Source organism: Elaeis guineensis, chromosome 1 (genome assembly GCF_000442705.2).
Source record: "Elaeis guineensis isolate ETL-2024a chromosome 1, EG11, whole genome shotgun sequence".
Taxonomy (NCBI): Eukaryota; Viridiplantae; Streptophyta; class Magnoliopsida; order Arecales; family Arecaceae; genus Elaeis; species Elaeis guineensis.
In genome coordinates this window covers 75,549,776-75,621,864 of record NC_025993.2, presented here as the reverse complement: position 1 = coordinate 75,621,864, position 72,089 = coordinate 75,549,776, and the positions used below count along the sequence as shown (strand labels likewise).

Sequence of the window (72,089 nt, the reverse complement as noted above, 5' to 3'; positions counted from 1 at the left end):
AAAAAATACAGGGACGACCTATCAATGACTGGTGAACAAGATCTTCAAAGAGCAGATCGATCGCAACATGGAGGTCTACGTCGCGAATCTCGAGGATCCCCTGAATCAAAGGTTCCAAGAGATGAACTGATGGATCGAAGAGCTCCGCCATGCTCCCCCTGCTTATGGGTCATGCCTTTTGGCCTCAAAAATGCAGGGGTGACCTATCAACGACTGGTGAACAAGATCTTCAAAGAGCAGATCGGCCGCAACATGGAGGTCTACGTAGACGACATACTTGTAAAAAGCAAATCCTCAATGAACCATATCGCCGATCTTGAGGAGACCTTCAGTGCCCTTCAAAAATACAAGATGAAGCTGAACCCAACCAAGTATGCTTTTGGAGTAACCTTAGGAAAATTCTTGGGCTTTATGATATCGGCTTACGGGATCGAAGCAAATTCGAAAAAGATTTGTGCCATCTAGGAAATGACCACCTCGAAGTCAATAAAGGAAGTTCAGCGCCTTACTGGGAGAGTAGCAGCTCTGAATTGCTTCATCTCAAGGTCGGTCGAACAGTGCCTACCTTTCTTTCAGACTCTCAAGTAGCCGAAGAACTTCTGTTAGACCACTGAATGTTAGCGAGCGTTCGAAGAATTGAAGAACTACCTCAGCACACCTCTGCTATTGGCAAAGCTCGAACCTGAAAAGGAGTTGTTCCTGTACCTGATGGTCTCCTCTGTGGCTCTCGCAGCAGTTCTGATTAAGAAAGAAGCAAAAATTCAACGATCGATCTACTACATAAGTCGAGTATTGAGAGACATCGAAACTAGGTACACTAAGTTAGAGAAACTAACTTACGTCCTGTTGATTGCAGCCCGAAGGCTTCGACCTTACTTTCAAGAGTACACCATAACACTGCTCACCGACCAGCCGATTAAGGCAGTTCTGCATCGAGCGGATGTTTTCGGAAGGATAGAGAAATGGACGATAGAACTCATAGAATTCGACATCAACTATCGACCTCGATCGATGATAAAAGCTCAGATATTAACAGACTTCATAGTGGAATGCACTATCCCGAAAGAAGTCGAACTTGAACGAGGTGAAGCTGACAATCCAGGGCTCCAGCCGAACTCCCCTGAGGAAAGAACAGATCTCCCTGATAGTTTTTGGGGCCTTTATATGGACGGTTCCTCTAACATATCAAACGCAGGCGCGGGCCTGATCTTGGTCAATCTGGAAGGAATTATCACAGAGTACGCACTGCGCTTCGAATTTTCTGCGATAATTAACGGAGCAGAATATAAAGCTCTAATTGCAGGATTGAAGATCGTCAAAGAATTAGAAGTAGATCGGCTCCAAGTCTACAGTGACTCCCAATTGGTGGTGGGACAAGTCAACGGAAACTATGAAGCTCGGGAGGATAGTATGGCCAAGTATCTTGAAAAGGTAAAAAAGATCATCCCTGCCTTTGGCAGCTTTGACATCAAGCAGATTCCAAGAGCAGAAAATATCAAGGCCGATCTTCTCTCCAAGTTGGCTACACTGGCTCCAACTGAACTATCCAAGGAAGTCCTCTTCGAAGTTATGAAATGTCCAAGTATGGAAGAACCGCAGCTTGTAATGGAGATCAGCCATGAATCCAGCTGGATTGATCCACTGGTTGCATACCTCAAAGACGGGGTTCTTCCTCATGATGCAAAAGAAGCTCGAAAGCTATACAAGAGGTCGTACTCTTTGTCCCTCCTGAAATGTCTCCGACCTTCTGAAGCCGACTTTGCCTCGTGGGAGGTACATGAAGGAGTCTGTGGAAGTCACCTGGGGGCCAGATCTTTATCCCACAAATTACTCCGATAAGGTTATTACTGGCCTACAATGTACCACGACTCCATTGAATATGTCAGAAAGTGTGATCGGTGTTAGAGATATGCGAATATCCAAAGACAGCCCACCTCCGAACTTACACCCTTGAGTGCCCCATGGCCGTTGACACAATGGGGGATGGATATCCTTGGATCTTTTCTCATGGCGTCCGGGCAGCAAAAGTTCCTCCTGGTGGCAATTGACTACTTCACCAAGTGGGTCGAAGCCAAATCTTTGGCGAAAATCACAGAAGCTAAAGTACAGGACTTCGTCTGGAAGTCAATCATTTGTAGGTTCAGCTTATCCAGAACTCTCATTACTGATAATGGGTGATAATTTGCTGGAGCAAAGTTTGCTGAATTTCGTGAGAACTTAAACACCTCCCATAACTTTACGTCAATAGCCCATCCACAGGCAAACGACGAAGCCGAGGTGATTAACAAGACTCTGTAGCAAGGAATCAAGGCGAGACTTGAAAAAGCAAAAGAAACTTGGACAAATGAGCTTTATCATGTATTATGGGCATACCGAACTACCCAAAGACTACCCACGGGGGAGACCCCCTTTGCCTCAGCCTTCGAAACAGAAGCTGTTATCCTGATTGAACTCAAGCTTTCGTCAGCGTGAGTCATGGCATTCGACGAGCAGTGCAACTCACAGGATCTCAAGGCCAACCTCGACTTGTTAGAAGAAAAGCAAGAGATAGCTCAAGTTCAGATAGTATCCTACAAGCAGAAAGTAGCCCGCTACTACAACTCCCAGATCAAGAGCAAAGCCTTCAGAGCGGAGGACTTAGTACTTCGACGAGCCGCTATTTCACAACCTCAGAACCAAGAAAAACTTGTCCCAAACTAGAAAGGCCCGTATGAGGTCAGAGAGGTAGTCTGGCCCGAAACATACTATCTAAAAGAGCTCGGAGGAGCGGATCTTCCGCGATCATGAAATTCAAAAAATTTACGAATGTATTACCGATAACTTTGCCTTAAATAAAAGTTTCATATTCACATATCTTTTCTTTTAGCATGAGCTTATAACGATAGGGAGTAGCTCCTTCAGACAATCGAAACTAAGCGTGTCAGGAACAAGAGGAGAACCTCATCCCGACATGAACGAAGGCTCAGTTATTAAGAGACTGGATAGGGGATGAGGCCCTCGCAATGGTCCTTATGCACCCCCACAGCCATGTTAGAAATAGGAGGAGAACCTCGTCCTAACATGAGCAAAGTCGAAGATCCGATTATTAAGAGATCGGATGGGGGGAGAGGCCCTCGCAATGGCCCTTATGTGCCCCACAGTCCTGTTAAGAATAGGAGAAAAATCTCATCCTAACATGAGCTGAAATTGACTATGTCGGAAACAGGAGGAGAACCTCGTCCTGACACAAATGAAGATCTGATCGTTTAAGACCAGATGAGAAAAAAAGCTGAACAAGAGGAGAACCTCATCCCGACATGAACGAAGGCCCAGTTATTAAGAGATCGGATGGGGGGAGAGGCCCTCGCAACGGCCCTTATGCACCCCCACAACTATGTTAGGAATAGGAGGAGAACCTCGTCCTAACATGAGCAAAGTCGAAGACTCAGTTATTAAGAGATTGGATGGGGGGAGAGGCCCTCGCAACGGCCCTTATGTGCCCCACAGTCATGTTAGGAATAAGAGAAAAATTTCATCCTAACATGAGCTGAAATTGACTGTACCGAAAATAGGAGGAGAACCTCGTCTTGACACAAATGAAGATCTGATCGTTTAAGACCGAATGAGGAGAAAAGCCTCCTCAACAGCTCCTCTACACCCCTACAAATCCATTAGGAGCAGAGAAAAAACCCTCGCCCAAATATTAAAAAAAAGAGAGAGAGAAAAAGGAAAAGCGGCGAGCTACGCCAGAGATAAGGAAAAAACAAACTACATCTAAGACACAAGGGATCTTGCCTTAATGAGGAAGAAAACTCTTGTCAAAAATCCTCAGTCTCTAAGGGGGAACCCAACACTAGTAGGAGAAAATAGACTTCCTTAAAGTAACGAGAAGTTCAGGCCCCAAGCTCGAACATCAGGAGAAAGCGTCAAATTCGAATGGCCTCAAAAAGACCTTCGATCATTGATGCGTAGTCGTTGATAGCACCAAAAGTAACTCTACTCACTATGTAGGTAGGATGAGTCGAGATCGTATCCTCAGGGATCTTGGGCTAAATTGAAATTGCAAGGTAAAAGAAAAAAGCGTTGTTTTTGATTTAGAAAATAAATTATCGTAAAATTGAGGTAATTAAAAAATAAAAAGAACTCGGGAGTTTTGAATTAATTTGCACTAGCAGAGTTGTATCTCTTTTTTAACTAAATAGATGTGATTAATCTTAAAAAAAATACCTATCTTTCCTCGGCACGCTCCGTACCCGTAGATCACGGCGCGTCTCCGAAAAGACTAGGTACACAACTCTTCTTTCCTCGGCACGCCCCGTATCCGTAGATCACGACGCGTCTCCAGAAAGTAAAAGTTGTTCCTAATATTAATCTAACAAGAAAGCATAAATAAAAGCATATGATAGGGAGCAAATAAAGAACTCATGACAATTTAAATAAAAAGCATAATCTTTATTGCATATAAAGAAATACAGAAAAGTTTAGAACAATAAACCATCTCTGTGTCGTTACAAAATTTCTTCTCCACTCCCGAGACTGCTAGCCTAGCTGCTCATGAAGTAGTCCCTTTCTATTCCTCTATGCAAGGCTTTAGAAGAATTTCTGGGCTCCCCCTCCAATGAGAGTACAAAAGTCTTTTTATAGGTGTTAGGAGGAAGGAGTTTTACATGATTTTTCGATGTGGGACTAAAAAAATACAAATCTTTCAAAACATTTCTAAATATTATTTTTTTCCTTATTTTGAACTTGTCTGCAGTGCGCCCACACCCGCGAGATGCTGCACCCGTGCCCGCATCAGCGCCCGTCCCGCATCCGCGCCCGTCCCCGCGCATCCACGCCGCGTCCCACGCGTCCACGCCGCGTCCCGCGCGCAGGTGTTCACGCGCCAAAGAATTTACGCGCGCCAAAGCATTTGAATCACGTGAAACCGCCCAGATCAAATTCACATGAATCCCTTTTTCTTATATTCCAAAAAGAAACAAAAGTTCCATCATAATGACATCTATATCCTTTTTGGATTCCTTGCATAGTATCTTCATTTTCTATAATACCGGATGCGTCTTTCTTTTATTTTAATTTTATTTTAAGTCCAATTTTCTTCAAACTTGAGTCTTTTTGATCTATGAATCGGACTCTTTGTATCGGCGATCACCTTTCCTGTAAAACATAGAAAGAAACATCAAATTTTTAATAAATAAGATAAATTAAATATAATTTTTTAATTTAAAATACTTAAATTAAGTGTTTATCACACCCCCCAACTTGAATTTTGCTCGTCCTCGAGTAAAATAGATATATCAGCATTGTGTACCAATTCGGTTTTGAATCAAAAATTAGTTTAGGCATCCCAAAAGGTAGATGATACTTGGTCAGACCATTAAAGAGATATTTCATTGGATTATCAATTTGACCCAATTAGTGGCCGAGTATTAACTAAAGAAATTTCAGAGCTTTTCTTTCACCAACTCCCCACTTTACTCTTTAAATTCTCTAACTTAATGGGAAAGAGATTTATATATATATATATATATATATATATATATATATATATATATATATAACATTGCCTACCTTTTTACGCGAACCACAACGCTTACTTAGGCGAAAGGGCCCGGTTACTCAGTAGGAGACCAATGTTTTTTTTTTTTTTTTTTTTTTTTTTTTTTTTTTTTTTTAATACCTCGATCTTTACCCAATTTCTCATGAAGCAGATTCTTTATTGAGATCAGTAAGAAGAGGGTTATAGAATCACTCCTAAAATTTGGTCTAGTTTAAACCCTACCATTCATTGGATTTTCTTAATAATTTATTCCTCAGTATCTCTAAAATTATCTTGACCGTTAATCATTCATTTATTAGGATGCCTAATTGACTCTTAATTAAAATAAAATTTGAATACACAAAACTAATTATTTCTGACCATACTCGAGGATTTGATTAATTTCCTTCCCCCCCCAACTTAATCTACATTGTCCTCAATGGAGTAGGAAAGCAAAGAAAATAAAAGGAGAGAGTGCACCTGGGATAATTTTGCTTCGGAAGTTGAAGATAACTTCATTGATTAATAGGCTCTTGTTCTAAATTCCTGCAGCTGCGATAAAGTAAAAAAAAATATGAAATCGTTGGGTTGCCTCCCAACAAGCGCTAAGTTTTATGTCTTCAGCCAGACGTCAAGTTTATTAACAGACTCTTCCATACAGAGTGGTCCTTTATTCTTTTAAAAAAATGATGATCAGTTAAAACAAAATAGACGAAATTTGGGTTGCCTCCCAAAAAGCGCTAAGTTTTACGTCTTCAGCCAGACGTCATATGCGATAAAACCAACAAAAGATGGGTAATGGCTCATACTTGATTGTCCATGGAGGAGTGGTTTTATCATGTGGTGTATCCAACAATATGTTAACTTCTTTCATATATCCCTTAAAGTCATACACTCCAAAGTGAGCCAAGCAAGTATCTAAGGGTTCAGGTGCTAGAATTGTGGGTGTTGCATCTTCTATAATATCTTCTAGTGTATCTACTTTGAAGCAATTATCCATTGATGGTCCTTGGGAAGCACCAAACACATTCAGTCTCAGTTTCTTATTCCCAAACGATACGTCCATGACTCCTGTCCTACAATTGATGCATGCATTCGCCGTAGCTAGGAAAGGTCGTCCTAAGATAATGGGAATTTGTCTGGGGTTGCCACTTAATTCCATATCGAGAACCAGAAAATCAACTGGAAAGTAAAACTCATCTACCTTGACCAAGACATCCTCAAGCATTCCACGTGGTTCTTTAATTGATCTGTCGGCTAACTGTAATGTGACTGATGTGGGTTTCAGTTCTCCGAATCCAAAAAGTTCATACACCGAACTAGGTAAAAGATTCACACTTGCCCCTAAATCTAGAAGAGCTTTTTCAATGTGATAATCTCCTATAACACAGGAAATGATGGGGGCTCCTGGGTCTTTAAGCTTTGGAGGAGTGGCATGCTGGACGACAGAACTAGCCTGTTCAGTGAGACGTACTTTCTTTGGGATTTGTGATCTAGATTTACATTTTTGGATACACAAATCCTTCAAAAATTTGGCATAAGCAGGGACCTGTTTGATTGCGTCTAGAAGGGGAAGATTAATTTGGACTTGCTTAAACAATTCCAACATCTCATCGAGTTTTCCTCCCTTCTTATCTGCAGGAATAGGGGCTTTCAGGGCATCCGGAAATGGGGCTTTAGGCAAGTAAGATGATTCCGGTGCAGTTGGTTCCTTCTCTATTTTCAGATCCTCCTTATTCTTGGGTGATTTGGATTCGGTTAGAGGTTTAGGGTCAGTCTCATTGGTTTTACTAGTGTGTTCAATGACCTTCCCACTTCTCAGAGTCATGATTGATTTGGCATGTTCAGAAAAAGCTTCTGGGGTATTATAACTCTCAATCACAAATTGCCCTCTTGGGTTGCTCTCGGGTTGGCTAGGTAATTTTCCTTCTTCCCTCCTACTGAATGCAGTCGCTAGTTGACCTATTTGGGTCTCTAGCTTAGCAATGGATTGTGTGTGGGAGTTAAGGATCTGAGTGTTGACTTCTAATCTTTCTAGTGCTTTCAGGACTTTTTCCTCAAAAGCTGAGCTGTGACCAGTAGTAGACGGTTGAGGAACATTTTGGAGTTGATGGTATGGTCCATGCCTATATGTTGGGTCTTGATATTGAGGTCGAGGTGTGGCAGGACCAACCACTGGTTGTGGTCTCCAGGAAAAATTTGGATGGTTTCTCCAGCCGGGGTTATAAGTGTTCGAATATGGATCGTTTCCTGGTCTGCGAGCTTGTTGGACTTGCTGAACCTGTTCGTGCACAAACTCAGGAAATTGGGGTGCGGCTGGGCATTCACTAACAAAATGGTTTGGACTTGCACACAATGCACAAACTTCTTGGATTGGATTAGGTGGAATCGGGGATTGTCCAGTGTTTAGAAGACGATCTAATTTTTGGGACAGTTCATTTACCTTTTGATGGATATCTATGGCATTTCCTACTTCATATATTCCACCTCTTTTTGAGTTTAACATGGGTTTATCTCTAATGGAGGCAGACATATGATGTAATGAATTTTCACTTAAAATTTCAAACAGTTGCCATGCCTCATCCTCACTTTTCAGCATAAATGTCCCACCGCATGATGCATCGACCATTTGTCGATGTCTTTCAGAGAGTCCATCATAAAAACATTGGATTAACTGCCACTTGGGTACAGCATGGTGGGGACATTTTCTAATAAGATCCTTTAATCTTTCCCATGTTTCATGAAACATTTCTCCATCTAATTGGAAAAAACTAGTTATGGCTTTCCTTATTTGATTCGTTTTTCCTATGGGAAAATATTTCTTGAGAAACTCTCCTTGTAGCTGATCCCAGGTTGATATAGTCATGAAATCCAAAGTATGTAGCCAGTATTTGGCTTTGTCCTTAAGTGAAAAAGGAAATAATTTCAACCTAAGAGCATCATCGGAGAAGTTGTGAATTTTGACAGTTGAGCATATCTCAAGAAATTCTTCAAGATGTTTATAAGGGTCTTCATTACTAAGTCCATAAAATGAAGGTAACATTTGGATTATACTGGACTTAATTTCATATTGAGTGGCCTCCACAGGGGGTACTTGAATACAAGGAGAGTAGGTATATGTGGAAGGAGTAAAGTACTCCTTCAATTGCTTGGGTGGATCATTCTCCTGATTTCGGTCCATCTTTTTATGTCTGTAGGCTCTAAAGGTTCTTTCTATTTCTGGATCAAAAGGTTGGATTTCTGGTCGTAACGATCTACGGCCAAGCATACACCTTACAATTATACTGTAGAGCACACACAGAATTTTTTTTTTTTTTTTTTAAATATATATTTTTATAATAAAGTGAGAAAAGAATGAAGAAAATCTAAAGAGAAGAACCTAAGAACCTTAAATCTATGAAAAGGGAAAAATTAATTAATGTTTAGATGTTAATTGCAATCAACTTAAACAATCATAGACTCTCTATCCTAAGGTTAACTTAGATCTAGACAGCTCCTAACTTTCAAGATTGCTTTTGAGCACTCCAAGCTCAAGACTGACTAACTGACTCGGCCAGGTAAGCGTAAGATGTGGAAGGTTCCCTGCTCGTTGCTTTCCTTAGACACCAACTAAGTTGGTCAGGTCAGTCAACGGAACCAATTGAAAACCACTTTCTTTAACCACTTGCCTTAGACACCGAGCAATTAACCAATCCGCACTCGGTTCAACTCTAGAGCTTTCTTATCCTATTGAGCTCGAAATTCCTAGGGTTGACGTCTAGTTGATTTTAAATTAAGGTCTAGGTTATGCAAATGCAAGGGAGTGATTTGTGGGCCAAGGAAGGGTGATCAAATCCCCACCTTATCTAGTTAATGGGTTATTGCCCTTAAGATCAATTATGGAGATGCAATGCAAGGAAACAAGGTGTCCAATCAGGTTAGAAATTTTTATATTTGAGGTTACGCTATTTTAGTTAAGTGTTATGAAATGTCAGTGGTTTTTTTTTTTTTATATATATAATTTTATCTTTTTATATATATATATATATTTTTTTTAATTTTTTTTTTTTTTTAGTTTTGCAAGAAAATAAATTTAAGTGATTAAGTCTAAAAAGCAATAAATTACTGGGCTATGAAAAGTAGCAAATTATTCTAAGCAGCAAAATTCTAAATAGTAAATTAGTTATGCAAGGTAATTCTGTAATTATGCAAATAAGATTATTTAGCTAGAAAGCACTGAAAAAAAAAAAAATTTAAAACGAGAAATAAAAACTGAAAAGTATTTTTTTTTTTTTAAAAAAAAATTTAAAAAAAAATTTTTTTTTTTCAATTTTTTTTTTTTTTTAATTCAACCGTGCCAAGATCCCCGGCAACGGCGCCAAAATTTGATGCGTAGTCGTTGATAGCACCAAAAGTAACTCTACTCACTATGTAGGTAGGATGAGTCGAGATCGTATCCTCAGGGATCTTGGGCTAAATTGAAATTGCAAGGTAAAAGAAAAAAGCGTTGTTTTTGATTTAAAAAATAAATTATCGTAAAATTGAGGTAATTAAAAAATAAAAAGAACTCGGGAGTTTTGAATTAATTTGCACTAGCAGAGTTGTATCTCTTTTTTAACTAAATAGATGTGATTAATCTTAGGAAAAATACCTATCTTTCCTCGGCACGCTCCGTACCCGTAGATCACGGTGCATCTCCGGAAAGACTAGGTACACAACTCTTCTTTCCTCGGCACGCCCCGTATCCGTAGATCACGACGCGTCTCCGGAAAGTAAAAGTTGTTCCTAATATTAATCTAACAAGAAAGCATAAATAAAAGCATATGATAGGGAGCAAATAAAGAACTCATGACAATTTAAATAAAAAGCATAATCTTTATTGCATATAAAGAAATACAGAAAAGTTTAGAACAATAAACCATCTCTGTGTCGTTACAAAATTTCTTCTCCACTCCCGAGACTGCTAGCCTAGCTGCTCATGAAGTAGTCCCTTTCTATTCCTCTATGCAAGGCTTTAGAAGAATTTCTGGGCTCCCCCTCCAATGAGAGTACAAAAGTCTTTTTATAGGTGTTAGGAGGGAGGAGTTTTACATGATTTTTCGATGTGGGACTAAAAAAATACAAATCTTTCAAAACATTTCTAAATATTATTTTTTTCCTTATTTTGAACTTGTCTGCAGTGCGCCCACACCCGCGAGATGCTGCACCCGTGCCCGCATCAGCGCCCGTCCCGCATCCGCGCCCGTCCCCGCGCGTCCACGCCGCATCCCGCGCGTCCACGCCGCGTCCCGCGCGCGGGTGTTCACGCGCCAAAGAATTTACGCACGCCAAAGCATTTGAATCATGTGAAACCGCCCAGATCAAATTCACGTGAATCCCTTTTTCTTATATTCCAAAAAGAAACAAAAGTTCCATCATAATGACATCTATATCCTTTTTGGATTCCTTGCATAGTATCTTCATTTTCTATAATATCGGATGCATCTTTTTTTTATTTTAATTTTATTTTAAGTCCAATTTTCTTCAAACTTGAGTCTTTTTGATCTATGAATCGGACTCTTTGTATCGGCGATCACCTTTCCTGTAAAACATAGAAAGAAACATCAAATTCTTAATAAATAAGATAAATTAAATATAATTTTTTAATTTAAAATACTTAAATTAAGTGTTTATCAATCATGAATAAAAAGGACGAATCAACACGGCGATGATCAAGAACCTTCAAATAATGTTGATATCAAATAAGACAAAAGACAAGAGAAGCTCGGTAAACGACAACTCAGAGCAAGAATAGATAAGGTAATGAGAAAATTTCTTTTTATTTCATTAGTAAAGAGTGCATTACAAAAGCCTTTGAAGGCCAAAAAAAAAACAACAAGAAAAGAAAAGAATATATGGAATAAAAGGTAAAAGAAGCTCTAAGGAAGCTCGGCTTCTTCAGACTTCAGACTCTCGGTTCCAGCTATTATCAGGGATTGCTTTAAGTTCTCAACTTCTTCTTTCAGTTCCTTCTTTCTTAGTAGTATCTTCCGATACATTTGGTGAAACCGCCAACTTTCATCCTCTGATTTTCGAAGCCTCTTTCTCAGAACTTCGGACTCCGCTTCTGCATCCTTGACCGCCTGCTGCTCATAGGTCAGCTGAATTTTCAACCGTCGTAGTTCGGCCTTCTCCTTCCCAAACGCTACGGACAGTTCTTCCATGATCCCCCTCAAGGATCGGAGCTCGTCAGAGCCTTGAACCGAAATGGCCTGGGCTTTTTCGGACAACTGCTTCTGAAGGCGAGCAACCTCATCAGTCGCCGTCTTGAGCCTCCTTCTGTAGTTGTCTATTTGCTCGCACCAGCCGACTCGGTAAGTGTTGTAATTCATCTCGACGTCCTGTAGCTGCTTCTGAAAGTTGGAGAATTTCTTCAACCAGTCCCAGCCGTAGTCAGCCTGAGTTGGAAGTCAAGACGAGCTCCCTTCCAATGGGCTGATCTTCTCCCGTGTGGCCACCAACTCAACCTCGAGGGAGCTGATCTTGGAAGCCTGAGTCCAAGATCAGTCGCTGGCGCATTTCTGGAGTTCCTCAAGCTCCTTCTCAAAGTTGGCCTTCTTCCAGCTGTAGTCCATGAAGTCTTTTTTGTGGAGGTTCCGAAGGTGAGTAACCTTCATGGTGGCTTCCGAATGGCTCTTCCTCAGCCTGTGAAGTTCGTCATCCATCTTCTTTGATTTCTTCGTTAGGTGACAAACTTTTCTTCTCAGATCCTGGATCATAGACTTCAAAGGAATCCCCTGTGGTAGGGGAAGAGCTTCGGCAGGGCACTATTGTCGGAAAACAAGAGCGTCACAATGCAAATCATTGCAAGAAAAAAAAAAAAAAGGAAGTAGAAGAAAAAAAAGGAGCTCTCTGTAAAGAGGAATCTAATTTCATTGATTGAATAATTTTTAAGTACAAAAAAAGGAGAAAAAAAATTGTAACAAAGGAAAAGTACAAAATTAAAGGTCTCGGACCTCTGGAGCAGAAGTGGAGGAGCTCGGCACCCCTGGAAGGTCGGTCACGGTAGCTGCGGCAGTTGAAGAGGTCCCGACTAGAGGGAGACCGACAGCAGCTTCGGAAGGTCCGGCTTCATCGTCGGACGCTTCATCCAGGAAGCTGAGGTCGAGTTCGAAAAACTTTCTGACCACCTTCTCCTGGCAAAGCTCGAAGTCTTTGATAAAGGCGGCCTGGTCGAACTTGATATTCAGATCCCTCATCTCGGAGGAGGTCTTGAACTCCTCCACTGCTTAGGCCCTTGCCTCCGAGACTAGGGTCGGGATCTGCTCCTTTAGCTTGGAGACCTCGACCTCTGCCTCCCTTCTTTCCTCCTCCAAAGTAGCCTTCAGATCCATCGAAGTTTGTTCCTCTTTCTGGAGTGCCTCTTGGAGACTCGTGACTTCGACGACCTTCTCCTTAAGACGGGTAGCCTCAGCCTGGCGACCTTCCTCCGCCTGGGCTACTTCCTTCTTTGCATTTTTCATCACCTCGATGTTGGGATGAGTTGGTGTCCAATCTGCAAGAGTGGCCAGAAAGTCAATATGAAAGCTAAGGAATAAACTAAGTGAAGAAGCGAAAGGAAGAAAAAAGTAAATCGGCCTACCTCAAGAAAGAACCCCGAGAATCCCAAACCCACTGTTCAGGATCGACATGGACGATCCTATGGATGATCTCGAGCAAAATGCACCCGTCAACCAACCTTTTTATTAAATCTCTGTTATTGAAGGGATTCTCCCTCGGATCCTCTTCGGAGCCGTTAGACCCTTCGATGGCAGCCCTGCTGCTGCTGATCTTGCGAGCCACCATCTTCTTCCTTCTCTTCCTTTTGGCCCCCGGCGTCTCCTCGAGACGAGACTCTGGAGTCGGAACCTCGGTCGAAGGGCTTCTTGAAGAAGCTCAGGAGACTGCGGGCTCGACGTCGGAGGGGGCATCAATGACAATGGCTGCCTGGGCAAGCACGATCGAGCTTGTCTCCTCTACCCTCGCCTTCTTCGTCGATCCAAAAGTTGCGGCACCTTTCCTCTTGTGGGCTGTGAGACCCTTGGCTAGTATCTGAGCTGCGTCTGCATCCATATCTGCAATGAAAAAAGATCGGCACAGCTTAGAAATAGAATAAGAGAAAGAAGAAGCAGCGAATGACTTGAAAAAGAAAAAATACCGACAGCATTGAGAGGGCTCAGGTCGATATTGAATAAAAGTTGCTCCTTCAGAAGGTCGGGGAGGAGAAAAGCTGGATAAGTCTTAAGTTTATTAGAGGCTTCAAGGTCGTCCTTTCCCAGACTAGAAGTCCGACGGACGGAGTCCCTCAGAGAGCCCCAGGGGGGCAACCCCAGCATCAGAGTCGGGCATCGGACGTAGAAGTACCTCTCCTTTCAGTTGTGGATAGAAGAGGGGGCACCTTTTAGCAACCCCTTTCTACCGAACTGGAAGAAGAAGTACCATCAGTCCTTTGTCGAAGGATGATACTTAAAGGTATAAAAGTTTCTAAACAAGAGAAGAGTTGGTCGGACTTCAGCTAAATGACAAAGGAAAAGAAATCCTATCAGAAACCTAAAGGAGTTCGGTGCTACAAAAACTAGAGAAATGTTTAAAAAGCAAAAAAGAGCAACAACAAAAGGTGGGAGTGGAAGTCGAAGCCCGACGCGGAAGACTTCCTGGTATAAACAAAAGCGGCCAGGGGGAGGGGTGCTAGCCCGGTCAGTTGGCCCAGAAAGCTCAAGCTCATACTCTGGAAGAATCTCATACTGAATCCTAATCAGCGAGAGTTCATTCGAGATCAAAGAGCTAAGAATAGTGTCTGGTACAAAGATCGGACGAGGTTCGATCCTAAGTACGGGTTTATATACAGTACTAGGATTTTGGGGGGCTGGAGTTGACGAACTTCTAGAACCGCTAGAGGAGAAAGTATTGGAAGACATTTTGAATCAAATAAAAATCTCGAAAAAAATAGAAAAAATAAGAAACAAGGCACTCACGGAGAAACTGAACGGGCGAAATACAGAGGAGGAAAAATGAAAGAATAGCAAGAAAAAGAAGGGTTCCGAAACTAACCTAGGCTGGTCCGAGAGATGCAGGAGGGTAGTGAAGGCGATGGAGGTCGACCTGAAGGGTGCCTAAGACCGAGAGGGACGTCGGAGGAGGACGAAGCTCTCGGGGAAGAAGAGGAGATCGAAGAAAAATCTCAAGCAAGGTGAAACTCCTGAAGGAGGGGGACAGGTTTAAATAGACCTCAGGGTCCGACGCAATAATGATTGCAGATCTCCTTTGGCTGACCTACAATCGCCGCATGTTCCACTCGTCGTGGCAGACGGCTGACGACTGACAGAATCATTATTGTGCCATACCTGGGGCAACGCTCCAGTGGAAATTCTGAAAAAATCTTTTCGGGTCGCCTCGATTTGAAAAGACTCCAACACCGACACGCCAAACACCAAAATATCTAGAAACAATCGAGTACGAAAATTAAGGGAGGCAACTTTGGCTGTAAAAATTTTTTTGTACTTCCTTCATTCGAAACTCGAACTCGAAAGTAGGGGGACTAGTGTTGGGTATAAAATAACCCCAGCCGAAGTTCGTAAGAGGCCAACCCTCTCAGGACTCTTCCAGCTTTCGATCTTGTGCAGCATCTTTCTGAACTCCCCCGACCGTTCGAGCTTCCACAGTACCATCTGGACTTCTCCAGCAATCGACCTTCCACAGTATCCTCCAGATTCCTCCAATGGACGAAATCCTACCGTACCCTTCGGACTTCTCCAATAATGAGCTCCTTCAGTCATCTATCGGACTGCTCCAAATGCTCTCTGGGCTTCACTATCAGTCAATTTTCTACAATGATCGACTACTCTCCGAATCTCTTCCAGACTTCCTCCTGTCACGATCGACATTACTCCGAGCCTCTTCCAGACTTCATCAATGTTCGGGCTTCTCCAGCAGTAGGACTTCTACAATAACCAGACTCCATCCAAGTTTCTACGGTGGTCGACCGCCTTCCGAATTTCATCCGAGCTTCTACAGTAAGCGAATTCTATCCAAACTTCTATTGCAAGCAGACTTCATCTGAGTTTCTATAGTAACCGATCTCCATCCGAGCTTCTACAGTAAGCGGCCTCCTTCTGGACTCCTACAAGAATCAGACTCCGTTCGAACTTCTACAACAGATGGATTTCAGACGAACTTCTACAACAAACGGACTTCAACAGTCGGATTTCTACAGTGACCGACTGTCTCCGATGTCTTCCGTACCTCTCCAGCCATCAACCTTCAACAGTGCCAATCGAACTTCAACAGTGCCAACCAGACCCCTCCAATGAACAAATTCCCTCCGGAACCCTCCAACGATCGACCTTCCACAGTGTCCTCCAGACTCCTCCAGCGGATGAACTTTCACAATGCCTTTCGAATTTCACTATCGGTCGATCTTCTGTCGAATTTCTCATGCAACCGGACCTCTCTAGTGAACAGTCTTCAGACAAGCTTCTACATCAGATAAATTTCAGACGGACTTCTCTAGCAATCGGACTCCAGCCGGATTTCTCCAATAGAAAATTTTCGTCTGGGCTTCTACAGTAGATGACTTCCGTCTACAGCATCAATGCTTAAGGCATCCAATAACAGTTAACCCATCAGCAACCTCGAAAACATCTGAGTTTTTCTTAGATTACTGAGACAGAGAGCTATTCCGCTCCACCAGACGTCCCAACCGAGCTTCAGCCGTTCGGTCCGAACTCCCCGGCAAGTCGCGACAACGGACACCACTACTCTCCGTAACAAACTCCACGTGGCTCCGAACGGCCCACTACCAGGCAGTTACGGATGTCACTGTCAATCGGTTATGCTCTCCCATCTATAAAAGAGACCCCTCAAATATGTTCTCCTCTAAGCTCTAAGCATTATCTCTAAACTCTGCTAAAATTCTATTCGAGTACTCCATTTCTGTTGTAGCACAGTACTGACTTGAGCGTCAGAGGGTCTTGCCGGAGCACCCCCAACTCTGATTTAGACTTTCTTTGCAGGTCTCGATGGTGGCCGTGATCCCCTCGACTCCAGCTTCTCCAGCATCGGTGGAATTCTACACCAACAGAGTGGTTGCGTATTTTCGATGCAACTAAACCACTGTGACCAATCGAGAACAGTCAACACCGGTGGCACACCCGCACATCTACAATGGTGGAAGACCTATGGACTTAATATTTATGGAAAGATTTAAGTTTAGGTCTCATTTAATCAGTTATCGTATGATCGATCTAAGTGGCATGGGCTAAACCAAATTGCTAAACAACCTAATTCAAGTCTCAATCTTCCAAATTGGCTAGATAAGTGGAGATCGATGGGGGTCCCCCCGTTGCCTTTCTAAGATACCAACAGATTGGCCAGGTCGGCTAATGGAATCAATTAAATAATCATATCTCATTAACTTACTTTAGACACCAATAGGTCGATTGAACAAAATTGGTTAGCTCAAGCAAATCAGGCTCAAACCAATGAGCCAAATTAGGTCCTTAGGTTGATCGATTCTACATATGAGATTCAATCGATTTGATCAACAATAATTATATGATCATTAACTTAATTGATCTAACTCTTATCAATACTTAACTTGGTTTGATCAATTACTTAATCGAATTAGACCCATATAGCTCAAATTAAAAACCTTAAATGCATCCTATTATATGACTTAATTTATGATTTTTTCATGATAAAAACCCTTATGCACAAACATAAATTTCAGATTCTAAAATTATATTTCAAATCTAAATTTATTGCATGAAAGTAAGTTTTAGAATATGAAAATAATTTTCAAATTTTAGTATACAAATATATATCATATATATGCATGTAAAATCAGATCTAAATAAAATTTCAGATCTTAGCATGATATCATATATCTCATATACTTATCATGGATCAGATTAAAGATAAATTTATGATCTAAAAATATAATCATATATCACATATATGCATCAAAATTTAGATCATAACAAAATTTTAGGTTTTATGCATGCATCTATGTATCACATGAACATGGACTAGAACTCTTTCTAAATCAAAATTCAGATCTATGCATGCAATTACATATCATCTATATATTATAATATTAAATCTAAAATCAAATTTTAGATTAGTTGATCCATCTATACATCTCATGTATCAAAGAAAAAATTGATTTTGAAACTTTTTCAAAAATATGTTTGTCAAAATTCAGCATATGAAAATCCATGGCTCTGATACCACTGTTGTAATTCAGAGTTTGGTGCATGAATGTATATTTCAAAACTTTATTTTCTAAATACAATAGTGAATAATAAGATTAAAATAATTTTAATCTAAATTATGCATGCATAAAAATATAAAATCACATGGATCTATTTCATATACTGAAATTTAGATTGTGATCTAATCACATACCTGTTTTGCAATCTCTTTCTTCAAAACCGGATCTGAAAGAGAAGAGGCTCTCTGTTAGCCACATAAGTATCTGACCTCTATAAGTATCCACTTGGGATCAGCCTGAAACAGTCCTCTATAATCTGAATTTTGATTCTCCAAAATTCAACCTGCTGAATTTAAACGAAGCCTGGATTACGATCAACATTTGATCTTTCTCCTTGATCTTCTTCTTTTTCTCTTCTCTAATCTTTTTTCTTTGCTTATGTGCTGTTATCAGTACTAGAAACTAGCAATCAATGGATGCCCAACAGCTTTTGGGCATGAGATAACTTGAGATGTGCATCCCAATTGGTATGGCATGGGGATGCCTAAGGAGAAGAAAAAGAGGGAGGAAGAGAGGGTGTGGGAGGTTCTCTTAGCGTAGAGAGGGGCTGCTTTAGATGATCTTAGGACATTAGGGGAGATCTTCTTTTATAGCCATAAAGATTAAATCCTATTTAATCATATAATACAAATCTTACTTGCATTAGAATTTCTATTAACTTAAGTTATCCAGCTTATATTAGGAAGCCCATTAGGTGCCAACTATTGGAGCTCTTGCACCTATAATTACACATCCTCTTTTGCACCTAAGAGACACCTCATATGAAAATCAAAGGCCCTCTAATTAATGGACATGTCCAAATTGATCAAATCAAAGTGGCGCCCCATAATAACTATCAAGGAGATTCATAAGGGACTTGCACCCTTAATTTATGTGATCCATAACCTTAGACACCCAATAACTAGAGTTTCATGAATCTTATTCATATAGATAATTAGTAGGTAATTAAGTTAGAATTAGCTTATCAAATAAGTAATCCTAACGAAAAAAAAAATTGGATCCAACCATGTGCTAGCAAGGTTCCCATAGACCCAATAGATTTCTCTAAACCCAATTAACATTTCATAAGCTCAATTTCTTATTCCAGACCAAATCTCTTTGTTGTGTGACCTCATAGGTTCAATTCTATCTGATAGTGAGATATACAATGATCCCTATCATCATATCATTGAAACTCTTTTCAATGGATCGAAATAATTTCACTCCAATTCAATCAAAGATTGTCGATTCAGAACAACTCTAGTGAGCTCTCACAATCCACCAGTGATACCAGCAGTATGTAGTGGCAACCCAGTAGAACTGAAATGAACCTTTAGGTATAGTTAACGTGTGATTTAGTCCCTCTATCATGAGTCCCGACTAGATGGTAGGTCATGGATAAATCATCAAACTTCAACATCAGTCATATGATAGATTCGATTGCCTCAAGTCCAGATATGATATCTATGAAAACTCCTTTCCATCAATCACTTTACTGTGGCCATAGATTCTTGGACTTAGCCTCTCAAATTTTATAGGACTACTCTCTATCAAGGTCGATAGATCCTATCTTGATGCGCACCCCACTTCTACAGTAGACTAACTGTCGCTAACATTCACTACAAGGGCTCATTGAGATCTATGTTTATATATCAGTCAAACTCCAGCAGCCTTACTGTGAGTAGCAGACCATCTCAAGTCAAAGGATCAGTCACACAACTACATATCGAGACAATCACTGACGATTGAATAGAAATTCAAGTGACCTCTTGTATTGTCCCGCTCAGTGTCAGTTGTTCTCTAACAACCACCCGCACTTATCATCCTGTGTCTCTGCACAGTGATTAGAGATCTATCTATCTCGAAGGAAGTGATTTATGCACCAGTCTATCCGGATCTATTATCATCCTCATGATGATCCTATGATCAGGAGTCTTTAGGAATTAAATACATATCTCTAATTCTCAATACTTTGAGAATATGTATCGAAACTAATTTCATAGATGATTCAAAGACACATTATACTTGAATGAAAAAGAACTTATCTCTTTTATTGATCATATCAATATATTAAGTATAAAATTATACTTTAGATATATTACAATATGTCAGCCATATTGACTTCTAGGATATACATCTAACAAGTAGATGAGATGGAAGTAATTTCTCGCTGAATTTGATTTCGACATCGAGTATAAACCAAGCCGAGCCAATTCGGTCCCTGACGCCTTAAGTAGGAAGGCATAGTTGACTACGATTTTTTCACTTTCGGACCAGCAAGTGACCTAATAGAGAGGGTCAAGATCGAGATGGAGAAGGATCCATGGGCCACATCCATGGGTGAACTCATTAAGGATGGCAAGGCACGCCAATTTGGGACCGAAAGTGGGTTAATCTTGACACAGGGGCCATGTGTCTATGTGCCTTCAGGCGGAGGGCTGAGGCATGAGGTGCTATGAGAGCACTATTATTCTATGTGGGTGGGGCATCAAGGGGTGCATCAGAAACAAAATCTCATAGAACATAGTTATTATTGGCCGAAGATGCGGGATGACATCGAGGAGTATGTTCGCACCTATCTAGTATGCCAACAAGACAAGGTTGAACATTAGCAGCCTCCAGGGTTGTTGGAGCCATTGCCTACACTGAAGCATCCATGGGAGAGCATCTTTATGGACTTCATCATCGGATTACCTCTAGTGGATGGGTACAGTTCCATCATGGTAGTGATGGATTGCTTTTGAAGTACAGAGTCTTCATTCCAGCACCCACTACTTGCCATGCGGAGGATGTGGCGTAGTTGTTTTTCATATATATGGTGAAATATTGGGGGATACCGTAGAGTATCATCTTTGATCACGATGCTTGCTTCATAGGGAGGTTCTGGATCAAGTTATTTCGGATACTCAGAACCAAGCTGAAGATGTCTACGGCCTTCTACCCATAGATCAATGGCCAAATGGAGCGAACAAATGCATTATTAGAGATGTATTTGAGGCACTATGTGAGTGCCAACCAGCGAGATTGTGTGCGACTCTTGGACCAAGCCCAATTCAGCTACAACTTGCAGCGATCAGAGTCAATAGGTAAATCATCGTTTGAGGTGATAACAGGGCAGCAATCAGACACTCCAGAGAGTATCACAGCGGACTACATGGGATGTAGTTCACCCATCTACAAGTTCATGAGGGATCTAAAGGAGGATACAGATTTGGTTCAAGTCTCCTTGATGAAGGTGATCAAATGGATAAAGAAGTGGGCTAACATAAAGCGGTGTGCAGCTGAGTTTCAAGTTGGTGATCGGATATTGGTAAAGCTTTACCATCACATGAGATTGAAGTTGGACTATCACAAAGCACTCATAAAGAGGTATGAAGGTCCCTTCATCATCACACATCGAATTGGACAGACAGTGTACTGATTGTCACTGTCTTCTAAGCTGAAAGTGCACCCGATGTTTCATGTGTCTCTATTGAAGCCGTTCAAAAAGGACACAATCGACTTTTCTCAGGCTAAAAGTGGACGAGCTCCAGTGGCTGTACGAGTTCATTACACCAAGAAGGTTTTTGAAATTAAGGCAGATAGGAAGAAGGGCAGTCGAGTGCAATACTTAGTTCGATGGAGAGGACTATCAAACTCAGAAGCAAGCTGGGAGTATGGTGATAAACTATAGTAGTTTGAGGACATCATCAACAAGTACTGCCTAGCCTCATCGGGGGCGACTTTGGCTTAGGTGGGAGAGGGTGTCACGGCTCCTCCAATCGGGGTTGGACCGGACACGGATCAAGGTGCAAACTAGATCGGATCACTGGATGGATTTGAGGTCTGACCATGCTCTCTTGAGATTTGGGCAACTTGGAGACCAAATATGAGCCCTAGAATTACCTAGGGAAATGTGCACAAGATCTAGAAGGAGTATCCAAGAGCATGGGGCTGGGGGCACATGCACTAAGATGTGTTATGGTGAATGAGGATACCTCAGATCAGTGTGCTATCGAGGATTCTTCAGAGCAGTATGATATCGAGGATACCTTGGATCGGTGTACTATCATGGATACCTTGGATCAGAGAGCTATCTTTGATGGCTGCTGACCCAAACAACAAATTGAAATACACAGAGCTGAGCTATTTACAGAACATGGTTTACATGCATGACTTTGAGGGGTAGTTTTATCTGACTGCACAGAGTCCTGCGAGAGTGGGGATCCTGCACGCGTCTAGGGTTTATCCTTATCTTGTATATGGAGAGTTTTAGTTCATGAGGGACTTGTAACTTCGGGTTGCTCTTCTATAAAAGGACCCTCAAGGGTGGGGTTAGAGATGGATGGGAGAGATCATCTAGGGACCTCTTCTATCTATGAGAGATCGAGAGATCGAGAGAGCTTTTATTGTAATCTGGTAAGAGATTATTTAATAAAAGTTCTCTTCCCCTTATTCCTTCTTCTTCTTCTTCATGGTATTTTCTGGTATCATGTTCCACTGTATTATAGTTGTGTGTGGCCTAAGTTATAAAGACTAGGCTCCCATGCTAGGAAGGCTGATTGGTTCTCTTTAGCCCTATGAAGAGTAGACCGAACCGCATGTTGTTGGGATTTGCTCTAAGATCCCTTCATACATGACAATATCAAATGTAAAGAATAATACAAACATCTATATAAATATGTGTCACACATCTATCTTATCAAAAGAGATATATCAGCATATGTCAATAAGTGAAATCTTTTATTCAGCATTGATTTCATATTTTGTCATTTGTTTCTCTTATCATATATCCGATTTTCTTAACCTTCAATTTTTCGACTTCAAACTAACCAAGATCATGTGACGATATCGGATTGATTTTCTATGATCTTTCTCGGATCAAATTTTCATGATCTTTCTCGAATCAAATTTGCATAATATTTTTTAGATCAAATTTTTATAATTTTTCTTAGATTAAATTCTCACACATAAGTCTGTAGGGGCTGTCTCAAGTATAAGCTCTTGGCCAGCAGTTTCTCGATCTTTATCGGATCGAATTCCTATGATCTTTATCGAATTGAATTCTCATGCGTAAGCTCGTGGACGCTGTTTCATATGATGAGACAAGTCCAAACCATATTTTTTTTATCCAATTATTATATGTTGATTACATTATATCAATTCCAATTTACAGTGATAAGAATATCATACCAATATAATCAGACTATCAATCATTGATACACAAATATAGTTGATATATAATATACTCATACTAAAAAATCATATAAGAAATAATAATATCTCAAGCATGACAAATTCATCAACATGAATCCAATAATACAAAACCAACAATATAATTCCAATGATAAAAATAATATATATAATAGTGATTATGTATAGAGATTTTTATCTCTATCGGTGATTGATCCAAACATAAAAATCGATGAACTACTCAATTTACAAATTTGGAATTAAAGTATTCCACTCGACACCTTATATAGATGGTCGTACATTTACATGATCAAAATCAAATATAAAAATAATATGTGGAGAAATTATGGATAAACACTAAAACATCATAAGCGCAGGATCCCTCATAAGGTCAACCAATTAATCTGAATTACCTAGGTATCTGGACTTACCACTGGTCCATAAAATTCTAGATAGAGAAATCCATGAAGAGAGAGAAGAAATTTTAGAGAGAAAATTTTAGAGAGAAATTAGAGAGAAAATTATAAAGAGAAATTAGAGAAAAAATTATAGAAAGAGAAAATATAAAGAGAAGATAGAGAGAGGAGAAAGGGAAAAGAGAAAAACTCTTTCTTTTTCCATTTCTTTCATTTTCTTTTCTTTTTCTTTGTCCTTTTTCTTTTCTTTTTTTTCTTTTTCTTTTCCTTTCTTCTTCCTCTTTCTCTTATTTTTTCTTTTTTTCTTCTCCATGGAAATAGGGTATCTGAACCCTTTTTCTTTTTCCCTTTCATCTAGCCATGGCTAAGGAACTCAGCCTAGTGGTCGATGGCGACATGTCACTGACTGAGAGCAACCCTGACAGTGGCCATAGCCGTCGGTGGTCAAGAAAATCAAGAAATAAATCAAGCGAATAGGAAAGACCTTCTTCATAAAGAAATCGGTGCCTCATCAGCGGAATCCGATGATGGTGATACTGAAAAAATCAAGAGAAGGAGGGAGAGAATGTTACCTTAGTTCGGCGACGTTCAATGGTGAGAGATTTGGTAATCTCTCTAGCAAAATCCCAAAAATAGAGGCTCGGATAAAGGCTCAGAACTGATGGTGATTTCCTTAGAAATTTGTGATGGAATCCATGAAAGAGGGGATCCCAACTTATAGACATGATTAGATCATATTAATCCGAGTTTCAGTGGGTTTGTTCTTGAGTTTTGTCGGATCAAGAGAGAAGAAGTGGATGCCTTCCAGGAGTCTTCTTCTCCGCTTCTTTCTTTCTTCTTCTTCTTCCTCTTTTTTTTTTTTTTTTTTTTTTTTGCACCTACTTTATGATTCATGCAGGAAAAGTTAAAAAGGATCAGGTTATTACAGTTCCAATCTCCACGAAATCGTCAAAGTTGAAGTGAGCAATCACTAGTCCCCGAACTCGACTCATCTGCTGGAACCATCAGCTAACATTCGTGTGCCCCAATCGGCTGCTATCACAAATGGTCGCCAGAATACCCCTTTCTATCGTCTGATAGATAGTCTTGGTTTCAACGACTCCAAAGAATCCAGCTTGATCCAAATTTTGGCATAGCCCAGTTTTAAGAGTTGTTTGGTGACACTGTCGACTGATAATGGCTTTTTGGCTTCTGCTGCTATTCCTGGATCTTGTGAGGCTTTCAATATTTAATTGGAAGTCCAATCTCATCTAAAATAAAATTTTTTATGCATCGCGGGCAGCATAGAAAATTCGACGTAGAGCACACCATCTCATCTGATTGGTTCACGTAGCCATCACTTTTCAACGCGCATTTAATGCTAGCAGATCGATTTTTTTATTTAAAAATTTTACACAATAAAAATATTTAAAAAAATTATGATATTTTATGTACATATTATAACATCCTGTATCCATAATAAATATAAAATATTATAATTTTTTTAAAAAAATAAAAATATTTTTATAATTCAAAATTTTTAAATAAAAAATTGATCTATGGACATTAAATAAATGTTGAAAAGTGATTGGATAAAAATATCTCTCTAATATTATAGTATTTTAGATCATATTATAACATCCTAAATTATATTATGTCATAAATATCATAATTTTTATTAAAAATTTATTATGTTGGTGCAAAAATTCGCCTGTGCCGGAGAAGCTGGAGTTGTGGGGGTCGCAGTCGCCGTCGGGACCTGCAAAAGAAGTCTAAATCGGAGGTGGGGTTGCTCCAGCAAGACCCTCCGATGCTCAAGTCAGTTCTCTGCCTCAACAAGAATGGAGTGCTCGAACGAAAATTTTAGCAGAGTTTCTAGGTAAAAATGAGAGCTTAGAGAATAACGTATCTGGGATCCCCCCTTTTATAGGCGGAGGGGGCAACAGACTGATAGCGATATCTGTAATCGTCTGGCAGTGGGCCGTCCAGAGTCAGGAGGAGTTTGTTGCGGAGAGTAGTGGAGTGAAATCATGGCTATCACCGAGACATGCCACGTGGAGTCTGTCATGGAGAGTGGAGCGGCGTCCGTTGTCGCGACTTGCTAGAGGATGGAAGAATCGCGCGGCATCCGTCACAAGAAGTGGAGCAGGATCGTGGGCATCATAGCGGTAGGCTAGGGAGTAATGAAGCCACATGAAATCTATCGCAGGAAGTGGAGCAGAGTCGTGGCCGTTACTGCGGCCACGCCAGGGAGTGCAGGCCTGTCGGCCGAAGCTTGGCTGGAGTGTCTGGCGGGGAGAGGTGGTTAGCTACCCGTTCTAGAAGAGCCCGGAGTCCGGCTCTCGTGGGAGTCCAGACGGAGTCTTCCCGCAGTCGGAGCTGGAGGCGAGATCTGGCTCTCGTAGGAGCCTGGGCGAAGTCCACCTGCAATCAAAGTCAGGGGTGAAGTCCGGCTCCCTTAGGAGTCCGGACGAAGTTTACCAGCAATGGGGGTCAAGGACGGAGCCCGGCTCCCGTAGGAGTCCGGGCGAAGCCTCTTCGCAGTCGAGGTCGGGGACAAGATCTGGCTCCCATAGGAGTCTGGGCTGAGTCTACCTGCAATCAAAGTCAGGGGTGAAGTCCGGCTCCCTTAGGAGTTCGGATGAAGTTTACCAGCAATCGGGGTCGTGGGTGGAGCCCGGCTCCCGTAGGAGTCCGGGCGAAGTCCGCGTGCAGCCAGAATTGGGAACGAGGCCCGGCTCCCATAGGAGTCCGGGCGGAGTCTTCCCGCAGCTGGAGCTGGAGACGAGGTCTGGCTCCCGTAGGAGCCCGAGCGAAGTCCACCTGCAATCAAAATCAGGGGTGAAGTCCGGCTCCCTTAGGAGTCCGGACGAAGTTTACCAGCAATCGGGGTCGTGGGTGGAGCCCGGCTCCCGTAGGAGTCCGGACGAAGTCCGCGTGCAGCCAAAATTGAGAACGAGGCCCGACTCCCGTGGGAGTCCGGGCGGAGTCTTCCCGCAGCTGGAGCTGGAGACGAGGTCTGGCTCCCGTAGGAGCCCGAGCGAAGTCGACCTGCAATAAAAATCAGGGGTGAAGTCTGGCTCCCTTAGGAGTTCGGATGAAGTTTACCAGCAGTCAGGGTCGAGGATGGAGCCCGACTCCCATAGGAGTCTGGGCGAAGCCTCTCTGCAGTCGAGGTTGGGGATGAGATCCAGCTCCCGTAGGAGTCCGGGCTGAGTCTACCTGCAATCAAAGTCAGGGGTGAAGTCTGGCTCCCTTAGGAGTACAGATGAAGTTTACCAGCAATCGGGGTCATGGGTGGAGCCCGGCTCCCGTAGGAGTCCGGGGGAAGTCCGCGTGCAGCCAGAATTGGGAACGAGGCCCGACTCCCGTAGGAGTCCGGGCGGAGTCTTCCCGCAGCTGGAGCTGGAGACGAGGTCTGGCTCCCGTAGGAGCTCGGGCGAAGTCCACCTGTAATCAAAATCAGGACTGAAGTCCGGCTCCCTTAGGAGTCCGGACGAAGTTTACCAGCAGTCGGGGTCGTGGGTGGAGCCCGGCTCCCGTAGGAGTTCGGACGAAGTCCGCGTGCAGCCGAAATTGGGAACGAGGCCTGGCCCCCGTAGGAGTCTGGGCGGAGTCTTCCCGCAGCTGGAGCTGGAGACGAGATCTGGCTCCCGTAGGAGCCCGGGCTAAAATCTGGTAGTTGTAGGAATCTACTGTTGGAGAAGTTCAGCCGTCGGCGAAGTCCGAGGTAGTTCGGATTGGAGTTGAACCTGGCTGGAAGAAGTCTAGAAGGGATTCGGGGAACAGCTGATATTCGTAGAAAGTCGGCTGGCGGTGGAGCTTAGTGAGTGCTTAGGGCGGCTTAATAGATAACTGGGGGAACTCATGTTGAAGGAGCTCGGGTGGTGTAGTGGAAGTTCGTCCGTCGGGGGAATTCAGTCAGCACTATGGAAATCCGGCTGTTGGAGAAGTTCGGAGAGATACCATCTGCGGTCGAAAGCCGGAGGAGTCCTGGGAGGGTCAATCCTGTTAAGAACTTCGATTGAGGGTATTTTATACCCAACACCAGTCCCCCTACTTTCGAGTTCGAATTTCGAATGAAGAAAGTAAAGAAAGATTTTCACAGCCGAAGTCGCTCCCTCGATGTTCGTGTGCAATCGTCCTCAGATATTTTGGCATTTAATGCGCGTGCGCTGGGGTCTTTTCAAATCGAGACGAACCGAAGAGGCTCTTTTGGAACTTGCAGCGGAATGGTGCTCAAGGCGTGGCGCAATAAAGGCACTGTCAGCCGTCTGTCACTTTTTAACCGCCCACTGTGGTGAGTGGGACACACTGTGAAAAGAGACCAGCTAGAGGGGATTCGCAATTGTCATTATGCCGGATCTCAGGGCCTATTTAAACCCGCACTCCTCCTCCAAGAGTCCCGCTCTATCCGACGATCTCGTTCTGACGTCCTTCTTCTTCCTGAGAACTTTGATTTTTCTCAATGCCCTTTCTAGCCTTAGGCATTCCTCGAGCCGTCCCCATTTTCGCACCTTCGTACTTCTCCAAATCGCCTAGGTTAGTCTCGGAACTCCTTCATCTTTTTGTTCTTCTTTTTGCCGTTCGATCTTTCTTCCTCTTGCTCTGCACATCAGTCCCCCGAGACCTTGTCCGTGATTTTCCCTGATTTTTAGGAATTTCGCCTCTGTAAGTGGTCTTCGTGTGATTCTAGATGTCTTCCAGGGGTTCTTCTTCTAGCGGCTCTAAGAGTTCGTCTGTCTCGATCTCCCAGAGTCCTCAGGCGGTAGATGAACTGGTAGGTAGAGCTGAATCTTGTTCGATTTTTGCACCGGACGCCATTCCTTGTTCTCTGACTCCGGACGAACTCCAACTGATAAGAGTTCAGTATGGGGTTCCTCTGGAGTACGAACTGGAACTTCCTGGCCCGTCCGATCGGGCTAGTGCCCCTCCCCCGACTCTTCTGTCTGTACCAGGAGGCCTTCCATGCCGGACTCTGGCTTCCTCTGCCGCCTTTTGTCATTGCTCTTTTCCGATTTCTGGATATTTCTCTGGCTTCGGTTGCGCCGAACTCCTTTAGATTTTTGATAGGGTTCCTCTCTCTTTGTCATGTAGTCAAAGTCTAGCCCACCCTTTTCTTGTTTAGATACTTCTACACCTTCAAGCGTCATCCCACGGTGAAGGATTGGTGGTACTTCTCCCCACAGTTCGGTAGGAAGGGGTTACTGAAGGGTGCCCCTTCTTCTATCCATAACTGGAAGGGGAAGTTTCTTTATGTTCGATGCCCGACATCGAGACTAGAGTTGCCCCCTTGGGGCTCCCTGAGGGACTCCATCCGTCGGGCGCCCAGCCTGGGGGGAGATAACCATCAAGCCTCCCAGAAACTCTTCAAATATCCAACTCTTTCTCTCCCCAACCTCCTGAAGGAGCAGTTTCTGTTCAACATCGGCCTGAGCCCCCTGAATCCCGCCAGTATTTCATCTCTCCTCTTTTTTTTTTCTTTTTCTTTTCTCTCTTTCTCCTACTTCTCTTCTTTTCTTCTTTTTCACGCCCTCCTTTTCTTTTCTCTTTTTCTCTCTCTTTTTTTTTTTTTTTTAGGCATGGACACCGAAGAAGCACAGATGCTTGCCAGGGGCCTGAAGGCTCTCAAAAGAAAGGGCACCGCGGCCTCCGGGCCGGCGAAGAGGGCCAGAGCGGAGGGGACGAGTTCGGCCGTGCCCGCCCCAGCGACCTCAGCCACCGACGTCCCGTCCTGCCGCCCGGGCTTCCCGAGGGGTTTGAGTTCTCCTACAGAGGTCCCCGCTTCATAGACCCGTCCTGAGGAGGTGCCAGGGGGTGAAAGGAGGAAGAGGAGGAAGACCTTGGCCCGCAGGGTCGGCAGTCGCGCGGGCTGCCACTGAAGAGTCCCGCGGCTCTGAAGAGGAGCAGGGGGATGATCCCTTTAGTGACAGGGATCTAATAAAAAAGCTGGTAGATGGGTGCTCACTGCCCGAAGTCGTCCAGAGGATCGTCCGCGTCGATCCTACATAACGAGTCTGGGACTCGCTGGGGGCCTTCCTCGAGGTAAGTAGATTCGTCCTCCTTTTTCCTTTCGCTTCTTCATTTAATTAACTTCCCAGCTCCCATTCTGACTCTCCAGTCGCCCTTGCAGCTCAGGCACCAACTCCTCGCCAACATCGAGACGACAAATAAGGTGGTGGAAGGTCAGCAGGCCGAGGCTGCCCGCCTTAAGGAAATGACCCTCGAGGTGGCCAGTCTCTGAGAGGTGCTTGAGAGAGAGAGACAGACCTCGGCAGAACAGAAGGCCGACCTGGAGGAGATGGTGAGGAGTGCAGAGGCCGAGGTTGCCAACATGGTGGAACAGATCTCGACCCTGGTCTCGGAGGCCAGGAGTCAAGCGGTGGAGGAGTTCAAGACTTCCACCGAAATGAAGAAGTTGAAGGTTGAGTTCGGCCAAGCCGCATTCAATAGAGGGTTCGAGCTCAGCCAGGAGAAGATGGTCGTGAAATTCTCCGAGCTCAACCTCAACTTCTTGGACGAGGCATCCGAGGATGAAGTCAGACCCTCCACCGCCGTTGCAGCCACCACGGTCCACCCCCCAGAGGTGCCGAGTCCCCCCGTTGATCCAGAGGTCCAAGACCTCTAACCTTGTATTCTTCCTTTATTGCCATTTTTCTTCTTTCTTTTGTCTTCAAGAAATGTTTAGTCAATAAAATTTCTCCTCCTTGCGGGGGACTTTTCTTCTCTTCTTTTTCTTTCTTTCTTTCTTCTTCTTTGTAATGAGCTACATTTTAATGCATTGACCTCCCGATGGCAGCGCCCCGCCGAAGCGCTTCCCTTGCCTCAGGGGATTCCGCTGAAGTCTACAATCCAGCGGCTGAAGAAAGAAGTCCTCCATTTAACAAAAAGGTCGAAGAAGATGGAAGGCGAGCTTCGCAGGTTGAGGGAGAGTCATTCCGAAGCCACCACAGAGGCCACCTACTTTCAAAATCTCCACGTGAAGGGGATCATGGAGTACAGCCGGAGGAAGGCGAACTTTGAGAAGGAGCTTAAGGAACACAAGAAGCATGCCAGCGATCAAATTTGGGCTCAAACCGCCAAAATCAGTTCCCTCAGGATGGAGCTGTCGACTACCTGGGAGAGGATTGGCCAGTTGGAGGGAAGTTCATACCGACTTTTGACTCGGGCCGACAGTGACCGGGAGTGGTCGAAGAAGGTCTCCGACCTCCAGCAGCAGCTCCAGGATGCCGAGGCGAGCTACGATGCGTATCGGGCTGGCTGGCGCAAGCAGGTGGACGAATACAAGGGGAGGCTCCGGATGGCGACCGATGAAGTTGCCCGCCTCCGAAGGTAGCTAACCGAGGGGGCTCAAACCACCTTCACTCAGGATTTCGACGAAATCCAATCCCTGAGAAGGATCGCAGAAGAACTATCCATCGCTCTTGGAGAGGGGAAGGTCGAGCTGCAGCAATTGAACATCCAGCTGGTATGCGAGCAGCAGACCGTCAAGGATGCGGCGGCAGAATCCGAGGTCCTGAGAAAAAGACATCGAGAGGCGGAGAGCGAAAGCCAGTGATTTCATCGAAGATACATGGAGATATTAATGAGAGAGAGAGAATTGGAAGCAAAAGTCGGACGTTTAAGGGGTTCCCTGGCGAGGGTCGAAGCCGAAAGTTCGAGGTCGGAGGAAGCCGAGCCCCCTTAGGGCTCTTTTTGTCCTTCCATCTTCCCATGTATATATCTTTTCTTTTGTTGTTTTATCTTGTTCTTATTGTTTTGCTTTCCTTCTTTTAGCCTGCTGGGCTTTGTAGTGTATATTTTGTGGATGAAATGAAAAGAAGATTTTGTGTTACCTCGTCCACGTATCGCATTGAATCATCGTCCGCCGAACTTCTTTTGTCTCTTGACTTGTTCGACGTCGGTGTCGTTCGGAGGTGCCCAGTCGTCGCCACGTTGATTTGCTTTTCTTATCGTCCATGGTCATAGTCTCGAGCTCGTGGTCTGAACTTCGCATTACCTTAGAGGAGTCATTATTTTCTTGACCCGTGTCGAGAGCCTTCTTAGAGATCGGGGATGCTCGGTAGGAGCTCCCGTCTTTGTTGAGACGAAGTTCCCTATGTTTTTGGTGTGGTTTATTTTTCATCTGTTGCCGATGTAGTTCATCGCTTTTTCTTTTTAATTTTTCTTCTTTTTTCTAAGCGAGGGTCCTCCCCTTGCTTTTCGCGGGGTCACGTAGAGGTGTGGAGGTGCCATTGAGGAGACTTTTCCCTTTATCCGATCATGTTGGGTGACCAGATTTTTGTAATCGTCAGGACGAGGTTCTCCTTCTGTCCTTGACGTAGTCAATCTAAGCTCAGGTTAGGATGAGGTTCTCCTTCTGTTCCCAACAGGACTGCGGGGGCACATAAAAGTCGTTGCAAGGGCCTCTCCCCCTATCCGATCTAAAAGAACCAGATCTTCGACTTTGCTCATGTCAGGACGAGGTTTCCTCCTATTCCTAACATAACTGTGGGGGCACATTAGGACGTTGTAGGACCTCTCCCCCCATCTGGTCTAAAAGAACCGGATCTTCGACTTTGCTCATGTTAGGGCGAGGTTCTCCTCCTGTTCCTAACATGGCTGTGGGGGCACATTAGGGCGTTGTAGGGCCTCTCCCCCATCCGGTCTAAAAGAACCGGGCCTTTGACTTTGCTCATGTTAGGGCGAGGTTCTCCTCCTATCCCTAACATGGCTGTGGGGGCACATTAGGGCGTTGTAGGGTCTCTCTTCCCATCCGATCTAAAAGAACCGGGCCTTTGACTTTAATCATGTTAGGGCGAGATTCTCCTCCTGTCCCTAACATGGCTGTGGGGGCACATTAGGACGTTGTAGGGCCTCTCCCCCCATCCGGTCTAAAAGAATCGGGCCTTTGACTTTACTCATGTTAGGGCGAGGTTCTCCTCCTGTCCCTAACATGGCTGTGGGGGCACATTAGGACATTGTAGGGCCTCTCCCCCCATCCGATCTTAAAATAGTCAGACTTCCATTTTGCTTTAGGACGAGATTTTTCTCCTGTTCCTAACATGACCATGGGGGCGCTTAAGGGCCGTTATATGGGCCTCTCCTCCAATCCGATCTTAAGATAATCGGACTTTCATTTTGCTCATGTTAGGACGAGATTTTTCTCTTGTTCCTAACATGACCATGGGGGCGCTTAAGGGCCGTTATATGGGCCTCTCCCCCGATCCGATCTTAAGATAATCAGACTTTCATTTTGCTCGTGTTAGGATGAGGTTCTCCTCCTGTTCCTAACATGACCTTATTTTAATTGTTTGAAGGGGTTATCCCCAATCGTAACAAGTCCATGCCAAAAGGGAAAGATATGCAAAGTTGAAAAGAATTTTGATTCAAAGCAAAGTCGTGAGCAGTACATTTACAGGTTTCTCGAGTCCCATGGTCGTAGAAGGTCTGCTCCTCCTTGAGGCCCTCTGGTGATGGAGTCGATGGTCCCGATTGGAGGCCGATCTCCGAGCTGCTCCTCCCTCCTTGGCGGATCAGGTTGCGACAGGGCCCTTGGCCGATCTTCTCTACCCTCAGGCCGACGTCGAATGAACCTATCGAGTCGACCTCGCCGGATGAGCTCCTCGATCTCGTCTCGAAGCTGGATGCATTCCTCCGTGTCGTGGCCGTGGTCGCGATGGTAGAGACAGAACTTGTTGGGGTTGCGCTTCCCAGGGTGTGTGTGCATCCTCTCTGGCCTAAGGAGCTGCTCCCTGACCTCCATCAGTACCTGGGTCTTCGAGGCATTGAGGGGGGCGTAGTTGCGTAATCTTTTCGGTGGAGAACCCCGCCGAACTCCACGGTCCGAACTTCTCTGCCTACGTACCCGGGGAGGAGTATGGACATGCTTGTGCCCGGGAGGTGTTCGAGAACATGACCGAGCTTCTCTCGGCCCTTTTTCGACTGCGGGCTTACTCGAGTCTTCCGCCTGCCGCTCTCTCATAGTCTCCTCATCCTTCATTTTGAAGGCTTCTTCCGCTCGGGCATACCCTTCAGCCCGAGCCAACAGATCAGCAAAATCCCTAGGGTACTTCTTCTCCAGAGAGAACAAAAGGTCATTCTTCTGAAGGCCGCCCTTCATAGCGGCCATTGCTACCGATTGGTCCAAATTTCGGACCTCCAGCGCTGTGACATTGAAACGGTTGATGTAGGCCCGAATGGACTCCCCCTCCCTCTGCTTGATATTGATGAGGGACTCCGAACCCTTCCGAGGGCACCGGCTGCTGACAAAATGGGCCATAAATTGGTGGCTCATCTGATCGAAGAAAAAGATGGTACCCGGCTTCAGCGCAGAGTACCAGTTTCTCGCCGCTCCCTTCAAGGTGGATGGGAAGGCTCCGTATAGAATGGCGTCGAGTGCGCCATGAAGTAGCATCATCGTCTGGAAGGCCTCCAGATGGTCAATCGGGTCCGAAGTCCCATGGTAGCTCTCGAACTGGGAGAGTTTGAAGTTTGGCGGGATCGGTTCCTGCATGATCATTTGAGAAAAGGGAGGGTCAGTGCAAATATCCTCACCATAAGCGGGGGGAGCATGGCGGAGCCCTTCGATCCGCCGGTTCATCTCCTGGAGCCTCTGGTCCAGAAAATCCTCTCGACTATGGGTCTCGAGGATCCTCTGGCAGAATGGGGGTAGAAATCTTCCAGGGGTGGAGTCGTGATCCGACTGAGGGCTCTCCACCCTTGGGTTCGTCTTCCCAGGAAAGACGAGGCGGTTGGCCCAAGTGGCCCGCCCTACCATCGGATTCTGGTGTTCCGGTGACACTCTTTCCAGGTGCACTGATGCCTGCGGCTGCTGCTGCTGCATGGCCTGCACAGCTTCAGTGAGGCCTCTGACCTGCTGCGCCAGCAGATCAAATTGCTCCGCGTCGACCGCCGTTGCCGGAGGAGGAGAAGGAGGCTGGGAAACTGGAGGTGAGGCCAGAGCCTGAGATCTGGCCGCGGAGGCCGTGGATCATCGCGTGGATGCCTTGCGGGGAGGCATTGGGCAAAGACCAAGTGGAGGAAGGAGGAGAGGATGCCGGAAAAGATACCCGGGGGTGGTCCCGTTGAGCGCTCCTTTAAGAACAAGGGTACCGCGAAGACACAAGGCCCCTTCCTCTAGCGCCAATCCTGTTGGTGCAAAAATCCGCCTACGTCGGAGAAGCTGGAGTTGTGGGGGTCGCGGTCGCCGTCGAGACCTGCAAAAAAAGTCTAAACCGGAGGTGGGGTTGCTCCGGCAAGACCCTCCGACGCTCAAGTCAGTTCTCTACCTCAATAAGAATGGAGTGCTCGAACGAAAATTTTAGCAGAGTTTCTAGGTAAAAATGAGATCTTAGAGAATAACGTATCTGGGATCTCCCCTTTTATAGGCGAAGGGGGCAACAGACTAATAGCGATATCTGTAACCGTCTGGCAGTAGGCCGCCCAGAGTCAGGAGGAGTTTGTTGCGGAGAGTAGTGGAGTGGAATCGTGGCTATCACCGGGACATGCCACGTGGAGTCTGTCGTGGGGAGTGGAGCGGCGTCCATTGTCGTGACTTGCCAGAGGATGGAAGAATCGCGCGGCATCCATCACAGGAAGTGGAGCAGGATCGTGGGCATCACAGCGGTTGGCCAGGGAGTAATGGAGCCGCATGGAATCCGTCACAGGAAGTGGAGCAGAGTCGTGGCCGTTACTGCGGCCACACCAGGGAGTGCAGGCCTGTCGGCCGAAGCTCGGCTGGAGTGTCTGGCGGGGAGAGGTGGTTAGCTACCCGTTCTAGAGGAGCTCGGAGTCCGGCTCTCGTGGGAGTCTGGATGGAGTCTTCCCGCAGCCGGAGCTGGAGGTGAGATCTGGCTCCCGTAGGAGCTTGGGCGAAGTCCACCTGCAATCAAAGTCAGAGGTGAAGTCCGGCTCCCTTAGGGGTCTGGATGAAGTTTACCAGCAATCGGGGTCGAGGACGGAGCCCGACTCCTGTAGGAGTCCGGGCGAAGCCTCTCCGCAGTCGAGGTCGGGGATGAGATCAGGCTCCCGTAGGAGTCCGGGCTGAGTCTACCTGCAATCAAAGTCAGGGGTGAAGTCCGGCTCCCTTAGGAGTCCGGACGAAGTTTACCAGCAATCGGGGTCGTGGGTGGAGCCCGGCTCCCGTAGGAGTCCGGGCGAAGTCCGCGTGCAGCCAGAATTGAGAATGAGGCCCGGCTCCCATAGGAGTCCGGGCGGAGTCTTCCCGCAGCTGGAGCTGGAGACGAGGTCTGGCTCCCGTAGGAGCCCGGGTGAAGTCCACCTGCAATCAAAATCAAGGGTGAAGTCCGGCTCCCTTAGGAGTCCGGACGAAGTTTACCAGCAATCGGGGTCGTGGGTGGAGCCCGGCTCCTGTAGGAGTCCGGGCGAAGTCCGCGTGCAGCCGGAATTGGGAACGAGACCCGGCTCCTGTGGGAGTCCGGGCGGAGTCTTCCCGTAGCTGGAGCTGGAGACGAGGTCTGGCTCCCGTAGGAGCCCGGGCGAAGTCCACCTGCAATCAAAATCAGGGGTGAAGTCCGACTCCCTTAGGAGTTCGGACGAAGTTTACCAGCAATCGGGGTCGAGGACGGAGCCCGGCTCCCGTAGGAGTCCGGGCGAAGCCTCTCCGCAGTCGAGGTCGGGGACGAGATCCAGCTCCCGTAGGAGTCCGGGCTGAGTCTACCTGCAATCAAAGTCAGGGGTGAAGTCCGGCTCCCTTAGGAGTCCGGATGAAGTTTACCAGCAATCGGGGTCGTGGGTGGAGCCCGGCTCCCGTAGGAGTCCGGGCGAAGTCCGCGTGCAGCCGAAATTGGGAACGAGGCCCGGCTCCCGTAGAAGTCCGGACGGAGTCTTCCCGCAGCTGGAGCTGGAGACGAGGTCTGGCTCCCGTAGGAGCCCGGGCGAAGTCCACCTGCAATCAAAATCAGGGGTGAAGTCCGGCTCCCTTAGGAGTCTGGACGAAGTTTACCAGCAGTCGGGGTCGTGGGTGGAGCCCGGCTCTCGTAGGAGTCCGGGCGAAGTCCGCGTGCAGCCGGAATTGGGAACGAGGCCCGGCTCCCGTAGGAGTCCGGGTGGAGTCTTCCCGCAGCTGGAGCTGGAGACGAGATCTGGCTCCCGTAGGAGCCCGGACTGAAATCTGGTAGTTGTAGGAATCTACCGTTGGAGAAGTTCAGCCATTGGCGAAGTCCGGGGTAGTTCGAATTGGAGTTGAACCTGGCTGGAAGAAGTCTGGAAGGAATTCGGGGAACAGCTGATATTCGTAGAAAGTCGGCTGGCGGCGGAGCTTAGTAAGTGCTTAGGGCGGCTTAATAGATAACTGGGGGAACTCATGTTGAAGGAGCTCGGGTGGTGTAGTGGGAGTTCGTCCGTCGGGGGAATTCAGTCAGCACTGTGGGAATCCGGCTGTTGGAGAAGTCCGGAGAGATACCATCTGCGGTCAAAAGTCGGAGGAGTCCTGGGAGGGTCAATCCTGTTAAAAATTTCGATTGAGGGTATTTTATACCCAACATATTATATAAAATTTTTAAATAAAAAATTAATCTATATTAAATATGTGTTGGATCTACGGGATAAGATGATGCGCCTTATCTCGAATTTTCTGCGCCGTCTGCGGCGCACATGGCAGTCCGGCGAACTGTGTTTGGCCCCCGGATGAAGTCAACCATCTAAGGCTCTATGGCTAACAACTGGCTGACGAGGAACCAGAGGCCCCCCTGATCGTGGCTTCATGGCCTGTGCCTGACTTAAACCGGAGCAGATGGTGGTCCTCAACCAAAGAATAGGCCTCATATCATACTGTCACCTTCCCTTCTCCTTCACCTCCCGTTCTCCTTCACCTCCTTCGCCACCCACTCCACTGGCACCCTCCAACTTAGACTCTGGGTAACGACAGCAATGTGTTCCCGCTCCTTCCTCAACTGCTCCATCTCGGCATCTGGAAACTCAAGAATCTTGGTGAAGTAGCGTTTAAGCTTCTCCACCTCTTCCTCCAAAATCTTGTGAAATGTCCATAGAGGCTGCTGAGGAGGCCCTTGGGCCACCTTCGCCCATGACCGGCTTCCCTCGCTGGAGCCCGACGAAGATCGGCCACCCCCATTCCCTTGGGTAACAACTAGCTAGCGGTGAACCACGGGCCCTGGTTGATCGCAGCTTCACAATCCCCGACCGACGTAAATCGGAGCAGATCGTGGTCCTCGGCCAAGGAATAGGCTTCTACATCATACTGCAACCTTCCCTTCTCCTTCACCTCCTTCGGCACCCACTCCACCAACATCGTCAGGCCCAGACTCCAGAAGATGACAGCGACATGCTCCCATTCCTTCCTCGACTCCTCCGTCTCGGCTTCCGAAAATTCAAGAACCTTAGTAAAGTAGCATAGAAGCTTCTCTACCTCTTCCTCTGAAATCTTGTGAGATGTCTACAGAGGCTGCCGAGAAGGCCCCTGGGCCACCTTCGCCCACGACCGGCTTACCTCGTCGGACCCCAACGAAGACCGGCCGCCCCCACTCCCAACTCCTTTACCCTCCACACCCAACTATTCCACACCCACAAACTGTTCGACGAAATGCCCAACTGACGCATAGATATTGATGCATATCCATACAATCAAGACCTAGCAGCTACGACCCCAATGTAGGTTCTAAGTTTCTAACAATCTCTAAAAACTGAATCTTTACAAGAGACCTTTTGCTATAGAAAAGCTTTTCAGAATATGCTTGTGAGGGAAGGGAACCAGTTGCAACCTAAATTTGTATGACCTTTGCCACTAAAATCTTCTCAGGGGTCTTCTCACCCTATTATTTTCCTACTGCTCAATTTGGTGTTAAATTAGTGTGGTGCACAGCAATGTAGTCAAATTTGTAATGGAACAAACCGAACTTAAACCATTAATCTTGAAGAACAAATGCACTATCGTAGTAAATTTCACAAGCGGTTTGTAAATGAAAGGATTATTGTGGTTCATAATTCAACGAGGTCTCAAAACAACTGCTGATAGAGTAGGGTGGCAATTGGATTAGATTGTGTTGGATATGGGTCGGATCAGAAAATCATCAATCCAAATTCGATCTATTTATTAAATAGATCAGATCTGAATTCGATATGTTTATTAAACTGGTAATTCGATTCGATCCATTTAATTTATTTATTAAATATATCAAATTAGATTAAATGGATTAAATAGATTAAAGAGATTAGATTAAATGGGTCAGCAACAGATTAAACAGATTTTAAATAGATTAAACAAGTCTTAAAGGAGTTAAATGGATCGGATTAAATATGTCAGAAACAGAATAAGTAGATTTTAAATAGGCTGAACATTAAATGATTTAAGCAGATTAAACAGGCTAAATAGATTATCTGATTTAATTCCATCTGAATATTAAACGGATTAAATGGATCAAATATTTTAAATCCAAATTTGATCTAGATATTGAACGGGCTAAATGGATCGATTTGTTTATGATCCCAATCTATTTAGCCTAAATTCAAACTATTTATGGTGGGTTGAACACACATTGGTTCGGTGGTTTGGATTATATTTTGCCAGCCCTACGATGGTCCTTATATCACTCCTAAGGAATATTGACATATTTTAGTTCAAAACTTAAATAACAACAACTATTTTTCTGATAATATACTTGCACGTATAGCTAAACAGATTTCAACTATAATACATGATAATACATGTTTATATACAAGTTCTCCGTGTTGTGGCTAGCAAAACAACCAAACATGGTATCGGGAGCGTATGATACAAAATACAGAATTGTCTATGCAGGGGGTCAATGCCATATCGCTTGAATGGCATTAAAATGAAATAGGCAGTTTCTAAGTGGTCAAAATCTATGAAACAATCTTCAAGATACCTGCTCTAGCGCATGCTCCATAAACCTGAGAGAAGATGATGAATCCACTGTTGTCCAGAATACCATCTGATAAGATATCAGAATATGTCATGTTGCAGAGGCATAACTAAGTAAAACAAAATAGTGATCCTATTAATTCAAATGTTAAACATTTTTGAATGCGAGATTTGGCAATCAACCAATCAAAATATTTTCCAGAGATGGTCCAGATTGAAAGCAATGGTGATTGCTATTTCACTAGTCAATGATCATAAGCTTTATGAAGTGCACGTTATGATTGAAGAAATGAATCATGCAAAGGATCAACTCAGGCACGCTGTTTACGCACCAACACAGAGCTTAAAGAAAATCGAGCTCAAATTGCAATGAGCGCGCGAGGGACCTTTACCAAGAGGCCTGGAATTTAACTTGTTGGGACCCATGAGCCCGGGCCCAGGTCTGTTTCAGGTGACAAGCAACCAAGTCGTTCTTTTACATAACAAAAGCTTTAAAAGAGCATGTTCAAGTGGAGAATGGAGGGCAACGAAGACGAGAAATAGCAGACCGTAGCACTAAGATCAGGTCAACAAATACGGAGACCCCTTGGACCAGGTTTCGTTTCTTCCCTTGGCTTTGATTTGTCACGATTTTTGCAGCAAAGGGGGTTTAAGGGGAATTTGATGCATGCATTTTACGATTTTCCTTGTTACCTTATCATTATTCTCTTTCTCTTGCGTGATTTTTTATTTTTATTTTTACTTTTTTTTTTGGATGATAGCCTAGCATTCATATTTTCGCTGATGGACATTGTTTCCTTCTCGAATTAATTCTTAGCTTTTCTCTTTGAAAGTGAACTCTTGGTTTTATATAATGACAATAATTGTGCATGCATTCCACTTGTTTGTCAAAATGTCTTCATGTTGGATGCCTCATGTTGAGATGCAGAAAAGTTTGCTTTTAAAAATAACGGAAAAAAAGGAGGAAAACTGGATATGTTGATGTTTATTACAAAAGATATGTATGTCTTTCATACGTTTGTCAAAATGCTCCAAATGTCGGTAGTCCGGTGTTTTGTCTCAATTTTGTTAAATGGTTGATTGGATGCTTGGATCCTAAGGTTTTGGTATCTTATACCTTCAACAACTTTTACATGCCTGTGCTCATAGCCTCATACCATTCAAAATAATTGTTACAAGTTCATTGTTTTTCTCCTAAGTTACAATTGTTGATGCTTTTCTTTAAAATATCTATATAGGTGAGTATGGCAGTGAAATATTGGGCTGACATTAAGATTATCCATACTCATCTTTAAATCCTAAGTAAGTATGTTAACTTTTTGAACCAAATCTTATTTATTTTATCCTTTACTTTCTTTTTATGTTCCATAGAAAAGCAGTTTTAGCATGTAATCTTCGATCAGATTATAATCCATCAATCCATTGAATGCTTTGCATGGTTAACCTACTCTAATAATTCTCTAGTCAAAAATTATGTACATGCTTCTCGTATCTCTATTTGGATTCATTACTTTGATAATAGTATCATCAAATTGGTTATCCTATTCTGGGATATAAAATGTTCAAACCTAAGTTATCTATATGGCATGCGAACCTGCAATTGTATATGCTTTACTAAAAATAGAAAATAATAGGCATGCAACTACTAAAGTTAATTAGGGGCACATTTTTTTTTAATTAAGAAAATAATTGCTGTTGATAAACCATACATGGATAACGTTGTTATAAGATAAGCATTAAAGGGCTCCACCCAATGTTGCACAATCACGTGAATGATAGCCTTAGTTACCTGATCTACGAAGAGGTGTGGGAGTGGGTTTTTCTGATAGTGAAGAGAAGAGGATCTCTAGAAGAAGTTTAGAATAAAAAGCACTTAGGAAGCCAATCCAAAGGCAAGCTCTTAAGAGGTTTTAAAGTGGGCGTCTCAGATGTTTCCCACTACTAATGTCAAACGTCTATTAACTAATTGCCTTCGTGATACACATAGGAAAAGACCACATGCTTATGGTCTAGCAACTTCTTAACCCTTTTTACTTCTTTTGTTTTGGGGGCACGGGTTGGGGTTGGGGTAGGGGTAATACATATTTGTGTCACACCTTAGCCATATTGTCTAATGTCCTATCATATAGAAAAACACCTTCTTTTAATTGATAAAGTGATTGTTGAAATTACTTTGACAAGTTTTATCCTCCTCCTATCTAATCTTTCTTTTTATTTTTTTTAACGCACATGTAAGGATTTTTCTGGACTGTTTTATCAACTAAGCTGTCATCAACAATATTTCTCTTTCTTCTAGTTGTTAAACTCATTAATTAAGGCACTTGTAGTTTGGTTCCTCGAGAACGTCCACTTTGTGGTCTTTACATTTAGACCTTATTTTGTGCCTTCAAGCTTCATTTTATATTTGAGTACATTTTAATTTACCTTCCACATATAGATTTAAACCATGCATCATTCAAAAAGAAAACAATTATTTTTAAAAAAAGCAACATTTCCTTTTCAAATAAGTTAGAAAACATCTTTAAGGTGCATCTTGGAAATATGTGGACTGTTCTCCTTTCTCTGTTGGAAAAGGAAGCAAACAATGAAAGATATAGCCAGTTTGGGTAGCTTTTGTGACACCATGATTTGACGTTTAATGTTGGATTTTGAGCGCTAGTTATATAAACTCATCCTAGTTATCATGTACATCATGTAGCATAACCATTTTCTTTCTGAGTGTATAGTTAATAAATGACATGAAAATCCACCTCAAGTATGAAAGTATCTTGTTCTTACATGTTTCCTTGGTGTTTCCTTGTTCTAGAGTTCACCATGAAATCTTGGAAGATCTCCATCATTAGAAATCACAACAATACATAATCTAATCCACCCAAATCTTCTAGTTGTGCTTGTAGTACATTAAATAATATACTAAAAACATTATTCAACCAGACCTCCAATTAGCCAAATATTTGTGGCATCTTAATCTTTTACGAATATATCAATTTAGTCAATATTTTAAATCTTATAGGATGGGGGCGTCCCATTTTTCGCTCGGAACTGGATGCCTTGCATCCTGCCCCGTCCTGATGGCCATCCTGATCGGACATCCAGGTACATGCTTGGATACTCTTTTATATATATATATATATATATATATGATTTTTTTGAATTTATCTTCAATTTTAAATGATCTATTTATTGTTTAAATATATTTATTTGAACTTCAAAAATAATATATTTTTAATAGATTGGCCATGCGGATTTGTCCGAAACACTATCCTTCCTTTTCACATAGATATTGCTATTGTTGTTGGATTTAGAGTCTGATCATTGGGATGGTATGATGATATTTTGTTGTGGGAGTATTTTGGGAGCTGTGTAGGCATGAATAGAGTCAAAAGCTTAAAATCTCAAAACATGGGTACGATGGTATGATGATTTTTTTTTCTATGAATTTTTTTGTGGTTACAGGTTACAATAGCAGGATGGTAGGAATGTAGGAGTGCTTTGAGAGTTGTGTTGGCGCAATGTTCGAATGGAGCGATTAGAGCTGTGTATGGCCTGGGGTGTGCGCGTGATGCTTGGGCACTGACAAGTCATGGTTTGCTTTGAGAGTTGTGTGGTGATTGAATGGATGACGTCGCACAACTACGGAGAAAACTCTATATTAGAGTCCGAAGGCCTCGAACCCTCTTTCTTTCTCCTCTGGTCCTCTCTATTGGATGTATGCCTTAAAAGCCAATCTTGGTTGACGCATATCATAATACTAGGACATGATTTTGTACTTAAAGGGCACTTGTATTACCATTGATGTTTTGTGTCCATGAATCATTCAAGGGATTAACAAGATGATGACACATATTCTCAAAGAGTTGAGAATTTGAGACATGTGTCATTGATGATTAATTTCTAAATTGCTCTTGATCATAGAATCATCATGGGGATGGTGATTGATCCAGATAGACCAGTACACGGATCGCTTCTTTCGGACAGATGAGTCTCAAGTCTGTAGTGTAGTGACACTGGAGCGAGAGTGTAGGTAGTTGTTAGAGAACTACTAGTATTGAGCATGACCAACACGAGAAGTTATATGAATGTCTGCTCACTCGTTAGTGACTTTCTCGATGCTACAGTGGTGTGACTGGTCCTTTGACCTGCGGTGCTACAGCTGCTCGCAGTGTGGCTGCTGGAGTTTGACTACGCATAAATATTGACTCAATGGGTCCTTGTAGTGGATGTTGGGATAGTTGATCCACTGTAGGAGTAGAGTGAGTTTCTAGATGGAATCTACCGATCCTAGCAAAAGAGAGTAGTCGTATGAGATTTAAGAAGCTGAGTCTTTAAGTTTATGGCCATAGCAGTGTGATTGATGGAAAAGAATTTTCATGAGAATCACACATGGACTCGAACTGATTGAATCTATCATATGACCGATGATGAGGTTTGACGATTCATCCATGACTTGCCTTCTGGTTGGAACTCACGATAGAGGGATTGTATCATATATTAACTGCATCTAAAGGTTTATCACCTTTTGTTCTGCTGGATTGCCACTACATACTGTTAGGTGTCACTGGTAGATTGTGAGATCCACGAGCATCATCTCGATGATCGATGATCTTTGATAGACATAGTTAGAATGATTCCAACCCATTGAAAGGAGTTTTGATGATATTGTGATAGAGATCACAATATATCTCACTATCAAATAGAATAGAACCTATGGGGTCACACAGAAAGAGGTTTTTGACTGATCAGCTGGTTGAATTACGATTATGAATCGTGATAGGATTTGATTATCAATTTGATTGATGATTAATTCAAAGCAAAAGTTGTAATTAAGTAACTTGCTAAAGAGTTAGTGAGTTATAGAAGGATTAATTAGCAATTAGATTGCTAATTGGCTCAATTTGATTGAGCAATGGGGCTTGCATCAAGTCTAATTAAATTAGATTTAATTTGACTTGATATGGGTTTGATTTGATCAAGCCTAATTGGGTTATGAGATAACCAAAATTTCATAAGAGGATGATTCCTTGTTTGATTAGGATTTGGATTTGACTTAATTCCTAATTAGATTAGGATCTAATAAAGAGTATTTGAGTTCCTATTTGGACTAGAAATTATTCTCTTCATGGGTGTACTAAATCTTAATTAGATTAGGATTAAATTGAGTTTGACTCAAGCACCAAGAGAGAGTCCTAGGACTCCTCTAATTAGGGGATATTTAATCTAAATAGTTTGGGCTCCTAATCAGATTTGGATTCTAATCTATTTGGGTCTAATTAATTCCTAATGTGATTAGAATTGGTTAGAGTTTTATTGGGTTTAAATCAGCCACCTAAAGAAGAGTCCAAAAGAGTTTGAACTCTCCCTCTCCATGCACCATAAGAAGTCCTACGCCCAACTAGATTTTGGACGCCTATTTACTCATGCCACTTCTTCTTTTGCAGGTAAGAATCCATGGCAATATCCCTTCTCTCCGTGTGATATGTGGGCGCACAAAAATTAGGGAGGTGGGCGGCATATATGCTAGAGTCCTAAGAGGTTTGAACTCTTATCTCCCACCCAAAATCAAACTCTTTTGCTATTTAAACAAGGGGCGTGTAACAACCTGATATGATCAAGTTTTGGGATGCCAAAGAAAGAGAGGTGTGCATGAAAAATTAAAAGGGAGAGGGTGCGGCATGGAGGTGCATGGCATGAGGTAAGTTGGTCCATATCCCTTCTTACCAACAATCAAAGATTGGTTGTTAGGACCTTCTCTCTCTTTTGTCCTAGTTTGGACATGGGTTTTTCCTCTTCTCTTTGTCTAAGAGTTGGACAAAAATTCTTACATCTCTAGCGTAGAGATTTGGTGCATGGATTTTAGGAAGAAAAGAGAAGAAAGGATTATTCTCATGATCTCTAATGCAGAGATCATCATCCTCCTATTTTCTTCTTCTTCTTCTCTAAGATTGTCTTGAGAGAAAAAAAGATTTTCAACCGTCAAGGTGCGATCTCTGCAAGGGAGTTAGCACTTCGGTGAGATCAAGAAGCTTCTGATCAGATCGAAGTCTCGTGTGGATACTCGTAGAGGTCAGATACTTGTGCGATTTCAAAAGATCTTCGGATGACATCCATGATCATCAATTCGCGGTGTAGATCGACCCGTGCCAAGGTATGAGTCTATTTATTTTTTTCTATTTGATTTTTGTATCTGAATCCTATCTCACATATGTAGATCTTGTTTATGATTTTAAGATTTGATCTTATGCATGCTTAGATTAAATTAGATTTAATTTGAATTTTTAAAATTTTTGCTGCATACTCGTTTCAAATTTTTGCATGCATGAAATCATGAAACTTCAACAGTGGTATTAGAGCCACGTTATATGCATGAGATTAGGATTTAGATCTAAAATCTTTAGAGAAAAATTTTAGATCTAAAAATTTTTGATGTCGTTCTGACATAAGGTTGTCCTGGCATAACTTGTTATGCAGTATGGTTGTTCTTGAACGATATTAAAATTTTTGATTAAAGCAAAATTTTAGATCTGATTTTTCAGCATATATGTGATATATATTTTGTTGTTTAAATCTGAAAAGAGTTTTGAGATCTATTTTGATTCGTATATATGATATATGAAAGCATATTTAGAGCTGAAATTAGTTTCTATGATCGGAACTTTATTCATGTATATGATATATGTTTGTATGTATGATCTGAAAATTGTTTCGAGATCAAAACATACTTTTCATGCAAAGAATTTAGATCTAAAAATTTAGATTTAAGATCTGAAATTAGTATTTATGCATGAGGAATTAATCATGGGTAGATCAACTTAGGTCATGTAATTAGATTATATCTAGAGTTTCTGATTTGATCATAACAGGTCTAAATCGATTTAGCAGTTGATCAAATCGAGTCAAGTATTGATTAGGATTAGAGCAATAGAGCTTAAGATCGTATAATTGTTGTTGATCGAATCGATTGACACTCATATAGAATCAATTAATCTAAGGATCTAATTCGCTTCTATGGCTCGAATCTGATTCACCGAAGCTAATCTATTCGGACCAATTAATCAATTGGTGTCTAAGGCAAATAATTGAAAGATGGTTATTTAATTAGTTTCGTTCGTTGATCTGGCCAATTTATTGGTGTCTAACAAAAGCTACAGGGGGACCTCCACCAATCTTAACTTACCTGATCAATTCGAAAGATTAAGTCTCAAATACGGTTGCTTAGCGATTTGGTTAAGTCCATGCCAATTAGATCAGTCATATGATGACTAATTAGATGAGACCTAAATCCAAATTTCTCCATAAATGTTAAGTCCTATAGTCTTCTACCATTGTAGATGTGCAGATATGCTACCGGCATTGATTGTTCTCGACTGGTCACAGTGGTTCAGTTGCATCGGAAACACACAATCACTCTATTAGCAAAGAGTTGCTCCAAGATAAAGATGGGGTTGGGCCCAATAACTGTTAAGTGAGGGACCTAATGATGGCTTTGCACCTGCTTGTGAACAGTGGGTCTGATTTAACTAAGGAGTGTGGGCAATAACTGTTAGGTGAGCCCACATGACTTAGAGATCAAGTAGCTGCAACATGCTTAGAGAAACATCTGGGCAAAGAGTTGTCCATGCATCGGTGTGCGTGTTACCAATAACTGTTAAGTGAGGTGCACGGCATCAGTGGGATCGCAGCACCTATTAGAAATTCAGTTGTCACATTAGGATTTTCGTTTCTCCACCCAGAGTGGAAGATTTGATAAAATAGTGGGAGTCTCTTTTGCATTTAAAATTTCTAGAGCAAATTATAAAATAAGTACAAACATCCAACTAGAATCTTTATTCTCTACTGTTTATTGTGTCAGCTTCCAATCCTCTAGTTCAGATCCTAGATATCAACCGTTTAACCGAAATCAATTACATAGACTGGCTCACAAACCTAAGAATCATTCTTAATTTTAAAAAAATAAGTAATATTCTCTATCAGATTATTCGAATGTTAACAATCTAACCCAAAGTCAACGAGCTATACTTAATGAGTGGATGGATAATGACAATTAAGATAGGTGCTATATGTTGAAGTCCATGTTAGATGAACTCCAACATATGCATGAGCACATGTAGATTGCCAACTACACATTGATTCACCTACAAGTGTTGTGGGGTGATTAGAGTCGCACAGTGCACGAGATGCGTGATGGGCAGTGAGTTTATTAACGTTATTTGATGATGATCAAGGACATTAAGGAGCTTAAAAGGTTCGACATGACCATACATAAAGAATTGCTTGTGGATTTGATCCTGCGATCTTTTTTTAGTTTATATGGATAGTTTATGATAAATTACCATATAAATGATCTTCTTGGCATCTTATCTTAATTGATCAAATTGTTGCTAACAAAAGAACCTTGAAAGAGTTCAGAGGTACATACCTAGAAAGTCTAAAGAAACAAGGACATGCCTTGAGTAGGCATGTCAAAATTGCTCAATACTATCCTTACGATTTTCTCTTCTTCTAGTTGAGTTTAAACTCTATTGTTTTTATGTATTTTTGTATAGAATTTATGGAAAGGTAGAGGGTTGAGAAAGTAATCCTTAAATTGGCAATAGGACAATAGTTGCTGCTGTGGCTATAGGTATCTATCCCTTGTGATTATCGTTTGAATTTAGTTCTTAGATACAGTCTCTATCATTTGCATGGTGATGTATCTGTAAACTTAATTGAGCAAGCAGTGAATGTCATTCGATCTAAGAGATTCAAAGTTGAGATAAACCTTAAGTATATGTGGAACCTTAGGCTAGGTCGTATAGGAGAAGAAATGATTAACAAATTGAAAAAATATGAGCTTTTGGACTCATTTACTGTTGAGTCAAATCTAGTTTGTGCATCATCTCTTTGAGAAAAAATGATCAAGCTACTTTTGTAGGACAAGAGGAAAAGGGCTACTGAGATACTTATCCTAGTATACTTTTGATGTGTGTAGCCTATTTGATGTGTTAATAAAGGAAGTTGTCTCTACTTCGTTACTTTTATCGATGATCAGTCATGGTATGGATAAGTATATGAGATACAAATCTAAAATTTTTGAAAGGTTCAAAGAATTCAGATATAAAGTAGAGAAGCAAATTAAAAAATTTCTAAAGGTATTTCGATCGGATCGAGAATGCAATACCAATGAAAGAAATTTCTCGGTTATCTCACAAAATAACATAGTTTCATAATGAACCCCTTTTAGTACATCTCAGCTCAATGAGATAATTAAGAAGAGTTATGGGACTGTATGAAATATGGTCCGGTCCATGATAGACTTCACTGATTTATTTTGTTTCTTTAGGGACATACTTTATTTCTATGGAATTGGATTCTCTCTAAATATGTTCCTACCACACCGTATGGGATATGGCATAGTGAGAATTGAATCTTGGTTATTTCAAGATCCAAAGGTATCTAGCCTGTGTCAAGGACAGCAGATGAATATGTTAGAGGATAGGTCTATAAAGCTCATTCTAAAAGAGTTTGGGATATTACTTTTCTTTTGAAAGGATCACAATGTGATTGTGACCCGTCATGCTATCTTCTTGAAAAATTGTTTATCCAAAATCAAGCAGTGAGAGGAAAGTTAAGCTCGAAGAGAGTCTCTAAAAAGTAGCGAGCTATAGGACTTAAAAGAACTTATTCATGATGAGCCAGCATACATATATTCCTCCTCCACCTCGTACATATAGTAGGATCTCCTATCCTCTCGAAAGGTACTTAGGTATGCTTAATAGAGGATGTAGAGAAAAATCATTTCTTATGGGAGATAGGGAACATAAAGATGATCCTAAAACCTACAACGAGGTGATGTTAGATATCGACTCCAAGAAAGGAATGTGAAATAGCTTTTCTGACTAGATATCTTTTGAAGATTTCTATATGGGGTAGCTTATGGATTTTACTTCTTGTGATAGGAGATCACAAAGTTTTCAATAATCTTGGAGTTGGAACTTTTATTTAGATGATATGATCAAATTATTTAATCAGAAATGAGGAATTATGTATTTCTAAAAAGGTTAGTGGGAGTGTTCAATACTGACATCAGTTAAAATATGGTTGCATATAGAATTCTCTATGAAAGACATAAAGCAAACATCCTATATTCTGAGAATATAAAGATCTATAGAGATAGATGCAATTGGAAGCTTGTATTTTCACAGATAAAATACAGAGAGTAAATGCTGAAAGAGTATAGCATAGAAATCTCGAAGAGGGGTCTGCTATCCTCTTGGGCATAGATGTATGCCATGTAATGTACTTGAACTGATATAGTTAATACTGTGAATGTCACGAGTAGATATCAGTTGTATTCAGACTGAGAGCGCTGGATTGCTGTGAAAATATCCTTAAGTTCTTAAGAAGAACTAAGGATTTGTTCTTAATTTTGGAGAAGAGTCAAAGCTAGGAGTGGGAGGATACACCAATTTAGATTTTGTCTGTTGTTGATGGTAGAATATCTACATCATAGGTGTAATCATGTCAATATCTTGGAAGGATTCTAAGCAATCGATTGATGGAAGTTGAGTACATTGTAAATGTGTAGGATGCATGCTGGTTCTAATGTTAGTTACATAACTGGATGTCATGCAATTAAATGCCATGACATTATACTGTAAAGATAATGGCGTCATAGTCCTTGCTAAGGAGCCTAGGTCTCACCAGATATCCAAGCACATGGAGCAACAGAACACGCGACTACCTCAAGTAGAAATATATGGAGGTGCAGAGAGCAAACTCTACATAAGATGTGGTTAACCCACTGGTAAGTCACTTAGCTAGCCAAAGACTAAAGCCTGTCTTGAGAAGATAGGGCTTGGTACATGGCAGATTGGCTTTAGTGCAAGTGAGAGATTGTTGGATGTATGTCCTAGAAGCCAATCTTAGCTGACGCATATTATAATACTAGGACATGATTTTGTATTTAAAGGGTACTTGTATTATCATTCATGTTTTATGTGTTCATCAATTATTCAAGAGATTAACAAGATGATGACACATATTTTCAAAGAGTTGAGAATTTGAGACATGTGTCATTGATGGTTAATTCCTAAATTGCTCCTGGTCATAGGATCATCATGAAGATGGTGATTGATCTAGATAGACTAGTGCACGGATCGCTTTCTTCGGATAGATGAGTCTCGAGTCTGCGGTGTAGTGATACTGGAACGAGAGTGCAGGTGGTTGTTAGAGAACAACTAGCACTGAGCGTGATCAATACGAGAAGTCATATGGATGTCTGCTACTCGTTAGTGATTTTTTTGATGCTGTAGTGGTGTGACTGGTCCTTTGACTTACGGTGCTACAACTGCTCGCAGTGTGGCTGTTGGAGTTTGACTACACATAAATATTGACTCAATGAGTTCTTGTAGTGGATGTTAACGACAGTTGGTCCACTGTAAGAGTAAGGTGAGCATCTAGATGGAATCTATCGATCCTAGTAGAAGGGAGTAGTCCTATGGAATTTAAGAAGCTGAGTTCTTAAGTCTATGGTCATAGCAGTGTGATTCATGAAAAAAAATTTTCATGAGAATTAGACATGGACTCGAGCTGATTGAATCTATCATATGATCGATGATGAGGTTTGACGATTCATCCATGACCTGTCATCTGGTCGGAACTCACGATAGAGAGATTGTATCATACATTAACTGCATCTAGAGATTCATCATCTTTTATTCTGCTGGATTGCCATTACATACTGCTAGATGTCACTGGTGAATTGTGAGATCCACGAGCATCATCTCGATGATCGATGATCCTTGATGGGCAGAGTTGGAATGGTTTCAACCTATTTAAAGGAGTTTTGATGATATTGTGATAGAGATCACAATATATCTTACTACCAGACAGAATAGAACCTATGGGGTCACACAGAAAGAGACTTTTGATTGATCAGATGATTGAATTACGATTATGAATCGTGATAGGATTTGATTATCAATTTGATTGATGATTAATCCAAAGCAAAAGTTACAATTAAGTAACTCGCTAAAGAGTTAGTGAGTTATAGGAGGATTAATTAGCAATTGGATTGCTAATTGGCTCAATTTGATTGAGCAATGGGTCTTACGTCAAGTCTAATTAAATTAGATTTAATTTGACTTGACATGGGTTTGATTTGATAAAGCCTATTTGGGTTATGAGATAACCAAAATTGCATGGGAGGATGATTCCTTGTTTGATTAGGATTTGGATTTGACTTAATTTCTAATTAGATTAGGATCTAATAAAGAGTATTTGAGTTTCTATTTGGACTAAAAATTCTTCTCTTCATGGGTGCACTAAATTCTAATTGGATTAGGATTAAATTATTTTTGACTCAAGCACCAAGAAAGAGTCCAAAAGGACTAGGACTCCTCTGATTAAGTGACATTTAATCTAAATAGTTTGGGCTCCTAATCAGATTTAGATTCCAACCTATTTGGGTCTAATCAATTCCTAATATGATTAGAATTGGTTAGAGTTTTATTGGGTTTAAATCAGCCACCTAAAGAAGAGTCCAAAAAAGTTTGAACTCTCCCTCTCCATGCGCCATAAGAAGTCCTATGCCCAACTAGACTTTGGATGCTTATATATCTCGTGCCACTTCTTCTTTTGCGTAGAAGAATCCATAGCAATATCCCTTCTCTCCGTGTGATATGTGGGTGCACAAAAATTAGGGAGATGGGTGGCATATATGCTAGTCCTAAGAGGTTTGGACTCTTATCTCCTACCCAAAATCAAACTCTTTTGCTATTTAAACAAGGGGCGTGTAACAACCTGATATGATCAAGTTTTGGGACGCCAAAGAAAGAGAGGTGTGCGTGAAAAATTAAAAGGGAGAGGGGCGCGGCGTGGAGGTGCATGGCGTGAGGTAAGTTGGTCCATATCCTTTCTTTCTTACCAACAACCAAAAGTTGGTTGTTAGGACGTTCTTCTCTCTCTTTTGTTCTAGTTTGGATATGGATTTTTTTTCTCCTCTTTGTCCAAGAGTTGGACAAAAATTTTTACATCTCTAGATAGAGATTTGGTGCATGGGTTTTAGAAAGAAAAGAGAAGAAATGGTTCTTCTCATAATTTCTAATTTAAAGATCATCATCCTCCTATTTTCTTCTTCTTCTCTAAGATTGTCTTGAGAGAAAAGAAGATTTTCAGCTGTCAAGATGCGATCTCTGGAAGGGAGCTAGCACTCCGATGAGATCAAGAAGCTTCTGATCAGATCGAAGTCTCATATGGATATCCGTAGAGGTCGGACACTTGTGTGATTTCAAGGAATCTTCGGATGACATTCATGATTATCAGTTCGTGGTGTAGATCGACTCATGCCAAGGTATGAGTCTATTTATTTTTTTCTATTTGATTTTTGTATCTGAATCCTATCTCACATATGTAGATCCTGTTTATGGCTTTAAGATTTGATCTTATGTATGCATAGATTAAATTGGATTTAATCTGAATTTTTAAAATTTTTGCTGTGTACTCGTTTCAAATTTTTGCATGCATGAAATCATGAAACTCCAACACTCTCTCCTCCCTCCACCCTTTCGGTTCACTCGTTGAAAAATTCGATGGCCTCCCTCCTCTCTCCTTTCCCCTCCCTTCTCCTTCTCGAGCTATCCTCCCTCTCGACGTACTTTGCTTTTGGAAAATCGGAATCGAAGGGCGAAGGCCATGCTCCCTCCGGTGACGATGCCGACACCGATGCACCAGTGGAAAAAGAAAAAGGTCAGTACTCCCTTTTCTTTCATTCTCCCCTCCCCCACACGACGAATGGGCCATTCGAAGCATCATTAGCATTCGACAGAAGGAAAGGAAAAATTAGGGCACGATTGGATGGTTGGGATGAAGATGGGACGGAGGCCAGAAATGTGTTTTGGGGTCCCGCACCTATCTCCAATGTTGGAATCTCAAAGGAATAGGATGGGCTTGCTGAGATGGCCCCCATTTCGTCGGGACTTCAAATATTGATCTCAATTGTAGCCTTATATGATCCTTCATGTAGGCTTTCTTACTTACATTAACATCTCAAACCCATTAGTTTTAGTGAGTGAATTTTTGTTAACAATTAAAACAAAACCTGGTACATCCTTGCAGCCACCAAGCCCGCCCAGCCTGAAACCTTGTGGATTGAAGGTGACTTGTAGGTAATCACTGGTTTGGGACATAAAATAATTAAAACCCCTGAAGAAAATGCTATCCCTTAATCTCACTATAATGAAAGTATATTGAAAAGATTCAGTTATTATGAATGTACCAGCCCGTACTCCTTTGGATGTTAATAGTAGGTTAAAGCAAAACATAGAGGAGAAAGTGTGGCACAATATAAATTTTTCTAAATAGTTGGGTGCCTTAATTTCTTGACAATTATACCAAACCTGATATTTCCTATGCAATAGGAATTCTTAGATGGTGTACCAGTCCACCCAATAAACTTCATTGGAGTTTGCTAGAAAGGGTATCAAGGTACCTTAAAGGTGGAATATCCTGTGCATTAGTCTATGGTGGATGGCCACCTTTTATTGAAGGATATAATGACACAAATTAGATCTCTGAGAGAGAAGAGACCAAAGAAATAGTGGGTATATGTTTGCATCGAGAGGTGCTTCTATCACTTGGAATTCTACCAAGCAGACCTTGATATGTAAATCCATTATGGAGGCTGAGTTCAATGCTCTTGACCTCACTAGTGAAGAAGCAAATTGGCTTAGGAATCTGTTTGCAGATGAATTGGGGAGCTAGCCAATCCCCATAGTGCCTGTACATTGTGATAGCCAAGCAGCAATTGCACAGGCTAAACATAAAACATAAAATGGCAAATCCATACTTATATGTCTGAGGCATAACTGAAAGAGTGTTCACCATTGATTTGTCAGATCAAAGAATGATTTGGCTGATCCTCGAATTAAAGGTCTATCGAAAAGACTAGTGTTAGAGACATCAAGAGGAATGGAACTGAAGCCTATAATGTAAATCACCTTCAATGGCAACCCTACATTATAAATGGATATCCCAGGAAGAGGTTCAATGGGTAAGAGGAAATTGTTGAGTGGTTTGAGAAAGCACTAATATGCTAGTGAATAATCTTCACTTAGACCCTTGCTATAATAAATTAGTGCTGACCTGCAGTGTTAAAAGGAAGAGCGTTAATCGCTGGATGTGTTTATAGCCATTTGTGTAGGATACTTGTTGCAGGTTGCCCTTAGATGATCTGCCTACGTGGTTGTACATTGTGTGTGTCATATGTTAGTTAAATTTGCATGTGTGCATGAAGTTTAAGACATTAGTCACTTTACATTCAATCTTGACATTTGTACAGTAGGTGGATGTGCAAGTCATGAAGACACCTTCATTTGATGCACAATGTGTCATGCCCCACTTTAAATTTTGATGAGAGGTTATTGTGAGAGGTTTTGTGTTGTATCTCGGGGTTAGACTAGCATGAGACCAGTTGCACCATTTGATGGGTCATGGAAATCTATCCCAACGAGAGCAACTCAGTAACGTGTCTTAAGAAACTTATCTCATTTACTTTTTTTTTTCTTGTTCTCATTCGTGTTTTGCCATAGATTTCCAACAATCCTGGCATCAAGCTTGCATCTTGCTACTCTTCTTGAGGATGAGCAATCTTTGGTCAAGAAGGGGACCCTTGCATAAATAACAATCGCTAATGATTCTCTAATGATCAAATATTGTGGCAATTGGAGATTCTTTCTGAAACAGAGTATGCACTGATTGGGAGATTGAACTTTTTCAAAAGAGAAGTGTAAGAGCAAAATGATCAGAGCATCATTATAATGTCTTATATGCTCAGAAAGGCATAAGAGTAGAGAAGACTGGATCCTCATTGGAATAATAGTCTTCGCAATGGCATTTTGTTCTGTTTTCTCATTTACTAGTTTGGCAAAGAAAAACCATCTTAAAAGCTACCAGAATATCAATTCTTGATGAGCCAACAGCAGAATTCAGTGAGGGCTCCAGTCCATTTATCATAAGAATTCGAAGGAGGCACATCCCCAATACCTTCTTGGTTGTCGATAAGCTCTTGATATATTCAGATAAGTAAAATATATCCATTCGCATTGTGCAGGTGAAAGGACTTGGCATTCATGTCCTCTTCAACTCATGAGCTCTGAAATGCCTCCAGTTATTCGCAACATGGTTGCTTGTTAGCATTTTAGGCTTCACCTTAGTTGAAATTATAGAAGATTGGTATTTGCAAGAGTAGTTCTAAGATGGACTTTGACATTTTTTTGTTCCACTTGGTGCAACTTAATTTGAATCGAATAATTTTGAATGTTAAAATTAGGTGGCTCAAATTCCCTCATCTTGTGACACTAAATATCATAAGGCAGAGCAGCCAAATTTTCCCGTGCCAAAAGCTTATGAAATATGATGGTCATATTATTAAAGGAGTGAAAGTCTGAGGGTTGGAAATATCATGTATAGATGGATGATCAATTTCAGGTAACAAAATAAGTTGTTTCAAAGTATTCTGCATGTATTTGACTAAGTAATCAAAAACAAGTAGTGCTCTCTCTAATTACAGTGGGTGGAAAATTTAAGGTGATGAAACTCCTAGGCAATTCTGTACCAACCTCTGTACTGGGTTGGTTGAGTTACCATCCAAACTCCACAGAGCAACCAAAAGTTTCAGCAAGTCACCGCGGACACCTGAGAAGGGCAAAATACTTATTTAGTAATCATATTAGTTTTTCACAATCAATTCCAGATGCTTCTAGGGCACTTATAAATTCTGCTTCTGAAGTGGTTCCTATATTTTATGGTGATCAGACTTTGTTCGGTGAAGGTGAAACTATTTGCTGTTTATGATTTGTTGAATCCCCATCTAGTGATTCTGGTGGATTTTAGATGATATTTATTCTTATATAACAATATAATATTATCTCTCACAACTACTTTTACATGACTATCATCCCCAAGCTTCTTTTTGAGTACTACTCTTCTATTTCCAAGTCTGTTCCCGTACTAGCTTCTGGTTTAGGCTCCATGGTAGCTACCAGCCCAAGAAATAACAAGTTTTCACATGCACATGCTGTCTATAAAACTTGTGTTTGATATGTTAGCTGCCAAGTTTTCAGTCTTATTACTCAAATTTGCATCACATGATATGAAGGTTGTAAAATTCTGAGATGGATATCTGCATGATAGAATGTAAATGTGCTTCTGCTTGTGGTGCTTGTGTTATATTTTCTATTCCACAGATGACATATTTAATTCTTGATTAATTGATCAATCTAGAGTGGAAACATGTAAGTGCACTGAAGCAATTGTCTACTACTTCAGTGGAAATGAAACTTCAGCGGAGCATTGAGATCTGGAAGATGGGAATTGTCAACTACTTGGATGCACTCAAGCTGCAGGAGAGACTTTTTTCAGATCGTAAAGCTGGTAAAATCCTAGATGTCATGCTGTCCCTTCAACATCCACCTACTTACACACTTGGAAAACGGAGAACATATCACAATTTGTTAGTGCCTGAGGCCGACCTCAAAGCCATTGGTGCTGAGCTGCACTACACGGAAAGAGGAGGAGACATAACATTTCATGGTCCACGGCAAGCTATTCTATATCCCATCATCTCTCTTAGGGATATTGGGTTTGGTGCACGGAAGTATGTTGAAGGCCTTGAATCAGCTATGATTGAATTAGCAGCTCTGTACGGTGTGAAAGCTCATGCGGGAAAAGTAGGTGAAACTGGGGTATGGGTGGAAGACAGGAAGATTGGTGCCATTGGTGTTAGAATATCTTCGGGCATCACTTCTCATGGATTAGCCTTCAATATAGATCCTGACCTAAATTATTTTAAGCATATTGTGCCTTGTGGAATTCCAGATAAAGGGGTGACATCATTGAGAAGAGAGACCAAGATGGAACTTCCATCTGACGAGCTGATTCATGAGCAGCTCATACAGTGTTTAGCAAGGATATTTCGTTTCAGTGACCTCCAATGGAAACAAGAACCATCGTCCTTGGATACTGGTGAGCTTAAGTGAGATATGAGGCATGTTTGATTGCAATATTTTCCTTGTTGTAACTTATTAAGTTATTATATGTAAAATCTTGTTGGACTAATGATCAAATATGTTATAGTAAATTGTTTAGGCTGAGCTGATGCAGATTTGGATTATGGGAAACTTTGGTGTGCATTAAAAAAAAAATTGAAGTGGTAACTTTTGGGAAGAGATGGTGTTTGTTCAGTATGCAGATAAGATCTCTTCCTCAAGACTGGATCTAGAGTGAAACACAATGCTCTCTAGAATAGTTACATTAAGAGACAACCAAATGACGTATCCATTATAAGCATATTGAGAAGAGATGGACGCCTGCACTTATATTGTCCCATTTCAGAGATGGAAGCAGGTGTTTTCAAGGTTCTTACGATGTGCACATATGCTTCAATAATAGTGTAAGACTATTACGCTCATGGTGAGCAAAGTTTTATCTTGGTGTTGAATCCAAGAACCTCGCAAATGAATGATATGTCCCTTTAAGTTGCCTGGTATGCTAGAGAAATGAGGGTGATGCAAAACAACTCTTCACTTTTCATAAGCTTATGCTATCTATTGAGCAATGCTTATTTAAATTTTGCTTGTTTCAATGAGTTTCTCATGTCGAGTAGACTGTGACCAGCATGGAACTAATAGCTCAATGTTCCTCAATCCCAGTATTTCTGATTTTGACATCTTAAGAAACTACGAAAACCAAAATTCCAAATCTTTGCTTGTATCTAGCTTTGAAGAAGACTTAAGTAAGATGCATGGTTCGATGTGTTTGTTTCTCTTTGAATACTCCTTTGTATCTTTTCAAGGAAGATAACAAGATGTTATATAAAACTGGAATCCAATCAGTATAGGTCACAAAAAAAAAATATAAAAGTGCAGTAGAAAGTTGCAAATTAAAATAGAGAGAAAATCATTGTTTAAATGGATGTATAATTTCAAAATCTGATCTGAAGATGGATGTTGGTTTTAGACGTGGATTCTACCAGTAAGCCTCCAAGTTGCTCGTACTTACTTTTATCATCCATATCTGGGAATCTTCTTGCAAACAAGGGGTTCCTTGGAAAGTGTCAAGACTGTTCAGAGTGATAGACAGCAACCGAGAAAAAAAACAAAAAAGAATTGTTTGTTCTAGCTGAACTGTGCCTGTAAAAGCAATTATCTCAGCACAAAAGACATGGCATATTGGATCTGATCTGTATCATGGAGACTCATCGACCAGCTGTTCGCTTTATGAATCTGATATTCCCAGTGGAAAGTTGGTTGCTTAGCTCAAAGCTAATATAGGCCAGCCGATCCAAATCTAAAGCGACATCTGATCATCTCAAAGCTAAATTAGGACAGCCAATCCGAATCTAAAGCGACATCTGATCATAATTTCAGAGAGAGCGAATCATCAGGTCTCTGGTCACATGACTATTAAAATTAATAGCAAAGGAATCAGAGGTATGGAATTGTCAATTAAGGATCACATGCTCAGTCACTTCTCAATCTCAACCTATATAGAAGTAGGAGACAAATCGAACATATTATATCCCCATATTGCTGTGATGTTGAATTTTTTATTTCAAAGAGCATACTGAAACGAATCGAAGTAATCTTTCCACACAGTGTTGTAATAATTTTGATGGTAAGACTGGCATATTGGTAAAGATTTTCATACATATTTCTTCATCAATTTGTTGTGTCCCTCGGAAACTTGTCTTTAAAGAAGGGGAAGATAATAAAGTTGGCATCTAAAGATCTTCCATAATTGGATCGACCACCCTCTTTTGACCATCTCTTTTCTTCTTTGCACCGAACCACCATGAAAACCATTTACAGAGCGCTGGCTATCCTTTCATGCTTGCTTCTTCTTCACTTCCTTCCATGCTCTCCATCAACTGTGTCCCTCAAAAAGGAGTCTTTAAAAGAAAGTATCCATCCAAGAAAGCTGCTGCAGCCTTTGGCTTCAAATTCTGCTACTCCGAAGAGCATGCGTTCGACAACCAAGCAGCCCGAGAAGGCACTCAGTGCAAGCTTCAAGAGATTGCCCCCCAGCAGCTCAAATCCAACGCACAATTAGGACGAGAGATTTGTTAACTGGAAAGACAGCAACAAAAGCTGTGTTCATACTTCTGATGAGTTCCTTTTATGCCTTTTTCTCTCCTCCCTGATGGAATAGAAGATGTTTGTTTTGAGGAACTTCAAGTTGTAGCTCTGATATCTTCCAGTCTATTTAGTAGAACGTAGTAGGGAGCATTGAGATCACGAGAGGTAATTCTGTAGCATTGTATTGGATAGTGAGATTAATAACCAAAGTGTTTCTTAATATACCAACAATTCATAATTAGCTAATATAAGCTAAACTAGTCTTTTGCTTTTACTTTTACTTTTACTTTTACTTTTTCTTTTTCTACTGTTGTGTTTTTCTTGGGGGACATGATGATTTGCACCAAATTTTATGTCGAAATGAGTTTCTGCATTGGGAAAATCTCTGGTGTCAAATGGTCCTAAACATGAATTGTTGGATCCGCATCGGCCACCGGCACTTCAAATTCCCAATAAGGTTGTCCTATAGGAAGTAGAGATTGCCCAAAAGTATCTTTTTAATAATTTATTTCTTTCCCTATCAAACATTGCTCTTACGATCCCAAAATTGTATGAAGGTGGTGTCAGAGGAACAAAGCCATGATTATATGGCGACATCTGCATTGCAATGGAAGGAAAAGGCATCTAAATGACTGTCAAATAACGTCTGCTTGCATTGATGATTTTGAATTTTTGATGAAGCTGTTTGAATGACATTGCTTAATCCTGCAACTTCGTGCTAGTTTCTTCTTTCACCCATATAAAGTTGCTCCAGCAATCAACTCATTGATCAAGAACTGCCACAGAATCACAGCATAAGACAACATGAAGTGTCCCCTCGTTGGGGACTTTCAGATCTTGTCTTATTGCTATCAACATGACAGGTCCAAGTGCAGTACCTAGCTGAGTCCAGATCTCTTCGGAGTAATAAAGAACATGGGAGAGCAGTACGGTCTTCGCTACAAGAGAGAGGATTAATTTAGCTTTGAAACGAGATAACTTTAATTTGTGTTGCCGTCAATCCAGAAACGATGATGTGGACCGTCTTCATGAACCTACAAGATATCAGAAAAAGGTTAGAGAGCTCGGCGGATTGCCTTACAGGTTCACGAAGGCGATCCATGTCATTATCCCGGATCAGCAGTAAAAAAATTGATTTCTCTTGTTAACATATTTTTTAAGTAGGGTTAGAAGGAGGCGTGCATGCTGAAAAGTAGATTCAACCAAAGATAGGCACCTTCTCAAATCCATTACCCACTGTTGTAGAGGTGACCCATTGATTGGAACGGCCCCTTCCCTTGAAGAGCGCTCAAGGTGACTTGATGAAGTCATGCTAGGTACGGGCCTAAGACTTCGACCGTGTATCCATTTCAAACCGCCAACTCAATCGGCCATGCGGATGAAGCTCGCGACAGATATCCACGACTAACAACTTTGATCCGAAGGTTAGTAGATGAAATTCTATCCCAATAAATTGTCAGAATACGGCCCTATGGCTTAAAGAATCAGGCCAAATAAATCTACAAATTTTGTCTAACAGCCTATGGCTCCACCTTTTGATAAAGAAGGTACGAAAAGGGCCCTTAGGTAAGTAAGCTCAATGAGGAGGAAAAGGAGAATAACACTCCACTCTCCCACACCCTTTTTCTTTTCTCTATTATTTTCAAGCTTCGGCTAACTTAGATATCGGAGGGCTCATGCTAGAAAACCTCCGAAACGTGCAAACTTCTCTTGCAAGTTTCCTTCGGCATCTCGATTCCTGAATGACGTCCTACTCCAGCCACATCAATATCTGGCCATAATTTTGCATAATAAATTGACGCTAGAGGAAGGGTTTAGTCTCATTTAAGAAGAAAGAAAGAATGGAGTGGATGAGAGAATATAACTTTACCACCTTCCACCGATAATCCATCTATCATAGCCAAAGCAATGCTACCCGTGGGTCTGTTATGGTGCAACCCCCAGCCACAATAGACACACTGCTGCTCGATGCCCTGACTTACCAAATCCAGACACTGACTGGCACCATGTAGTAGCTCCAACAAGTGATGGAGTAGTAGTAGCATGCAGAGTCGAATCCTCAAGTGGCTCCTTTTCATCACAGTTGGCGATCTCACTCCCAAAGCTTGAGATCTACCCCCCAGTGACACTCATCATTCCCCCACTCTTGCAACTCGATTCTCCTCCCATCAAAGCTTGAGAGAGGAGGCTTGGTCGAGAAGCTCTTCCAACATTAGAGATTCAACCCTGGTTTACTCTTGTAGGCTTGGGAGATCATGACGAGAGGAGCTCGAAAAGAAAAATCTAAGATATCGAGCGCCGCCATGGTGAAGTCCAAAGTGGGCCTCACCGAAACAATGGCGGCCTCAACTTCAACTCCTAACCTCCTTTCTTCCAGACTATTCTAAGTGAACCGATTTTAATCAGTTCAAGGTATCTCAGCTGGAGTTGTGTCATGGCTTCATGGACCCTCTCAATCACCTAAAGGATTACAGAACCCTCATAATGTTGTAGGGCACCTCGGATGCCCTCCTTTACCTCATCTTTTCAACCACCCTTAGAAAGTCAGCATGAGAGTGGTAGTCAAGACTCCAACTTGGATCCATCTATTTGTTCGAGTAGCTCGATAGACTATTCATTGTCCACTTTGACAGCAATCAAGCTTAATCGAAAAATTTTGATAGCCTCTTCTCTCTCTGATAAAAAGAAAGCGAGTCGCTGCACAACTATATCGTGCACTTCAAAACTACCATGCAAAGGTGTGCAATCTGAAAAATCTGGTACCGCTCCGATACCAGCCACGAATTGACGTCTTGCATGGGAACCTAGGTGTTAATCCAGCAAACCAAAGAAGAGAGAAAGGAGAATGCAAAAGCCTTGATTGGATCATGGATGATCCTTGGGGTGAAACCCTAGGTAGAGACTAGGGAACATAAGCGAGAGAGAGAGAGGTGGCTAGGATTTTAAGAGAAAAAGCTCTTTTCGATTCCACTATCAATGGTATTACAAAACCCGTATATAAATCAATTACAATGGGTCAAATAATTCGAGCCCAAAAAACTTCCTAGATTAACCTATACATTCCATAGACTTAATCTCAGTCCAAACCCTGAGTTAGCCTTCTTAAGATCTCTCAAACAAGGCATTAAGACTCCTAGGATCAAATCCGACCCTAGATCCAAACAGAAAACCCATCTTGTTGTTTTTCCATGACTGAGTCGACTCAATCTCAGTCTGAGTCGACCACCTACGTGCCGATCATAGATTTTTGAAATCCTATTTTTTGTTCCCTAAGACATAGTTGATCTAGACTGAGACTGGATTGACTCACCTTCAACTTAGTCGACTCAGTCTTAGTCTGAGTCGACTAAGATCCTGAAACTGCTCCTTCTTTGTAGTTTCATCTTTGGCTCTGGTTCCTTACTCCACCTTGTGTTTCCTCATCTCTGGAGCACCAACCAAGTCCCTCAAGAACCTCAACACCTGGACCTCAAGCCCGTGGATGCCTCCACCTTAGGACCACTCCTGTCCTAGTCCTAGGACCACACCTATCTTGTCTTCTGGAGCCAATACCTTGACTCCTCTCCTATGGCCTCTCAAGGCTTGAGAGCACCATATCAACTCTTACAATCTTCACCTTGATACTTTCAAACCTTGGCACACCTGGCAATGTCCTCGCGTATGATCCCACTGTCGCTGTACATCCTGACAGCCACTTGTGCAAACATCCTTGCGACCGCCAACCTTCTTCAGCTTTTGAGCTCCCTTGGAGATCTTTGGGATGACCACCTCCCTAGCTGAAGATCTTTGCTTACTTTTTGACACCACCTTGGAGTTTGTAGGCTCCTTTTTGCTTGGCAGCTGCATCACTCATTGCCCTAGACCTTCCTAGAGAGACTATAGTGTTCCTATGTAGACGCTCGTTGCAACTAATGCTCCACCTGACACGGTCTCCTTAGAGCCATGCCTCTCCCTCTACACACTTCGCTTATCTAGCTTTGTACAGTCCTAGCGCTGGTGCTTGGATATCGCTCTTCTTGCACTCCTTCACTCTGAACTCGTCAAAACCCTCTCCACCTCTGAATCCACCTCCATCCGGTGCTCCACCTGGATTTGAAGTCCACCTGATGCTGCAGAAGGTAATCTTGTCCCCGAGGCCAACCATCTAATGCTGTCCTACTGGGCTTGCTGCTATACTTCGATTACCATCGCTGTCCTTTCGGACCCTCCATACTCTACAGACTCCTCCAAAGCTTTTTCGGACCCTCTACATCCCACAGGCTCCTCCGAAAATACTAAGAGCTTGTCTGACTCTTCTAACTCAGTGAGTGAACCTATAGAATCTGAGCCATTCCTTTTTCTTCTCTTGCACTTCTTCCAAAGCAGACACTCCTGCTTAAAGTGCCCTGGTTCACTGCACTTGTAGCATTTAGCCTCCTTGCTGTCTTTCCTGGACTGTCTCCACCCCACCTACTCATTTTTTTTTCTCCCACTTCTAGGCCTCTCCGAAACTACAAGGCTCTCCTGGAAGACCTTCCTCTTCATCATCCATTTCCACTGCTCATTGGACCTGAGCATTGACACGATCTCCTCATACACTAATATCTCCTTATCATACAGCAGCATCATCACCAATGGATCGAAGCTCTCGGGTAGCAAACATAACAGCAGCAAGCTCTTGTCCTCCTCTTCAAGCTCCACACCAATGTTGAGCAAATCCATGCTCATCTGGTCGAACCACTAAATATATCTTATAACATCCTCGCCCTCTTGCATCAGAAGATTGTACAGTTTTTTCTTTAGCATCAACTTGTTATACATATTCTTCTCCATGTATAACATATGCAACCTTGACTATAAAAATTTGGGTGATCTTTTTTTTAACACGCTATACAATACCTCATCCTCCAAACAAGCCCTAATGGCACATGCCTTTTTCCCCAAGGACATCCACTACTTGTCATTCATCCCCTCTGACCTATCCTCCAAGGCCGAATTCAATCCCATCTATACTAGTAGATTTTTCACCCTCACCTTCCATATGGTGAAATTTCCTTTTTCATCAAACCTCTCAAATTCAATCTTCAATCTACTGCTTTTCATGATCAATCTCAATCACAAAACAGCACACAAGATGGATCTGAAAAATATCTGATACAGAGATGGTGGACAATAGCTCCCTAGATCTCTTCTTTCCTCACAAAACCCAGAGAAAACCTTAGATCTGAAACTTTGATGCTAATCCTCTGCTACAAAAACCTCCTTGATCTTCTCTTCTTCCTCCATGCTCAATCAGGCTCTGATATGAATTGAAAGAATCTGGTACCGCTTCGATACTAGCCACGGACTGATGTCTTGCCTGAGAACTTGGGTATTAATCCAGCAAACCAAAGAAGAGAGAAAGGAAAATGCAGAAGCCTTGATTGGATCACGGATGATCCTTGGCGTGAAACCCTACATGGAGACTAGGAAAAGTGAGAGAGAGAGAGAGAGAGGTGGCTAGGGTTTTAGGAGAAAAAGCTCTTTTTGATTTTACTATCAATGGTATTACAAAACTTTTATATATACCAATTACAATGGGTCAAATAACCCGAGCTCAAAAAACTTCCTACACTAACCCATACATCCTATAGACTTAATCTCAATCCAAACCCTGAGTTAGCCCCCTTTAGACCTCTCAAACTAGGCCTTAAGACTTTTAGGATCAAATCTAACCCTAGACACAAACAAAAAATTCACCTCACTATTTTTTCATGACTGAGTCGACTCAGTCTCAATCGAGTCGACTCACCTGCATGCTGATCACAGATTCTCAAAATCTTGCTTTCTGTTCTTTGAGATATAGTCGACACAGACTGAGACTAGGTCGACTCACCTTCAACTTAGTCGATCCAGTCTTAGTCTGAGTCGACTAAGATCCTGAAACTACTCCTTCATAGCTTTATCCTTGGCTCTAGTTTCTTACTCCACCTTATGTCCCTAAGTCTCCAGAGCACCAACCAAGTCCCTCAAGGTCCTCAATACCTAGACCTCAAGCCCGTGGATGCCTCCACCTTAGGACTATTCCTGTCCTAGCCATAGGATCATACCTATCCTAGTCTTCTAGAGCCAACACCCTGACTCCTTTCTTACAGCTTCTTAAGGCTTGGGAGCACCACATCAACTCCAACACAATCTTAATGAGTTAGTGACAATATCGGTGCTTAAACAAGGATTACGAAATGAGCACTTCATCTTTTCTCTCAATAAGACTTTTTCGAAGGATTATGCTGACCTATTCGCTCGAGCTCAAAAGTACGTCTAGATAGAGGAAGCCCGAGTGGTGGGCAAGCAAGAGAAAGAAAGAAGACCTCTAACAAAAAGAGAGTCAGGAAGATCCTCGGGCTTCTTGAGTTGAAGGAGAATCCTCTTGATCACCTAAGAGCTACAAACCAAGGAGCCCATACTGACGATTTGATAGCTACATCCCTCTGTCCACTCCTCGATTCCAGATTTTGATAGAGATCGAGGGTTAGAGGTATCTATGGTAGCCTGAGCCAATGAAGACCCTTTCGGATAGGAGAAATAGGAGGAAGTACTATTGCTTCCACCATGACTATGGCCATGATACCGAAGAATGCCTTCAGCTCAAGGATGAGATCGAGGTCCTGATTCGAAGAGGTTACCTCAGCAAGTATGTTCAAAAGTAGCAGAATCAAGTGTCCAATGAGAAAAATAATGACAATTGACCAATAGCTAGCATCATCAATGCCATCTCCAGCTTCATCAATGGTAAGGGGGTAGAAGACCAAACCAATGAAGAAAAAGAGATGGTGTTCTAGGGGCATTGTTTTCTTTTCTGATGATAATTTTTATCGAGAGTATACTCCTCACAATGGCATTGTCATTACATTACTAACAATAGCAAGCCATAATGTAAAGAGAATTTTAGTTCATGATAATGAAAGTTTGACTAACATCTTGTTTTATGATGCCTTTTAAGAATGAAATTGCCCACCGACTTAGGGGAAGCATGTGCTAAGCTGAGACAAGATCGAATGAGGTTCAATCCCAACAACAATGCCCTCGATGCAAACTTAGGAAAGCTCCTGAGGCTCATGATCACCTAATGAGGAACCAACCTCGAATCAAGTTGAGCGAGCTGGATCCCCTTGCTAGATCCTACATATAGGTGAAGCTTCGAATCTCCTGAATCTTATAGATCGAAGGTGGCTCGATATCTGTAAAAGCACAAAGAGGTTCTTTAGTGCTTCCTAAAATCTAAAGATCCAAGGATATTTGAGCCAATGGCTTACCTCGCCTAGCTACCTAGCGCTCCTTGCCCATGGGGAGTCAAAGCGGAGGCCACGACAATGATGACGATGATGGGGCTAACTCTTTAAGAATCTTGTATGGCCACGATAATGATGACGATGATGATGAAGGGGCTAATCATCTGAAGATTTCGTGCGGTCACTCACAACCACCGACAATGATGATGGAGCTAACCCTTCGTGGATCCCATGAAGCTACTTGAGGCTGCTACTAATGATGATGAAGGGGCTAATCTTTTGGAGACCCTATACAGCTGCTTGAGGTTGACAATGATAAAGATGGAGCTAATCATCTAAGGACTCCATACGGTTGCTCGAGGCTGACGACAATGATGATGAAGGAGCTAACCGTCTAAGGATCCCATGCAGTCATTTGTGTTAGATGTATGTCTTAGAAGCTAATATGGTAGATAAGGATCCCATGCAGTTATTTGTGTTAGATGTATGTCTTAGAAGCCAATATCGTAGATACTTTGTAATAGTTCTAGGATATATATTTATACTTAAACTATTGATTCATCAATAAAATGGGCTTATTCGATCCATTCTTGTCTATTGTATCAAAAAATCATCCTAAGAATTAATAATTTAAAGATATAAATTTTCAAGAGTTAAGACTTAGAGATATGTATGATTAATTTTTAAATTATTCTCGATCGATGGATCATCGTAGGGATGGTGACTGATCTGATTAGATCGGTGTACAGATCACTTTCTTTGAGATAGAGAAGTCTCTAGTCTATATTATAGAGACACTAAGTGAGAGTACAGATAGTTGTTAGAGAATATTGATACTGAGCATGACCAAATAAGAGATCATGTGGATGTCTACTGACTCATCATTAATCTTCTCGATGCTGTAGTGGTATGAGTAATTCTTTGACCTATGGCACCTCGACTACTCATAGTAGAATTATTGTAGTTTGATTGTATATAAACATGATCTTCTAGTTATGTGGATCCTTGTAGTGTATATTGTCTATAATAAGTTCATTATAGGAGTAGGGTGTGTATTTAGATAGGATCTGTCGATCTTAGTAGATAATAAGTAGTCCTATGAGATTTAAGAAGTCAAGTGCTTAAGTCTATGGCCACAGCAAGATGATTGATAATTTTTTTTTTTATCAGTATCATGTTTGGACTTCAGCTAATTAAATCTTTCATATGATGGATATTGGGGTTTGATAAATTTTTATAACCTCCATCCTATCGGGACTTACAATAGAGAAACTGAATCATATGGTAACTACACCTAAGGATTCTATTTATTCTATTCTGTTGGATTACCACCACATACTGCTAGACATCACTAGTGGATCATGAGAGCTCACTAGGATCATTCTAGATTGATGATCCTTGATGAGTGAGAGTTGAAAATATTCTAACCCATTAAAAGGTGTTTTGATGATACTGTGATGGAGATCACGGTATGTCTCACTACTGAAAGAAAGTTAGGATAGTTTATGCATAGATTTTAAAAGTTTTCATGCAGTGGAAGCAATCTAGATTAAACTATTTAATCTATCATGCATTAGATCCAATCTAAAATTGCCTAATTATGGATCTTGTGACATAAAATATGTATGCATAATCTGAAAATAATATAAAAAATATTAGATCTAATCTATTATGTGATAGAGATCAGATCTCTATACCTAAGCATGGGTCGAAGATCTTCACAGCTGATATCCATGGATTTGTATGTTGCTTCTAACCATACACGCATTCGGCCTCTATAGGTATCCGCATGAAGCATGATCAGATTGACCTCCCTAGAGTGCTAGCTCCTCACAGAGATCCTTGAAGGCTGATCAAAGGAGGAGGAAAGGTTTGGTGGAAGAAAGCAAGAGAGAACTCCTTCTCTCATGATTTTTCTCTCACCCAAAAGTCTTAAGAAAAAACCCTAGGACCTCACCCTAAGAGAAGACACCCTTTTTCTAATTTTTTGTCTAAAAAACCAGCCACTCCCCACTTCCATAAAACTCCCTTTTATTGGTAAGGATTAGGGCTTTTAAGGAGGTTGGGGGCATCCAACTTTTGGACACCTCATTGTTTTAGGCATGTAAGAGAGGGTTAGGCTGGCCTTCTTATTTTTCCTCATGCCCCCATGCAAATATGATGCGCACCACCTTTTTAGTTTCATGGTGAAATCTGATTTCCATGATGATATCCCTTCTTTTATCACACAAAAGAAGGATATCCTAATAGGAGGCAGTTACGAAGTTTGGATGGGATGAAACCTTCCAAGATAAGGATCATTCCTTATTAGTTTCAAATCAAATTTGACCCGGATATTATTCCATCCTTGGGGTGTTGAGAAGAGGGCTGACTTCTACTTTTTAGCATGAAAAAACTCACACAAAAACAAGAGGGCGCAGTGAGTAGGGTTGGTGTGGGTATGGGTTGGCGCAAGAGATGAGGGAGAGAGTCCCAATATCATCGGACTCTTATATCTTGCTTAAATTGGATCCCAATCAAATCAAATTTAGTTGGACCCAAAGATGAGCAATCCTAATCTAAATAGAAACTCAATCTTATTCAATTAAATCCTAATCAAATCAAAAATTAATTGAATCTAAGTCCTGATCAAATCAGAAACTAATCTCCCTTAACGATTAGGTCATCTAATAACCTAATCAGTTCAAACTTAACTGAATCCAATTTAATTAGACTTGATCCAATCTTCTTTGCTCAATCAAATTGAGTTAATTAATGATCTAATTATTAATTAATTTTTTTTTTTAATTGACTAATCCTTGTAAACTATTAATTGTAACCTTTGCATAGGATTAATCATCAATCATATTGACAATTATACCCTTCAATGATTCATAATCACCGATCAACCAACAGATTAGACCGAAACTTCTAATGTGTGTAATCCCATAGGTTCGAATACTAAGTCGATAGCATAGGAATAACTTTCTATACTAATCGAAGTGACCATCTAGCAATGATATCCAACGTCCAGATAGTATCGAATGATTACAAAGCAACATTCAAGAACTTGAGATATGGTTACCGCATAATTCATCCCTTTGACCTTAATGCTCTAGGAGACTTAGGGTTTAACTATCAACCCTAAAATAGTCATCCACATTATGTCTCAATCTTTTTTAAATCCTATGACTCCTCACAAGGATTACTCTAGCCAATATTTTACTAGATTGAAACATAATGATGCATTAACTCCTGTAATACGAAGAGATCAACCCCATCTTGACTCATACACAGACTTCACAAGTACTTGACCATACCAGTAGCCTTTTGTCACTATATTAGAAATACAGATAGTCCGGCACCAAAGCACAATGAGTTGTTTGTAAGTCATCGTGGTGATCTCAAGTTGGAGGAATACTTATGCCTATATCTTTCGCAAGCTACTCTTGATAGCAGAGTGCTCCATAGTTTGGTCACTGTTCAATGACGATATACTCCAACATCTCACCTGTATGTCATATCAGTATCTCCATACTCTTTGATTACGAGGACAACTAACCCATATGGCATACAATGATCTATACTTGATAAACGTTATCATCCTAGTAATAACATATCATTTGATCGCGAATAAGTTTTAAGAACAGCACAGTAAATCCTCCTTTATTGATAGTAAACGGTTCTAAGGACTTCATCATAACATTAGAGTTTATTAAGGAAGAAGTAAACCTTATTGTCGGGTATAAAATTCTCTCGACCGAAGTTTTTGACGGGATCGACCCTCTGTACTTTCGACTACTGTTGGTGAACTCTGCCCGGACTCCTACGGGAGCCAGGCTCCATCCACAACTACTACTGCAAGGAAGACTCCGCCCGGACTCCTACGGGAGTCGGGCTCCGTCCGCAACTGCTACTGCAAGGAAGACTCCGCCCGGACTCCTACGGGAGCCGGGCTCCGTCCGCAACTGCTACTGCAAGGAAGACTCCGTCCGGACTCCTACGGGAGCTGGGCTCCGTCCGCAACTGCTACTGCGAGGAAGACTCCGCCCGGACTCCTACGGGAGCCGGGCTCCATCCTCAACTACTACTGCAAGGAAGACTCCGCCCGGACTCCTACGGGAGCCGGGCCCCGTCCGCAACTTCTACTGCGAGGAAGACTCCGCCCGGACTCCTACGAGAGTCGGGCTCCGTTCGCAACTGCTACTGCGAGGAAGACTCCGCCCGGACTCCTACGGGAGCCGGGCTCCGTCCTCAACTACTACTGCAAGGAAGACTCTGCCCGGACTCCTACGGGAGCCGGGCTCCGTCCGCAACTGCTACTGCAAGGAAGACTCTACCCGGACTCCTACGGGAGTCGGGCTCCGTCCGCAACTGCTACTGCAAGGAAGACTCCGCCTGGACTCCTACGGGAGCCGGGCTCCGTCCGCAACTGCTACTGCGAGGAAGACTCCGCCCGGACTCCTACGGGAGCCGGGCTCCGTCCGCAACTGCTACTGCAAGGAAGACTCCGTCCGGACTCCTACGGGAGCCGGGCTCCGTCCACAACTACTACTGCAAGAAAGACTCCGCCCGGACTCCTACAGGAGCCGGGCTCCATCCGCAACTTCTACTGCGAGGAGGACTCCATCCGGACTCCTACAGGAGTCGGGCTCCGTCACCAACTTCAACTGCTGGAAGGCTCTGCCCGGACTCCTACGAGAGCCGGGCTCCGTCACCAACTTCAACTGCTGGTAAGTCTTGTCCGGACTCCTATAGGAGCCGGACTTCGCCTTTGATTTCAATTGCAGGAAGACTCCGCCCGGGCTCCTACGGGAGCCGGACTCCGCCTACGACCCCAACTGCAAGTAGACTGCGTCCGGACTTCTACAAGAGTCAGACTCCATCTTCTACTCCGACTGTGGGAAGACCTCGCCCAAACTCCTATGGGTACCGGACCTCACCACCGACTCCAACCAAACTTCGGTCGACGAGTTTGGACCCCCTGACAGGCTGTATTAATGGCCACGATTCTGCTCCACTCCCTGCGACGGACCCTGCGTAGCTCCATTACTCCCTGACAGGCCGTATTAACGGCCACGATTCTGCTCCACTCCCTGCGGCGGACCCTGCGTAGCTCCATTACTCCCTGACAGGCCATATTAACGGCCATGATTCTGCTCCACTCCCTGCGGCAGACCCTGCGTAGCTCCATTACTCCCTGACAGGCCGTATTAACGGCCACGACTCTGCTCCACTCCCTGCGGTGGATTCTGTGCGATTCCACCACTCCCTGACGAGTCACAACAGCGGACGCCGCTCCACTCCCCGTAATTGATTCCACATGGCGAGCCACGATGATAGCCACGATCCCGCTCCACTACCCTCCGCAATAAATTCCTCCTGGCCCTGGGTGGCCCACGACCAGACGGTTTCAGGTGTCACTATCAATTTGTTGCCCCCTCCGTCTATAAAAGGAGAACCCCAGATACGTTATTCTATAAGCTCTCATTTTTACCTAGAAACTCTGCTAAAATTTTTGTTCGAGCACTCCATTCTTGTTGAGGCAGAGAACTGACTTGAGCATCGGAGGATCT

At 42.4% G+C, this 72,089-nt stretch overlaps 1 protein-coding gene and 1 non-coding gene across 11 annotated transcripts; both read left to right on the top strand.

Moving 5' to 3' along the window:
- Positions 1-8,206: 8,206 nt before the first annotated feature.
- LOC140855121 (small nucleolar RNA R71) lies at positions 8,207-8,312 on the top strand. The gene has a single exon (XR_012138151.1). It is a non-coding gene; the product is annotated as a small nucleolar RNA R71 (small nucleolar RNA).
- A 28,594-nt stretch (positions 8,313-36,906) lies between these two features.
- On the top strand, positions 36,907-57,321 carry LOC105035680 (octanoyltransferase LIP2, mitochondrial). 10 transcript variants are annotated; one of them, XM_073254848.1, is made up of 4 exons: positions 39,470-39,768; positions 40,412-40,475; positions 42,187-42,269; positions 56,433-57,321. In XM_073254848.1, exons 3-4 carry the CDS (start codon positions 42,188-42,190, stop codon positions 57,185-57,187), a joined length of 837 nt encoding a protein of 278 aa, XP_073110949.1. In that variant the 5' UTR covers positions 39,470-39,768; positions 40,412-40,475; position 42,187; the 3' UTR covers positions 57,188-57,321. The 10 variants fall into 10 exon arrangements, 8 of the variants coding, with proteins under 8 accessions (XP_073110949.1, XP_010909626.1, XP_010909629.1 ...); XR_012140258.1 differs by lacking the exons at positions 42,187-42,269; positions 56,433-57,321 and adding an exon at positions 44,612-52,292 and having other exon boundaries at positions 36,907-39,768; XM_010911324.4 differs by lacking the exon at positions 42,187-42,269 and having other exon boundaries at positions 56,478-57,321.
- Positions 57,322-72,089: the final 14,768 nt, after the last annotated feature.

Excerpts from the sequence above, each read along its gene's own strand:
- LOC105035680 (XM_073254843.1), top strand. The coding sequence starts at position 52,742 with ATGGCCTCCCTCCTCTCTCCTTTCCCCTCCCTTCTCCTTCTCGAGCTA. Across the intron at positions 52,899-56,477 it reads ACCAGTGGAAAAAGAAAAAG|TGGAAATGAAACTTCAGCGG; the intron begins GTCAGTACTCCC and ends CTACTACTTCAG.